The 65,494-nt window shown below is 32.8% G+C and overlaps 3 protein-coding genes and 1 long non-coding RNA gene across 4 annotated transcripts in view; 3 read left to right on the top strand and 1 right to left on the bottom strand.

Annotated features, from left to right (window-relative positions):
- The first annotated feature begins 6,625 nt into the window (after positions 1-6,625).
- On the top strand, positions 6,626-10,462 carry LOC127708135 (uncharacterized). Its single transcript, XR_007985172.1, has 3 exons — positions 6,626-6,790; positions 7,452-7,544; positions 10,422-10,462. It is a non-coding gene; the product is annotated as an uncharacterized LOC127708135 (long non-coding RNA).
- Positions 10,463-12,820: 2,358 nt separating this feature from the next.
- LOC127709542 (uncharacterized) lies at positions 12,821-14,834 on the top strand. The gene is made up of 3 exons (XM_052215146.1): positions 12,821-13,053; positions 14,362-14,601; positions 14,820-14,834. Exons 1-3 carry the CDS (start codon positions 12,832-12,834, stop codon positions 14,832-14,834), a joined length of 477 nt encoding a protein of 158 aa, XP_052071106.1. The 5' UTR covers positions 12,821-12,831.
- A 379-nt stretch (positions 14,835-15,213) lies between these two features.
- Positions 15,214-34,326, top strand: LOC127709541 (polycystic kidney disease protein 1-like 2). Its single transcript, XM_052215145.1, has 12 exons — positions 15,214-15,226; positions 17,271-17,443; positions 18,596-18,823; positions 19,440-19,610; positions 20,069-20,229; positions 21,160-21,928; positions 22,438-22,570; positions 24,842-25,083; positions 26,459-26,633; positions 28,028-29,248; positions 29,962-30,044; positions 33,401-34,326. The coding sequence occupies exons 1-12, from the start codon at positions 15,214-15,216 to the stop codon at positions 33,686-33,688; spliced, it is 3,657 nt and encodes a 1,218-aa protein (XP_052071105.1). The 3' UTR covers positions 33,689-34,326.
- Positions 34,327-60,535: 26,209 nt separating this feature from the next.
- The window catches only part of LOC127707763 (dnaJ homolog subfamily C member 12-like), a 7,446-nt gene continuing 2,487 nt past the window's right edge, over positions 60,536-65,494 (bottom strand). Inside the window, exons 3-5 of the mRNA XM_052212530.1 lie at positions 65,132-65,271; positions 64,270-64,354; positions 60,536-63,876 (exon numbers count right to left, since the gene is read on the bottom strand). Coding sequence (XP_052068490.1) covers positions 63,785-63,876; positions 64,270-64,354; positions 65,132-65,271 — 317 coding nt within the window. The 3' untranslated portion in view covers positions 60,536-63,784. The remainder of the gene's footprint in view (positions 63,877-64,269; positions 64,355-65,131; positions 65,272-65,494) is intronic.

Genomic DNA, 65,494 nt, shown 5'->3' with positions numbered 1-65,494 from the left:
TATTTAAGATGGTCTTATTTTTAACAATTGAGATCAACTTCTGATAGCACTTTCAAGATGACCAGTCGTCCCAAATGAAGGAAAATATCTTCGAATAAACAAACTACTCGGCCATCATTAAAGGCGTAGCGAGAATGGCCGAGTAGTAATGGTTGCTTAAATAAACACCACAGAACAAAATCTTGAAACAATGATGTTGGCAATAGGAGTTCCCTCGAAAACAAAATACTACTGTTGCAAAGTTAAGGTAGCTGGGGTGGCTTCCCATATCTTGGATTTTGAAATAGCAGATAGCAATCGGTCTAGATCTTTAATGAAATGTGCAAATTTTGAGAGCAGTATGTAATTCATTTGTAAGACTTTTAATGTTAATATAGAAAATTATGTGTTCTATCATATTTACGGCTGTATTTTACCAAAAACAGAATATTTTTGTTTGATTCATTTTTTTTTCAACTTTGCCACAAAAAAGAAAGATAACTCAGATGTAAGGGGAGATAACTCAGATAAAGTAACTTTTAAAATGGAGTGTGTTGTGAATTTACCTACTTTTGTAGCAAGAAAACGAGTCCGGTGACCCTATTTTTTCTTTTTCTTATCCGAAAAATATATTATTAGTGCTATCTTCTCATATTTTATCTTAAAATTCTATGATGAAGTTTTCTTTTTATCACACAAAATTGGGATTTCCATGCATAATCTATACAAAATCTGACAATTTTGCACAACCTGTAGCGTAAAAAAAAGCCTGGTGGCCCATACTTTTTATTATATTTTTGAAAAAGCAATATATAAACTACATTTTGACAAATAATTAAAGAAATCTATGGATATATATTTAGACCCCTACCCCCACCCCCATCTACCTTAACACGTTAAAGTATAAAAAAAATTAACACACAAAACATTGTATTTTACTTTGCATTTTGGACATTTATGTTCTAGATGTAATCTTAACTGTGATATGAAATACGCTATAATGTTGAAGTCAGATTGGGAAGGACAATGTACAGACTGTGAGGCAGTGGAAGATATAAAATATAATTGGTTTCTAGAATATAAAGATACCTTCAGTAATTGGATAGCAGTTAAAAACTTTGATGACATTCTTGAAACAGGTAATGTGATATAAAGAAATTATTATATTTGATCTTATTTAATGTTTTCTGTCCCTGAACTAGGATTGCCAACACACAAGGGGCTACTAGTGGTTCTCTTCAACAAACACAAAACATATAAATCAGTGGCGGATCCAGAGGGGGCGTAGAGGGCGTACGCCCCCCCCCCCCTTTTTGCTTGCACTTTTGTTTTCTTTTTTTTTTTTGTAAAATGATTAATCAGACTAGACTTCGCGAACTTTGCCATTTCCCGTGTATTTAATTTTTATGCGACAATTCTTTACTTATAAAGATATTTTTCGCTCGTATTTGCTGTAATTTATTATTCATTATGTCAAAGTCATGTGATTCGCTACGGTGGAGTTGACAAGTACGTCGAAAAAAAGAAATGATTAATACTTTTGGAAAACTTTGTTGCGACATACTATTACAAAACAAGAACAAAAAACATTTACAAAAAAAAACAAAAAAAAAAACATATTGGTTGCAATCTTGTAATTGACTGCTCCATATGCTAACATGCAAATCAGCTGATCTTTGAAATTCCTTTAAAATAAAATGCTACATTGGAGTTGTAAAACAAGACTGTTACTATATACAAGAAAAATACAATTCATGTATCTTAACAACACAACAGTGAGACATACACAAACCACATATACAGACACGTTTTCACGCGCACATGCATAGACAGCCAATCAGAAGCTTTTCCCTTTTACCCAATAATCTAAAACAATGTATAAAGTTGTACGTACACCATCACGAGTATAGGTTGGTCATTATGAAATATATGTGCCACAAGATGACCACGAATATGTTGTTTCAATTGTCATAGCCACAATCCTGTCCTATTTTTCTCGATTGTGAGACCATCGAAAGAGACTTAATGGTGGGTTCGTGTTGTTCAGTCTTTAATTTTCTATGTAGTGTTTAGTGGACTTTTTATCTTTTTGTCGTTTTATGTTTTTTTTTCTTTTGTCCTGATACTATCAAGTACAAAAAGTAAAGCCTAATAGTTTGCTTTTCATATCCTTTACCCTTTATTGCATTCTAGTCAATATTTCAATCTCCAGTAATCAAATGCAAGGAGTAAAATGCAGGCTAAAAAAAAACGCTTTATCATTCTCTCTTCTTAGATAAGAAAGGAGATTCTGAAACTTTTGATCATCTTGTAAATAGTTCCTGTCGTTAATAGTTTCCTGGAAAAAGATCATTAGAACATAGATGTACTTGATTGAGCAAAATATTTTTCTTTAAACTTATAAATGGTGGTATTATTATTTACTACTGAATAATAAATATTCTACAATTAACTCATCATAGATACCAGGATTAAATTCTGTACGCCAGACGCGCGTTTCGTCTACAAAAGACTTAGTGACTCTCAAATCAAAAAAGTTAACAGCAATTAGGACCTAAAATTCCGAAAGGTGTTGCAAAATAAAGCCAAGTCTATTTCTATGGTAAACACTCCTTAGTAATTCGAAGAAAATAATTCAAAGTTTTGTAAAAAGTTGATTTATAATTATGACCATTTTAATGATAGTTCATGTCAACACTGAAGTGCTGACTACTGGGCCGGGCAAGATAGTGGGACAATGTTTATTTTTATTACAAAATAAGGGAATGCGACAATGACTTTTCCGTCAAGTATTATATACACCGTATACATAAAATAGATAAACTTCGAAACTATGTGTCAAAAGTGTTAAAATCATTTTTGATTAATTAAATAAGAAAAGACATTTTATTTACTTTCGCTCCTCTTGACAACTTTTCTTTTAACAGGTGTACATGCACGTTCACTGGTTATTTCTCCAAATGCCTTATTGAACAATACGTTTTACCGTCTAGCTGTTAGGGCCACGGGATATGGAAGAGTAGGCGAGGGAGAAGCACGAATCATTTTTCTGACAAATTTAGAACCGTATGGTGGAACCTGCTCTCCATACCCAGAGACAGGTACGATTAAAGTTTCTAAAGATTAAAATTTCAAAATGCAACTATCATTATAATAATTAAAGTTTTAACTTCTTTAAACTGTTTACAAACTTTATCCTTTAAGAACACATTATGGGTGGCATTAGAACCAAAGCAAGCGTCATGTGCAATTACGTCAGTTCTGTTACTTTGAAGGTTCAGGAATGCAGTTAATTAGAAATTGTCCCGAACTATAACAGCAACACAAAACAGAAATAGTATATAAAAATAAAGATATGTGGTATGATTGCAAATGAGACAACTATTAACCAAACACCAAAGAACAGGAAGAAACGACTACAGTCTACATTACAGCCTTCATTATATTGATTTAAAGTGTTTACTAGCATTGTATCATTGCCAAATCAGAATGTTTTCGGCAACACACGAAATGGGGTCTGTGTTTTACTGTATTGATATGCAGAAAATAGGAGATAATATACTTTAAGGGTTTGCTTTGACGACTCTGTTTTCCATAAAATGCAATGGATGGCTTGATGAAGGACTGGAAAATGATAGAGACATTGATCGAGATTCCCAAAATAATAATCCTTTGATGTATGAATATTGGATGATACAGCCATACATGGACAGTTATGGTGACAAGCAGTATTTCAAGACTTCGTTACTAAAAGCAGGTATGTGTTTTTTCTTCTTTGTTGGTTAATAAGTAAAATAACAAAAATACAGAACTACAAGGAAAATTCAAAACGGAAAGTCCCTTAACAAATGGCAAAATCAAAAGCTCAAACACATTAAACGAATGGAAAACAACTGTCATATTCCTGACTTGGTACAGGCATTTCCTTATGTAGAAAATGGTGGATTAAACCTGGTTGTATAGCTAGCTAAACCTCTCACTTGTATGACAGTTGCATAAAATTCCATTATATTGACATCGAGTTGTTAATTTATGTGTCATTTGGTCTCTTGTGGAGAGTTTTCTCATTGGCAATCATACCACATCTTCTTATTTTTATATCAATGTGTGAACAAAACAAACAGACATAATAGGCAAAAATGTCAAAAATTGGGGTGCAGTAGTCAACATTGTGTTGTAATCTTAATCAATATAAAAACAAACAATTATATCAACAAAGAAAAACAAAATGGCATGTAGACACTCTCTATAGACAAGAATACAAAAAAATGACCATAGCACAATTTAATATTTTCCTATACTTGTGACTTTGATGTACCATTTCTATTGTTATGGTGATAAATATAAAAATAGTTAATTTCCGACTGATAAGCTGTTCAACAATATTTAGAATGGATGTATTGTTTATGAGAGGAAATATATAAACTCTACGAATACAAAACAAAACGAAATATCATATGTCTTGTTATTGCAAACTCTCGTTTATTACAACAACAGCGGTTTAAAAATGTATTTCTTTTTCAATTTCATAATAATTTCATTATAGTTATATTATGAAAATTAATACTGTTATGTACAAGTTCTAAACTAGTTTTTATTAATAATAACCATTTTTATCACATAATCAAAATCGTCATGTCATAAATAAAAACAAATGATTTTGGTTGACAAAAATAAAGTTGTTCTCACTTTTACACTCTAGGCGAAATGACAGCAACAGAACTGAGACTTCCAGCAGGAAGCCCAGAATACGATTACTTTACAGAGCTCTTTGTCAGAGTATGTGACAGATTTGGTGATTGCATGGAATACAAGATGAATGTAACTGTATGTTTATTTCATCAATATTCCCTTAATAGATATTAGAAATTTCAGTCATTTGTTGATGCAAAATCCAGAGCTTGCTAATCCTATCATGATTTTCGTGATGGAGAGTTGCTGCTTACAAGGAAGCTATTAACCAAGAGTTCCAAGTGGTAAAGTTGGAGATATCCCTTCGAAAATTTTACGGACGCCAGCATGAGTTGGTTGACAGTATTTGAGTATCTGGTTCTCATATGACGACGAATATGTTCCAATTGTCTTAACCACAATCCCGTCCTCTTTTCTTCGAATGTGTCTTACCGAATTAGACTTATCGCCAAGTGTGTACTAATGTGTGTAACACGACGGATGTCACGTTTGGAACAGAAATTGCTTACCTTTCAGGAGCACCTCATATCAGCCCGGTTTTTAATGGGGACCTTGGTACTAAGTCTTTTGTTTTCTATGTTGTGTTTTGTTGAGTGTTGTCTGTCTTTTGGTCATTTTTCTGTTTTTTGCCATGGCATTGTCAGGTCTTTTCGACCTATGAGTTTGACTTTCCAATTGCTTTTTTTCCGACTCTCTTTTTTAAAGCTATGTACAATTACTTGGATAACATCGGACTTGTTAAGTGTCTTTCCCAGTCTCTTTAAATAAAGGTGTTTTAAAGTAAACATTTCGTATATGGTTGCATATAAACCCAGTTAGAAAAGTAAACATTAAGTATATGGCTGCATATAAAACATGTAAGAAAGGTAAACATTAGGTAAGTTAGGTAAAATGGTGCGGGTCCGTGACTGAATTAAAGTACCTATGCCTTATTTTAAGCCTGGAATTTTAGTATTCGTATTGTCATCAGTTGAAGTCATGCTGATTGTAAGGTGGACAGTTTTCTCTGCTTTCAAAATCTTTCTGTTTGAACCTGTCCTGGTTTTCTTACTACAATAAACTAACTATAAACTATATTTAATTTTTAACTAATAAACCAAAATTAATAGTGGTATTGTAGTTGAAGAACACCGACTTGTTAAATAGTGTACTATAGTGTAACATAGATATAAAACAACTACTGGAAGAATTTCAGGTTCTCTTGATAGAGATTTACAAAAGGTAACAGGTACTACGGATACAGCCGGGAACTACATGTGCCATATACTATTGGTATCGGATTCGACCCAGAACTTGTTAATTATTGGTATTATTAATTATGTAGAAAACAAAAGGGCCTGGAATGTGTAATTTTTAAACAACACCATTGTCCTGTATTAGTTATATATAAAGTTGAATTCTTTGATTCGTCGTTTGTACGTCATGTCGGCTAACAAATTTGACCTAATTATTTAGTAGTATACATAGCATGCAATCCCTATCAAGATGCTATTAGAATGATACTGTATTAATAAAAGGAACTTTCACAATGGGAAAATTTATATCAGTCTTTTGCCGTAAGGATTACTGTATCTGTGTTTTTCTTTATTTTAAGTTAAATTAGATAAATATATTCATTATAGTCACAAAACTTTGCACTATTCAGTGACAGGGCATCGTGTTTAAAGTGGAACATGAAATTAAAAACAATGCTACTAGCGTCTTTTTATCCATTTAGGAGAAGCTCCTGTACGTAGAAGGAAGTCTATAGGAGAAGCAAATTGTGTCCTTTAGGAAATCCCCATTCACTAATCGTAATAAATATGTTATTAATAAAAAAAAAGTTTTTTATGAAACTTAGTTGGACTGGTTCTTTAACTTGTTTTTTTGTTTTTTTGTTTTTTTTGGTTAATGAATACTGATCATCCTCTTTCATTGATAAAATAATTATTTCATTTATATATTCAAGATTAAACCAGACACAGATTTGGTACCAATGGACACTGATGACACCGAAAAAATAACTCGATTACTTGACACGTCAAATCGTACTTTTAGCATAACTGATGCCGGTGGAAACAACATGGGGCTTATGCGTGTAGTGTCCTCTACAGTTAGCTCGTATGCTTCCCTGAATATGGTAAAACGTTAAAAACTTACTAAAATAAAACTTGTATTCATAATGGTTTAGTCAACTGTTCATTTCATGATGATGTAACATTATTTTAGTTCTGACTGAAAAGTTTTCAAACGATAAAGTTAACTATTATTTGAAATCCTTGGAATTCCAAATCTGTAATATATGGACCTGATATAAAAATTAAATTCTGACTTATGATAGACACAATACGTGTTAATCAAAACCTTGTCAATTATTTAAAACAAACCACAACAAACATCTCTAGGATATCGTATAAAGTGCCCCTTTCTATATATATTTCATTATATATCAAAGGAACATTCTTCTAACTTCTTTGTAATTTATGTATGAAGTGCAATGTTAACTAATTTTTCATGATAGCAGAAAAACGAATTTAAGATTCCTTGTTTGTGAGGTTATATTAAATATATAATGTAAACAGAATATTCTGTACAAGATTTGTTCAATGTGTGATTTGTTTTTGGTTTTAATCTCATTTATTTGGGGGATGGGTTCGGGTGGGGGATATGAATTTCGTATGTTGTCCATTTCAAATTTTATAAAATGAACCAGGATGCATGCAGTTTCTGAATTGTTTTCTTGTTAATAGCATAAATGCAGAACGATAAGATTTTTCTTTCATTTTTTTGCATCTCATCAGACATTGGAGTCCGCCTCTGAGATATCTAGTCCTGACGAAATTTTAGAATATGGAAACGAAAATATTTCTGATGTACAGAACGTTTTAACAGAGGTAAATAGTACATAGAAATGACGTGCACTTTTGAATGAATGCATATCATATGATTAACTACTGAAGACATCGGTGAAAAAAAAACAGTATAATTTTATTTTAACGCCTTCTTTGTTCATGTTTATTTAGTGCACACCCCTCATTGATTTATTGTTCATGACATTTCTTCACTCTAACAAAAAAGAACTACTGTCACGAATATAAATACTATTGTTCACATGAATTAAAATTTTCTTTTAGAATAACTATATACCCGTTATTAATAGGTTGTGTTATTAATGTCCGAAATAATTCATCTAGCTCGGCACTCAGGTTTCTCGAAAATTTAAAGTGTACAGTGGTAGTGAAACACTATAACTACAGTGGTAGTGATACACTATAACTACAGTGGTAGTGAAACACTATAACTACAGTGGTAGTGATACACTATAACTACAGTGGTAGTGAAACACTATAACTACAGAGGTAGTGAAACACTATAACTACAGTGGTAGTGAAACACTATAACTACAGTGGTAATGAAACACTATAACTACAGTGGTAGTGAAAAACAATAACTACAGTGGTAGTGATACACTATAACTACGTGTTAGTGAAACTTTATAACTACAGTGGTAGTGATACACTATTACTACAGTGGTAGTGAAACACTATAACTACAACACTATAACTACAGTGGTAATGAAACACTATAACTACAGTGGTAATGAAACACTATAACTACAGTGGTAGTGATACACTATAACTACAGTGGTAGTGAAACACTATAACTACAGTGGTAGTGATACACTATAACTACAGTTGTAGTGATACACTATAACTACAGTGGTAGTGAAACACTATAACTACAGTGGTAGTGAAACACTATAACTACAACACTATAACTACAGTGGTAGTGATACACTATAACTACAGTGGTAGTAAAACACTATAACTACAGTGGTAGTGATACACTATAACTACAGTGGTAGTGAAACACTATAACTACAGTGGTAGTGAAACACTATAACTACAGTGGTAGTGAAACACTATGACATTATTGTGCCAAAGTTTCTGCATGTGATGTGAAATTAATAAGAATAAGAAATTAAACGACCAGCAGTCGTTTCTAAATATTTGTCTAGATGACTATATTGTTTGCAAAATTTTGGAATCATCACTTTGCTTGACTCCGATTTGCTCGTTTCACTGTGTGTTCTCAATGAGGAGAATAATTAAAACAGAATCATCATTTTTAATATGCACAGTACAACGCAATGATATGTACTCTTTATCACTCCCTTAGACAAGATACTTGTATCTACGTTGTCCTGTCTTTTTTATGAAACAAAGCATGATCATTTTTTAGCTCACCTGACCCGAAGGTTCATCAATATCTTCTTCTAGAGAACTACTAAATGGAATGAAACCAAACATGACATGAATGTTCCTTATGAGTTGCTGACCAAGTGTTGTTTCTTTGAAGCTGATCCATCATCCAAGATGGCCGCCAGAGAGGGACTTAGTTTAACATAGGACCCTATGGGAAATACGTACAAATGTCTTCTTTTAGAGAACCACTAGATGGAATGAAATAAAACATGGCATGAATGTTCCTTATGAGGTGTTGACTAAGTGTTGGAACTTTGTAGGCGATCAATCATCCAAGATGGCCGCCAGCGGGGACTTAGTTTAACATGGGACCCTATGGGAAATACATACAAATATTTTCTTTTAGAGAACCACTGAATGGAATGAAACCAAACATGGCATGAATGTTTCTAATAAGGTGCTGGCCAAGTGTTGTTACTTTGTAGTCAATCAATCATCCAAGATGGCCGCCAGCGGGGACCTTAGTTAAACACAGGACCCTATGTGAAATACATACGAAAGTCTTCTTTTGAAGAACCACTGAATGGAATGAAACCAAACATGGCATGAAAGTTCCTAATGAGGTGCTGGCCAAGTGTTGTTACTTTGTAGCCATTCAATCATCCAAGATGGCTGCCAGCGGGGACCTTAGTTTAACACCGGACCCTATGGGAAATACATACAAAAGTCTTTTTTTGAAGAACCACTGAATGGAATGAAACCAAACATGGCATGAATGTTCCTTATGAGGTGCTGACCAAGTGTATTTATTTTGTTACAAATCCATCAACCAAGATGGCTGCCAACGGGGGACTTAGTTTAACAAAGGACCCTATGGGAAATATATACAAATGTCTTCTACTAGAAAACCGCTTAATGGATTGAAACCAAACATTGTATGAATGTTTATTTTGAGGTGCTGACCAAGTGTTGTTACTTTGTAGATGATTTGTCATTGTCCTTATAAAGTCATTTTCTACAATTTCAATGAATTTATTGGTAATTTCTGTAAACTTTACAAAAGTCTTCTGCTTTTGATTAAATTACGGGGCCAATATTAAACCAAATTTGGCCTCAATCATTATTAGGGTATCTGTTATGATTTTAATCTATATTTACATGATTTCAAAAACCAAAGAAGAATCAGGTGAGCGACACAGGCTCTTGGGAGCCTCTAGTTTCAATTTTTCTTTTAGTTTGGGGGATACTTGTGTAAAGGGTAGAAAAGTCGAATGTTTTAATACTATTACAAGAGGAAAGAGAATTAAATTGTATGTACTCTAACAGGTCTCTTGCATGTTTTAGTATCCTCATCTGATTCAGACCGCTAAATTGTTTTTTCACAATGTCATGTTGGTTAAGAATGTCAGTTGTAATTGTATTGTTATTACTTCAGATTAAGTCGACTTCTAGACGTCCTTTGATAAATGACTTTTTGTTAACAGTTAATATACTAACAACTTCAAACAAATAAACAATACAACTCTATAATCATATCAGCGATTTACAATTTTTTGTATGTTTCAGACAACTGATCACTTTGTCCAGGAAATCTTAAATCGAATCCCTGATGGAGTATCCAATGTTGAACTCCTACCTGCTGATATCATTTTAGCTGGGAAAAGTTTGGACAAATGTATACAGAAGACAGGTCTAGTGACAGCAGAAGCCTCGGTAAGAGCTTTTCTTTCGTCTTAATTATATTTTGGATAATAAAAATGTGTCTATGGTTAGCATGTGCAAATGGGTTTTCTTCTTCAGTAATTTTTAATACTTAAATTTCACGTTATAACTTTTATTAATATGAATAAGAAGAGGATCGGGGAATACGTCACCGAGACAGGAACCAAACAACACCAAAATCAAAATACATCTAGATGTTAACAGACGATCTTTAACAAAAGACAGGGATCTTCACTATCTGAAGCTCTAAATCGCCCCAGTCTAGAAAAGCTGTGAATTAACTAAATATAATTGAGAATGGGAATGGGGAATGTGTCAAAGAGACAACAACCCGACCAAAGAGCAGAAAACAGCCCACGGTCACCAATGGGTCTTCAACACAGCGAGAAAATCCCGCACCCGTAGGTGGGCTTCAGCTGGCCCCTAAACAAAAATGTGTACTAGTTCAGTGAAAATGGACGTCACACTCAACTCCGAAACATATAAATAAACTAAACTTAAAAATACATACACAAGACTATCAAAATCTGTCATCAACACAAACAAAAATGACAACACTACATTCAGATCTGACACTAGACAACCACCACAAATGTTCATGACTTCGGACAGACTTATGAAAATTGGGCGACGTTCAATAAGCTTTTGTCGTGACTCTGAGACATATGGATGTTACCGAGAATCTGAGACATATGGATGTTACCGAGAATCTGAGACATATGGATGTTGGTAGTGTTTTCTTTTGTCAGATTTTATGGACTTTCCCTTTTTGAATTTGCCTTGGAGTTCAGTTTTTTTTTTATACTCTTGTATATACAAATATACTAGCGACAATGTTCATACAACAAAAGTAAAATTATTGCTTCTATCGGCCAAAGTGAAAGTTTTGAAGGACTTTTAAATTATGAAAACATGTGTTTGAATTGGTTCTTTAATTAAATTTATCCAATTTGAATCATTACATCCACAGTATATCTTTATATTTGTGATAATATTTTAGTAATATCTGCAAAAACGCGCACATCGAGCAGAAGCAAATTGAACATCCTCATCAAGGAAAGGGAAATTACCAATAGGAAGGAAAGGGTTCGCGTTTATCAAAAATTTTGGTTTGACGATTATCAGATCAAGATCTAAACATGGATATTTTTAATTATTTTGTGTTTCATGTAGAGTTACGCTGAGTTGCAGTGCAGTTGCAGATGATATTGGCTCTATAATGGTTGTTTTGTTTTAAATTATAATCAAGTAATTGATAATGCGAATGTTAAAAATTAACGTCGTTCGGACCGAGTAAAGCGAATTAGACGTGCATTGCAATTCGTATTAAAATTTACGTTCGGACGTAAAACGTTTCGAATACGATTCGAAGTCGTTAATGCGAATCGAATTCGAATTACGTGTGAACGCACTATAAATGTTGTTTTGTTTTTAATCAAATCGTGTTATTTTGAGTGGGATCTGCATTTAGAGGAATACAATTAACCGTTAGACTCCATTTTAATACAAAACACTTTGATTTAACAAAGACTTATCAAATTTGAAATTTTCTGGTTGATTTCTTTTAACTTTATATAACTTGAAAACCGCAGTTTTATAGAATCTACTACTACAATTGTAACTTAAAAAGAACGGATTTTATTTTTAGTGACCGGAGCATATTGTGTTACCCAAAATCACGAAGTAGTTCCTTCTTTCTGCAAGTGGGGTGGGGGATTTCTTGTGTACTGATAAATCTAGTTAAACAGTTAAATGTGTCTTTTTACTCATATTAGATATGTATTTTATTTGCATGTTGTTTTTCTTATTATTAAAGAAATTAATTTAACCTAAAAAAAAATATTACAGAAGAACGTATTTTCGGCAAGTAAAGAGCTTTTGAGGAATGTAAGAAAACATACCAAAAAGAAACCTTTTCCTATGATGGAACTGGACGGTATATTGGAAGCCAATGCAGGTAAGACAAAATAACGGAGAAGATACCACGGGGGAATTTATTCTGAGTAAAATAGAAAACATGGTATCATTAAGAGAAATTTAAATTGAAAGTTGTTCTTTCAATTTTGAATAGGATAAAACCTGTAAAGTATCTGCCATTCGGAATCCGATACTTGCATTTTTCGTGTTATCATCTATATTTACAATTATCAGTTGTCATAAAAACGACGGGAGAAGGGCGGGTGGGAAAATCGAATCAACAAATACCTGATGAAAATATTTGCATTTTTTATCTTTTACAGAAGTAATTGGCATTATGTCGAAAAATCTTGATCTGTACCAAACAGCAGGCAGTGAAGACATTAATAATACGCTTACAAAAGAAACTGTGGAGAAGGAATTGCAGAGTTACTATGATTATCATCCCGAAAAATATGATGAGTTTATTAGAAAGTATAAGACGTTTGATAATATTGTTGAGAAGTTGTATGTAAAACGTATGAGGATTAGGAGACGCAAGAAAAGATTAGCTAGAATCGTAAGTTGTCATTTTAGCTTTCGACTAAAATAAACATATTTTTTTTACGAACGACATATGCATAAAACAATTAAAAGAATTAACAGAAAGGACACTAACTCGAATATTGTCAGTCACAAAATAAAACTAATTGTCTTCCGCTAAATATGAGTGTCAATATATCTGTTGAAGTCATTATAATCAAGTTTTTAGTAATAAAAATTACAAAAACCACTTATTGGACAACCAAAGAAACGATTAAAAACGTTCATGAATCATTAAAATCATAAACACAAAACGAAACATATACTGGAGTGATTTTTTTAACGATTCCTGTCTGTTCACAGGAAGATATTACTAAATAAACAAATGGAATTTATCTACCTTCGCTTCCTCTAAATAATTCAAACATTGTATCTCCCTTTTATTTCTCACTTGCTTAGACATGTGCGTGTTTGCAGATAAGGCTCGAATTTCAAAGCTGAAAAATCAATTAAAAAGAAGATTTTAACATAAGTTTTACTAGTTTTTGTCTAAATTGTAGCTTTTTTATTTATTCTACTGGCAGGAATTAGATATAAAAAAATCTGAAACATCGTAATTTGTTGTCTTAAGTAATATCTTAATATGTTGTTTATTAATTTCATTGTCAATAAGGCAATTGGGTATGATGTCAGATTATTTTATAGTTTCTATTAAATTCATTCATAACTTTTCGTGGCAATTTAGCATTGTGTCAATTGTTAAAGACTGTGTGTTGACCTCGGGCTTACTTTTTGTCGTTGGGCTGCTGAATCATTAGCGTACACTAAAGACAGCATCTTTAAATCATAAAAATGAAGTGGTTAGGAAATATTGAGATTTAAGAAATTGTCAATTCTATGGCTGAAAAATTTGCTTGACCAAAGTCTGCTAGAACTATGTTTTTATGCCCCACCTACGATAGTAGAGGGGCATTATGTTTTTCGGTCTGTGCGTCCTTTCGTCCGTCCGTCCGTCTGTCCCGCTTCAGGTTAAAGTTTTTGGTCAAGGTAGTTTTTGATGAAGTTGAAGTCCAATTAACTTGAAACTTAGTACACATGTTCCCTATGATATGATCTTTCTAATTTTAATGTCAAATTAGAGTTTTTACCCCAATTTCTCGGTCCACTGAACATAGAAAATGAGTGCGAGTGGGGCATTCGTGTACTATGGACACATTCTTGTTTATCCTTGGTTCCACCATTCCTCATTTAAACATAGTTGATAATATTTCACGTTATACAATTACTTTAAATATCTCACTCTAGATAATATACTATAATTTGGGATTTTAAATTTTTATCATAGGCCAAGAAAATTTTTAAGAACATTTTCGATGCACTGGATGAAGCTTTCAACATCACATCATCAACGGTAGCATTCGAAGAACCTGAAAAAGTCATCAGAAAAGAAAACCTCAATGTCAGTCTGGAAAAGAACCACCTTGAACACTTCAAGAACAAAACAGTAGTAAAAAGAGATGGATTTTCATTTGATTTCAATAATGAAACACTAGAAAATGTTACAGCTACTGATATTCAACTTAAGGTATGAAACACATTTATGCAGCACTATTTATTTCATCAACTGATACTGAAAAATTTCTAATTTGTCTCTCAAATCAGGATACAGCTACTGTTTTTTTTTTCTGGCTTTTTATAAATGGTAAATGAATACGTTTCAACACAAATCATGTAGATATTCATTGATTGTACTTGATACGTAGGTTAAAAATTCTTAATCTTAGCTCAACAATTGTATTTTAGGAAATAAATATTTAAAAAAAAGATTAACAACAAAAATGTGTAAACATACATCACAGACATACAACACAACTGATTTAAAAATTTCAAACACACTTACAAGTATATCTGACAAAGACGTCAACAACACTAATTTTTGTAGTTGATAGTACATATACTATAACATAATATGATGACGTATACACTTTTCCGGTAAAGTACAAATTCAGTAAAATATAAATGCAAGGATATACAAAATGAAATCAACCCGACAAAAACCTCCTGCTTCCGAATTGCACCCCAGGAACCATTGGGATCAGGGAGGCCTAAAGCCAAAAACCCGAAAACGGAATGCACAAATACCGAGCCACGTCAAAAGTCATACGACCAAATTAAACATAATTGTACAAAGAGTAACATGCAAGTTACAGGTTTGTCGCGTTTGAAAACCATGTCTCATTTGAATATGCCATACCAAGTCTGAACATGACAGTAAATGGCCAGTGCTTCCCCAAAACTATAAATGAATATTTATACTTTTAAGGATAGCTTGAAACTAAGTTCATTTGTTGTTCTCTGTCTTTTTTGTTTACCTGTTCTTTTACTAGCATTGCATAATCAAAAAAAGAGAAAAAAGATAAACCTCAATGATGTACATTTTCTCTTCCCTTTTTTTCAATGTCTTTCACTTTTTTCAGGTTGCTGTATTTAAGAAATCTCCTTTCTTGCATGCAAATGGTGCAACGGGAGTAAACGGTCAAATAATGAAGATTGAGGTTTTAGATGAGGAAGAAAAGCCGATCGATTTTCCGCTCTCTATAACGATCAGTAATGAAGGAATATCTCACTACAAGGAATATGAGCCATTAATTGTTGAAGGTGGATCATCGTACATGATGTATTTCCGCTGTCAAATGGCTGATCCTAATGATGCATTCATCACTTATATAAAACCTGGGGGTGTAAATTTTGACAATATAGAAGTTGATGAACTATTTACATTGTATGCTCGTTCCGAAGTCATCCCATCAGAAACTGAATTTGATTTTTCATCCGTGGTTAAAGCTATCGATTGGGCGTCTGATGGATTCAAAGTATTCATACCTAGTGGTAAGCTACAGAGTGGAGATGTATACATAGCCTTGAAACCAATTACAGGTTAATATGATACATATAAGCTAATCGGTCAAAGAAAAAAAAATATAAAACGGAACTATTTATTCTTATGTTGTGCTGTCACTCCGCCATCCCAGGTTAGGGAAGGTTTACCCCTCCACATTCTGTATGTGCCTGCCCCTAGTCAAGAGCCTTTAATTCAGTGATTGTTGTTTGTTGCTGTATGCTTTAATTGGTTTTCGTTTATTGTTTTGTACATAAATCAGGTCGTTAGTTTTCTCGTTTGAATTGTTTTGCATTTGTTATTTCGGGCCTTTTATACCTTGCTATGCGGTATAGGTTTTTGCTCTTTGTTGAGAGTCATACGGTGCCCTATATATAGTTGCCAACTTGTTCGTCATTTGGTCTTCGGTGGAGATTTGTCTCATTGACAATTAAACCGCATGTTCTTATTCCTTATATCTGTTCTGCCATCATTTTGACATCTTTCACGAACATTTCAAGATTTGCAGGTTCACTACAACTACATCCATGTGATTTAAAAAAAAAATCAGATCTATTTCTAGTTCATTTTTAGACAAACAAAGAAAACTGAAATTCACGTCCTGAAAGATGAAAAGGTTTACATAAATACACCAAAACGGATGTCATACATGTATGAAGTAACAGATGAGGCTTTTTTTTTAATTTATAATGTTTCATCTATGTTATTATTAGTATTTGGAAGAAAAAACATGTACTTTATATCTGAAGGGAAGACGCGTATGGAATTCGACACTGCACTAATGTTTTCTGCTAAAAGCCATTAATCAGTAATACTCCAAATATATTTTTTCGATAAAGTAAACAAGGTTGTCATTGGAAATCGATTAAATCTGTAAAAAAAGAATGAACAAACATACCGATCTTCAATGTAAATTCAAAAAAGGTGAACCATAAAACCGGACAAAACAAAATAATTGAATGGATCAACCAATGGAACGAATGGAAAACGAACGTCATATTTCTGACTTACAGGCATTTTCCGAAGAAAATGGTGGGTTAAACCTGGTTTTGTAGCTAGCTAAATCTTCCACTTGTATGACAGTTGTGTATAGTTCCGTTATATTGACAAAATTGTGCGAGCAACCAAAACAGACATAATTTGTTTACGTGACAATTAGGATCCGTCAGCCAAAATTGTGTGAACATACATTATATCTATTGAATATGCATTTTGGAGTACACTGACAATTTTTATTAATATTTCACATTTTTTTTGTTTTCTTCTTTTTTCAAATTAACTGTGATACACCAGTATCGTTTCCTTTTTACAATAAGGTTTATATTGACTAGATAGAATTTACTTTTTCTCTCCAGAGGATGAACAGTCTCAAAATGTGACACTATTGTCAAGAAAACGACGTAGTACAGACAATATCACTGATACTCCACCTGACCATACCACGGCCAACATCAGTGTTGTTATAGTAACAACCGGATGTAGAGTTTATGACGAGCAAACAGAATCCTGGGATCCAAGTGGATGCTCTGTATGCAGTATTTTTTACTACATGTAGTTACATAAAATTTACCGTATTATCATATTATACTGTTCTTCTTTCAAGATGCCTTTTTTACTATTCGTCCAGAAGTCTATTGTTCAAACCTACTTAACTTACAAACAAATCTTCTATATATTACTTATTTACAATAATTGAGGTAGAAACAACTTATAGAACCATATAACCTACCTTTTTTCGAAAATGGAAATAGCAGTTTAAAAATTTTGTGCGTCCGTGGCGATTTTCTGGATTTCCCTTCACCAGACGCTCAAACCTAAATACTTGAAAGCTAGGGATGTATTATGTTACGGCCAGAAATCACCTTAAAATTGTAGACAACATAAGACAAATCAACAAGATTTATTATACAATTTTACAAGAAATATTGTACAAATGGAAATGTCAACTTAACTGTTAAAATATCTGATTGTCCGATCCTGATCTTTTCTTTATCCAGAATTCTTCTCTTAACTGTTGCGGAATCCAAAAGGAATATCATGTCCAATAAGTTCATGCACTAGTGTGATGTTGTAGAATTTACCAATACACAACCCCAGAGATCATTTGAGAATACTTGTACATTTCTGTCTCAGTCTAATTTTGGTGTCTGTATATAGTTACCACGGAAACTTCTAGTACATTGTAGAAGGGAAACTTCCAAAAAACTGTAGAAGAGAAACTTCTAAAACATTGTAGAAGTTTATTTGTTATCGTATATTATGATCATTCTGGAATTATTATGCAAGTCAAATAAATAGAAAGTTCTAATCATTACATCAGTATCTACGATTGTTCCAGAGATTTCTAAACTGCACAATTATAAACATTATTTTGTAAACAGCCATAACCAATAATGTAAATATCTTATCAGGCCACACAAAACAAATAAAGTCAAGGTAAATAATTATAATATTTACAATCTCATAACAATTAATACATAGAAACGTTATGAGCTAAATGATCAAAAGGGACCTAAAAAGTAAAGAAAAATTCATCTATTGTCACATTTCCTGAAAGCGTTAGAACCTTGGTTTCTTTATAATTACCTCAAGTTTCAAAGTTTCTTTCATACATTGCTTTTATTATCTTTATTTTAAATCATATTTTTCAAAGAAAATATATCTAAACGTCTTGTTTCAGGTGTTGCCCTTTTCATCTTTAAATGAAACGGTGTGCCGGTGTTCACCTGGGGCTGGAACGCTGTTTGCCTCAACCTTTGCAATTCCAAATATGATAGATTTTCATACAGTGTGGTCTAAATTTGATATAATGAATGCTGCAGTATATGGTACTCTGATCGCCGTCATTGTGTTGTATTTTATTATGTTCTGTATCCTTAGGAGACTTGATAATCGTGATACCGGTCAGGTAAGTGACAGGGAAGAAAAGGGACTTTAAATATTTGTTGACAAGTCTATCTTAAAATATTTTTTTTTGTTTCTTGTTTTTGGGAATTAAATAGGCTTTGAAATGCATACATATATACGAGAGCTTAAGATTGTTCGGTTTTTTTTTTTTTGTTTTTTTTTTCTTAGCCTTAAACCCGAATAGATTTTGAAGAGTCAAAAACAAAAGTAGTAGCCTATTAAAGTGAATAAGTGTGTTTTGATGCTCTTTTCTCAACACTTTGGAATAACGCATTAACAGCTTATTCCCTATATTTCGTCGAATTATTTTTAAAAAGGATTTTTTTGTTACGATGTGTTTCGAAAGCAAATTATGGAAGTATTTATATTTCTTAAAAATAACTTCAAAAAAAGAAAAATTGAAACAAGCAATTAAGACAGATCTTCACAACATTCTTTTTCTTTATAGAAAAATTGTGAGTATATGTTATTCATTGTATTTCCTTCTTAATTACTGTCGCGTTTGAAATAAATGCAGCAATATTTTCTGTCTTCTGGATACTTCAAACTTCATTATTTTTTCATATGCCGACCTATTGATTCTGACTTGATATACGACCTATTTTTCTTACTTTTAGTGTTTACCTACATTTTTATTGGACAACGACTTCTTTGATACCCACTTCTATATGATATCTGTACAAACAGGGCTGCGAGCAGGGTCAGCTACCTCATCAAATGTCAGTTTTATACTAGGTGGTACAGATGCGGATACTGGGGTTAGGTCTCTTAGTGACGGTATTACTAAGGTAATATTATTATAATTATAAACCATTTAAGAATTGGATTAAAAAACGGAGTCACTTTTACTGCTTGCTGCGCTACGATTGTGTTTTTAAATTCAAATTAATTCAAAATTCATAATCTCAATTTTTTGGGGCATATATAAGTATTCAAATATATAATAAAACAGTTCATCTTTCATGTTTGTTTATTAAAATAACTAACTTTCAGAATACAAATTGTGATGGTGTTTGAATCACAAAAAAAAAAAGGAACTATCAGTTTTCCTTTAATACTAAAAACATTTACTAACTATAAGTCTTATCTGTCTGTTAAGATTTACAGGTCTATAATTACGTAAAAATGAAACGATCTCGCTGTTAATTACATAAAAAACAAAATTAATAGTGTTCAGTTAAAACGCAGATTTAGAATCTTCAGAACAATCACTTTTTAGTGCATGCTAATTTTATATTTTGTACAGATACTCATAACAAACAGCACAAACAATTTCATTCTTGCGACACCCGACCCTCTGGGAGATCTTGTATATCTACGTATATGGCATGATAATAGTGGTGAGGGGAAACTTCAGTCCTGGTACTTACACAGAGTAGTCATTACAGACCTACATACTAATGACAAGTAAGAACTGTTATTCCATGCAGTTTCTCATTATGTTTTTATTTTTACAACTGTAAGAACTAATACGATTTCTTTGTTGTCTTATTTTCAAAAATTGGATTTTGAAATCCAGTTAAGATAATAATTAAAATCAATATCAATAAACAGTACAAATCTTACTGCACCATACGCACATTGCGACAAATAATGTCTCTTAAGTTATGCATAAATAATTTAATATAAAAAACCTAATACTAGTACCTATTTTAAAAAGCTGATACTACCGAATAGGGTCAAACATATTGCCACAACCGGACAAGAAATCAAAGATATTCATGAGGGACATATATTTCTTATTTCAAATGATTAATTAACTTTAAAAACTGCAAATTTCAATAAAACTATATCCGTATTTTCATGCCAGTACCAAAGTTTTGACCTACTGGGCTGGTGATAACCTCGATGACAAACAGTTCATATCATATGCGCATTTCGACAAATAACGTCTCTCTAGTGATGTTCGAAGCCGAACTTATCTTAGAATCCAAAACCTTATACAATCTTTGAAAACTGATATTACAGAAAAAGGCCAAAGGTATTGCTAAACCCGAACAAGGAATCAGAGCTTTGCATGAGGCGAATACTTTCTTAATGTCAAAAGACTTATCTAGTTTTTTACAGCAATTATAAATTAAACAATATCCGTATTTGCATGCCGATTTTTTGCTAAAAATCATATAATCCTCCATTGTTGTTCTATATTTTAAAGGATGTCTCTGTATAAACGTTTACTCATTGCATTTGAATGCATCTTTTACTTTATTGTGATTTGATTTACAGAAAAAAAATACATTTGTTTCTCCAGAAAATATTTTTGAAATCAGTTAATAGATATCCGAAAGTAACTTACATTAAACTAGATTTGAATCAATTTACTCTTTTGGATTTCAGATATATATTTCAGTGTGATCGATGGTTTGCAACTGATATTGATGATGGAATGGTTGAACGGATCATTCCTGTTTTAAATGATATTAATTCGGGATTTGAATCGGCTTTTTCTCATACAACAAGAATTAATGTAACGGAAAACCATCTTTGGTTATCTTTGGTACTGAGACCTCCTTACAGTGCGTTTAGTCGTGCTCAGCGTCTGTCTTGTCTGTTGGCATTGTTGTTACTTGCTATGATATCAAATGCTATGTTCTTTCAAACGGAAGCAGAGACAGTGGTGATGGCCGATACTGTAAGGCTTGGAAGTTTGTCATTTTCTTTTAAAACTTTATATATATCTATAATAGGTGCTGTGATAACTGTACCTCCTATATTCTTGTTCACATATTTATTCCGAAATACGCGACGACATCAACGACAATTAAAGAAAGAACCAACTATTATAACAAGCAATCCAAAGCTGGCGGCCATCAATCAGGAGAAAAATCAGTCTCATATATCGTATGTCGATAAACTGAAAACGATACAAAAGTTACGTCGACGTACCAATGAGGGAGGAAAGGGTGGTATTGTCTGTCATCAACAGGCTAAATTTCCACCATGGATGAGAAATATTGCATGGTTATTACTATTTATTGTTTGTGCGGCATCATCATTCTTTTTGATTCTGTACAGCATGGAATGGGGTAAATCGAAGTCCGAGGAATGGTTGACAACTTTCATTTTATCGTTTGTAGAATCGATCTTAATCGTCGATCCAGTTAAGGTTTGTTTCTAAAACTGTGTATTTTTCCTTGTCACAGATATCTCAGACTTTAGACATCCTATGATCATAAAGGGAATAGTCGTACATTAAATCTTAAAATATAATAATTAACTTATAAATGTTTAGAAACAAGCAGAAGTGCGAACCTTGTCGTGTTGTGAAATTGGAATGTACAGTCTAAGACAACGTTAGAGTTTTTTCTTTTTATACTGAAATGCTTTATACTATAAAGAAGATAACACCAAATGTAAAGATTGTTATTTGTTTTTAAAAATGTGCAAACAATGCAAATTGAACTCCATAGTAAACCTATAAATATGTTTTTTTACAAAATTATGTTGTTGTATGGGCATTGACTGTATTTTATAAATGTTAAAAATGATTCCTGTTTAAATTATAACGAATTTGATTCTTATTCTGCTTTTAAAATGTTTTTCTTGTTATGATTTACCATATCATTTGCAGAAATGTCATGGCCACAATGTGTTTTGTCATTTATTGTATTTAAGGTGTTTTTGTTGGCTTTTCTATTGGCACTTATACTGAGGAATCAGAAAGATGACCAGGAACTCCATGTAGACATTGAATCGGTTAGACAGTACTCACACGACAATGCTGGCCTAAGAACAGAAACACTGAAAGGTCGGTCGTTTTAGTTTTTCTTGAATCTAAATGCATTTAAATAAAGGCAACAGTAGTATACCGCTGTTCGAAAGTCATAAATCGATTGAGAGAAAACAAATCCGGGTTACAAACTAAAACCGAGGGAAACACATCAACTATAAGAGAAAAACAACGAAACAACAGAAACACTGAAGTGAACAAAAAAACAAACGACAATGCAACACACACAGAAACGAACTATAAGATAACAACTGCCATTTTTTTTACTTGGTACAGGACATTTTAAGAAAAAAATGGTGGGTTGAACCTGGTTTTGTGGCTAGCCAAACCAAACCAAAATTTAGCATTTAACTGGTTACCACAACAACAACAAAAACTCTGTATAGTAAATCACTAGGTAATGACCTTGCAATTGCTATGTCAAATATATTATGATGATATAAGCAACGTTTTGACATTGTCCTCTGAAATCGAGAATCTGTCTAATTATACCATCAGTGACCGCTGTGGACAGTAAACTAGCAACTGATATTAAATCGTAAACAAATGTTGTTTCTAGTAAACTTATGTAAGTATAATACAGAAAAACACGAAAACAATTAAAATTGAAAGAAAAAAATAAATAACGGATTTTGTAAAAAAAAAAGGGGGGGCTGAAATAATGGTCCTGTCCTCAAGAATCTATGGGTAAAATTAGTCATTTTAATGTTTCTCTCCATCTATAATAGTTTTTAAGATAGTAGTCAATAATGATGAGAATTGATAAAAAAAAATGTCATTTAAAAGCAATTACTTCGATACGCATTTTATTCTGGACCCCTTAAAATCAACACAATTTTAGTAAAAAATGGTTTCACATTTTTATTAAGAATGAAGGGAGCCTTGTAAAATGATCATATTATTTCTTGATGCTGTTCAACCAGTATGGTTAAATTTCGCATCATCATTAGTCCAAGCTAGTGAAGGACTTCCGGTCTCATCAATAACTTAACTATTAAGTTGTCATGTTGTAAAAATGCGTGAAATTGTGAATTTTAGCATTTTCCTTTTTTTATGTCGTGTTTGGTATCAAAAGTCATTATTTCTTATGAGTAATTAAGTTTCAATATTTTCATTACGGAAGAAGTGCATTTTGTTAGGGAAACAAGATTTTGAACTATTTTTCAAATAATTTCATAAAAGACATTTATAAGCCGTTTTAGCGTTACTTGGAAATATTAGAACTATGTGACACACCGGTCCGCCCCGCTCTCGATCTACGAGCAGCGGCGGGTTAATGTATGTTGCCATGATTACTGTTTTGTAAATATGCTTTATGAACTGTGATTGTATATATGTTGGATGGAAAAATAAAGTATGTGAACGTTCATGTATCCAGTCTCGTGTATTGAATTACAACAACTTTCCAGTATGGACCCTCTGCCATCTGAAATTGGACTAAGTTTGTTGGATTGTAAAACACTGCTGCCTATTTATCTATGATGGAATGGATTTACCAAAAATGAAACACACAAACGAAACAAACACCATTTTATAATCAACTATTTTAATTACGCCAAACAATAGGTTTTTTTTTAATCACGTCAAAGTTATCAATTTCAGTTCGACTAGGTATAAGTTTTCATCATCACCTGGAATGATTGTTTTATTTTTTAAAAACTGCATTGGGTCTTCTCTATTTACCTTGAGATTTTTCCATTTAAAACCATCATAGTCAATTCAATATAATTATTTGTTGCTGAAATTGCGTTTTCATAGTGTAAATTTTTTCCTGAAAATGAATTTTAAAGTAAATTTGTCCTCAATTCAATTGAAATGAAAAGAAAATTAACAATACATTACTTTGATTTCGATTATTAAATACAAAGTATCTAGGTAGCTCCTAAATTAAATAGATGCCCTCAAATGACGCTTTTTTAAATATAAAGGGAAATGTTTATTTTTTCTTTAAAACAGTATGATCCACAAAATGCCACTTTCTGTTCTATCAGCCGAGTTAGGTTGGGTATGTGAATTGCCTTCCAACTATTTTTTCAGTTGAGTTTCGAAAGCGATTTTTATGAGTAAAAAGACGACGCAAACGTTTAAAAGTAAGATGCCATAGATTTTTCCCATTGACTATCAGGTAGAGTTTTTGATATGTTAGCTTGCTCCTCCAGGAATCACACAGCTATTTGGTTTTAGTTTGTAACAAAACAATTAATGGTTACTCATTTAAGTAATTTCTTGTGTTCACAAAGATAATGTTTCTACTAACTGTCATTTAAAATGATATTTATTTTATTTTAGATTTCAAAATGGAAATTTTATCGAACACTGATTCTGAGCAAAAAATGGAAGAAAGAAAGCAGCAACTAAAAAAGGAAAAAACAGCCAAAGACGCTTTCATGAAATTTGTCATTCATATATTATTTGCCGCTATATTGTTCAGTATAAGTTATGTAAACAGAGACCAACGATCATTTAATGTAAAGACACACATCTCAAATCAACTGTATACATCCACGAATACAAAATGTGGTTTCTCAAAGGCAAGTTGATTTGACACCCTCATATCACCACAGTACGAAGTTTTGTATACATTTATCAAATTTATAGCGCAGTTTATCGGTTAGTTATAAGTTAGAAAGAGATTCAGAAACATACTGGAAACAAAACTGAAGTATAACATGAATCAAAAACTATAAATGAAAAAAAAACAGACATGCAACACCATGGCCAAAAGAAAAAGACATATACTAGTCTACAATACTAAGCAGAAACCTAAAAGTTGAGCACCTTAAACCACATTTAAATATAACATGAACTCACGTGCTCCGGAAAGTTAAGCAAAACCGATCTGCCAGTGTCACCAGTCTCGTTTCTCCAGACAAGTTAAATCCGATAATTAGTCGCACTTGACGATAAAGTTCAGGTTTACTGGGATTAGGGTGCATGTCTATTGGAATTATACTGCATGTATATTATCATAAGAGTGCATGCCTATAAGAATAAGAGTGCATGTCTGCATGAATTTATGTCTGTTACAAGTTTTTGTCTACTAGGAAAAGAGTGCATGTCTATTAGTAAGAGTCCATGTATATTAGTAAGCGTGCATGTCTTTTAGCATTGGAGTGCATGTCGATTAGGATTAGAATTCATGTCTATTACGAGGTTTTGTATTATTAGCATTTACGTTTATTTCTATTACGATTAGAGTGTATGTCTATCAGGGTTAGAGTTTATGTCTACTAGGATTATAATTTATGTCTACTAGGATTATAATGCATGCCTTTAAGAATTAGGGTGCATTACAATTAAAAAGTGTAATGCATATCTGTTATTTATGATTATAATACATATCTATTAAGATAAGACTTTATATAAAATAAGGAGATGTGGTATAATTGCCAATGAGACAAACGTCCAGCAAAGTTAAAATGAAGTGGATGTAAGCAATTATAGGCAACCGTACGGCCTTTAACAATGACAAAAAAAACATACCGTATAGTCGGCTTTAAAAGGTCCCGACATGACAAATATGATTCAATCTAATTGAGAAAACTAGCGGCCTAATTTATAACAAAACAATTTCCGAAAAAAAACAAATATGACAGACATGAACCAACGGCAATCACTGAACTACAGGCTCCTGATTTGGGTCAGGCACATATAGAACGTAGCGGTGTAACAAATTTTTGAAGGCGCCAATCCTCCCCTAACCTGCACAGTGGTGTAACAGTACAACATAAGAACAAACTATTAAAATCAGTTGAAAAGGGCTAACTCATTAGATCGATACATAGCAGAAACATCTACCAAAAACACAGACCAGAGGTGGCAGGGTATTTATACATCCCTAAAAATAAAAAAAGACACAAAGTACAAGAGCAGCTGCCTATTAAATGTCCAATTCTTTCTTCGTAGGTAACTTCAGCCAAACAGTTTTTGTCATGGACTAGAGAAGTTTTTGTCCCAGTGCTCTTTCCAACAGCAAATTATAATGGACAGTCCATCAGTGTTCGAGATAAATTTCTAATGGATGACTTCACAAGTGCTAAAATTGGTCTTGTTAGAATGCGCCAAGTGAGAGTGAAAAGGGGTATGTAAAATTTATTTCATATCAAAGGCCTACTTAAGCGTATCTTCTTTCAATAGATAAGTTTTGTCTGAAGTATAATTAATTAATTTGAAAAATGTCATTTTAAGCTATGAATCATTTATATGCTACGCTACGAGCAGAACGGAGTTTTTCCCCTAGAAATTACCTGCAAAACGTTTCATTCGGTTGACATAATATTATTTTTAATCAATAGTCGCTAGCCATGAATTTTATAAATTATTGCAAAGTGAGAACACAAATTTCCAATTCAACATTGTTTCAAATCAAATGTGAACCAAAGAATAACCATAATGTTATTGTTTATATTGTGTTTGGTTCACTTTGTCTTGAGATATTCTCCACAATCTTATTCATATACATTCGCGCACATAAAAAAAACATCTTCAGGTATGACTTTTTGGTGAAAAAAAACGGAAGAAAAGAGAACACAGTTATTATTAAATAAATAATAAAATTAATGTCATCAAGATATTTTTCCAAAAGTTTTAGTCGAATATTTTTTTTTTCTATTACATTGCTCTTTTTTACGAATGATTTGTGCATGCTTACTCTATAGTGACATTGGTTCAAAATGCTGCAATAGTAGATAGTAACAAAAAAATCAAATGCGTTCAGTTAACTCAGAAAAAGTTTCTATCGTTTATTGTCTTATAGTATTGTTCTAAATTCACAAAACGAAAGAAACTAAACTTTAGCCTTCGTTATTTTACCAAGATCAAATAAAAATGCGTGTTTATTTGAATGGTTCGTGTAGAATGAACATACAAAACTGTGGATAATATAGCAAGAGAAAACGTATTAGATGTAGGTTCTCATATCTGAGGAGCGTCGGTTCCGAATATATGAGACGATTACATATGATTTACATAGAAGTAATAAATAGATATTTTATCTTTTCTCTTGTTCTAAAAAGAGCAATTAGGTTTGATAAAACAGAAAAAGTGCCATTATCTCAAATTGTCCAGATGCAGTAACACTTTCAGAAGATGTTTTGTAGTTATGGATTTTGAATAAAATCTTAATTTGTAGTTATGGATTTGGAATAAAATCTTAATTGCGTCTATTTTTCTGTCATCAAATTGATACATTATCACTGCTTTTGTACAGCAATATGTCTCGCTGTTCTGTCTTGCCTTTTTCTGGTAAAATCTGAACTTTTTGCTGATAAATAATAACACTTATATGTAAATATATATATAATATATACATACGAGTCAATACTAAGGAATCATTCTATTCTGACATGTTAGGTCTTCTGTGACATCTAACGGTTAAATAGAACTGCATAGAACATATCAAACAAACATCTGGTTTAAATCAAATAGTTTGTAATAAATAACAATGATTTCATTTTTCCTTTTCCTAATTTTCAGAAAAGTGCGACGTTCCTGTTAACATAGTAGCCGGACATTTCTGTGGTGGTAAATTTGATACCAGCAACGAAGACAAATCTGAATACTGTGTTGGTTGTCCAAAATCACTGACAACAGGTGCCTGGACATACACAGAAGCTAAGGATATCTGGGGCATTTCAATTGTTGGACATTATAATACCTACAGTGGGGGTGGTTACATTCAGAATCTTCACAACGAGAAAGCTACTACTTTGGCCATTGTTGATGAGTTAGTTGAACATTTTTGGATCGATAGACTGACCAGAGCAGTTTTTGTAGAGTTCACACTTTACAATGCTAACGTAAACCTTTTGTGCTATTCAATATTTTTGGCAGAGTTTTTAGAGACAGGACATGGGACAAACTGGGTCGATACACAATGTTTCAGACCATCTTTTCTGACTGACGCAACTGGTCTTTTTTCTGTTTTATTTTATTGTTTGTTTATTGTTATATTACTTTATCGAACAAAACTTCTTATAACTAATATGAAAAACCAAAAATGTTCATTTTGGAAAGGGTTCTGGAATGTAATAGATGCCTTCATTTGTTTTCTCGGATACTCTGGAATAGCTGCATGGGTTGGAAAGTTCATTTACACAAAGAAGGCGTTGAATCTATATTTCAACAATAAAGATGTATTTATCAATTTTCAACATATTGTTATCTGGGAATATGTCTTCAGCATAATACTGGGATGTCTAGTTTTTATTTCAACATTACGAGTAATGAGTGCGCTAGAATACAACAAACGAATGACGGCGCTTGCAGATACTTTACGTCATGGCGGAGGTGCAATTTTTCGGTTTTCTGTCATAGTTTTTATTGGTCTTGGAGCATTTGCTGTTTTGGGGTATTTGTTATTTGGTCCTGCTGTTTATGAATACAGAAATATTTTTGTGACTTTTGGAAGTTTAACAAATACTCTTATTGGACGGAATAGTCTCCACTCAATGATAAGGGCGGCTCCAACTTTTGCGGAAGTCTACTTCTTTGTGTATGCCTTCTTTGTTATCTTCACTCTGTTGACGATATTTGCTGCAGTTCTCAACGACAGTATATCGCATGTCCGACAGGAACAACTACAGCAACCAGAACCTATTGGAATACTGAATGTGATGAAGAACAGTATCCGAGATATGTTTGGTCTAGTTGGAATCCACATTAAACGTACAGACAACAAGGATAAAAGGAAAGAAGGTACGAATATGTCATTAAAAATTCATAAAGAAGTAGGAATGGATACTAGTTTAATTATTTTGAGACTAATAAAGTCAGAGGTTGCTGGCTAATAACGCATTTTGTTTTCAAATTTAACTTTGTTTTATAATACCTGACTAATAATGCATTTTGTTTTCATATATATCATTGTTTATTATATTTTACTTCTTATTAAAGAAAGGCGGAGGATACTGAATGGATAGTAAAACTTATAAATCAAAATCGAAATGACTATGCTACGAAACAAAATCACGACTAAACGACAAACAATAGTCTACAAAACACGACATAGAAAACTAATGACTGAGCAACACTAACCCCATCAAAAAACGGGAATAATCTCAGGTGCTCCGGACGAGTAAGAAGATCCTGCCCCACATGTTACACTCTTCGTGTTGCTCATGTAAGTACAAACTATGTGATAAGTCGGTCACATACGGGGGAAAGCGGACGGGATTGTGGTTAAAACAATAGGAACATATCCGTCGTCATTTGTGAAACAGATATAACTATGGAAAATAAAAAGTATTACATTTTAATTAATAATCTGATCAGCCAAAACTATCGCACCTTCCTTCAGATATTTTTTGTACATCTAAAGTCTTAAATGAGTGAAAATGGTTAAAAGAAACAAGAAAATTTTATCTGGTTTGTTCTTTTTTTTTTATCTAGTTTAATAGTTTTGTTTTCAGAATCCATTCATGAAAACGCTGTTGATACTCCAAATGTATTGAAACTGATGAGAGATGTGATAACATTAAATCTTCAAGAAGAGGTACTTTAATAATAAATGAAGAAAAAATAAAGTTATAGTCAAACAAATTCATGAAATTTAAGAAAGGATTTTTTGCCAGGGCTAATTATTGAACTACATCAATCACTGAGGGGGTGGACAGGAGGGTACCATTTTCCCAACTCCCGCCCCACCCCCCCCCCCCACCCCCCCCCCCCCCCCCCCCCACCCCTTCTCCCACCTCCCGCCCCCTATCTCCCACCTCCCATTTTTAGAATCTTTTTTTCTCTCCCACCTATTTTTTGTCTCCCACCTCCCGCCGCCCCCACCTGCCACCTCCCTCAAAAGCTGTCCACCCCCTCATCACTTTCCAATCCTGTTTCACCTTTTGGTGAATTACATAAAAGTATAATATTGTTTGTGAAACTATATTGCCGATAATTATAAGTTAAATTAATAACAAATCACTTCAAATTACTTTACAAAACATTATAAGCATGGATAGCTAATATAATCCACAACTACAAATAAAATTACAACGTCAAACAGATCATAACATAGTTAACTTAAAATAGATACATGATTGAAATGATTGCAGGAAGTACCGACAAATATCCTCAAATTTGATAAAGCTAACTAGGATAATATAAAGATTTATAAATATATAAAAACGCTTTAAACACTGGAAAAAGATTAGGAAACAATTAAAGTTGATGCATTGTGGAACACCTTTAAAGCAGACCTGGTTAGATCTATCAAAAACAAATTAGTCACAGAAAGAAATATCCGGAAAAATCCAAATAAATTTAAAAGCAAGTACAGAAAGAGTTAGGAACAGGTACTGGAACTATATAGAAAAAATAATCTGTGATCACATGTAAACGATGGTTATCAACAACACATGACATCAACTCAAAACTAAAAAACTTATTCATTAATATTCAAAACAGAAGAATAAACGTCATATTAAAGGCATACGATACAGTTACAGGGGAAGTAATGACGTTGCTAACGTAAATTGTTATTTTTGCGACGTCAAACTGTGACTTATCGGGAAAAGATGCAGTTTTCGACTGATTTTTATCATTCAAACTGATTTAACTTAAAAACGAGTTCATGGACCCTTCTTTTTTAAAATGACATTTGGTTTGATTATGTATGAAGATTATGTGTACCAATTTTCATGAAAAAGTCAATAGTGCAATTATTTTAAATTTGATAAATATACAGCAAAAAATGACGTTTTTTTTTTCTACATTAATGAACATTTGATAAATATGAGTTATTTGTAAAAATAAAATGTACAAATTTATAGAACATTTATATAAAACAAATTACAAATAATTTAACAAAAAACAGCTTGTGTTTATCTTTTAAAACAAAAAAGTTATGTATTTCTGTCGAAAGGAAAAATACGTCCACAAATCAGAATTTTCAGGAAATATCTAAAATTTCAACCTCAATTTACTCAAAAAGTAGCACATGATGGTATATTTTTTATTGCATATTTGATTTAAGCAAGTAAAAAATAGCATAAATGCAAATTTTCATCAAAATTTCATTACGGGATCAAAACTGTATCGTATGCCCTTAAGGCAATTTTTGTACACATAAGGATATTCTCCAGCAATTTTTTTTTAAAGTGTAATTATATTTTACTGACTTCTTATTCAATGTCGATTACGATATTCAATTTGATTCTTGCTACAATAACAACATACAATATGCGTACAGTGTGTTCTTGGTGCCGCTGTTTATTGTTTGATATGTTTAAAACGACGTCGTTCGGTATCTATATATCCCGCTTTCGGGCATTTTGTTGTTACTTTCTTATATGTGTGGGTCCGGTGGGTCATTTTGTGCTGAGTTGTTGTCTGTTTATTTCGTTTGTGGTTTGAATTCTGTATTTTTGGTACATTTCACATATGTCTTATTTGTCAGTATAGTCGAGTTAATCGTGGTTCGTCTTCCGGGTTTTTATTTTATGTTGTTTGTTTTCAAGTGTGTTTACTGTTTGGTCTTATATGATCTTTCCTTATATTACAGTTATTTTATTTTTATTTTCTAGACATGGTTAGAAAATACAAATAATAACACCATTACACACACAATTCCATTTTTTTCAATATTCTTGTCATGGTTAGAAAATACATAAAATAACACCATTACAAACTCAATCCCAATTTAATATTCTTTTACGTGTCTATAAATAAAACAAATCTATTTTAGTTTTAGAAATTTACCTGTGATAATTTAACCGCACAAAAAATACGTCACTTTTTGTGACGTTGATCCATTCATGTGAGAAACAGTTTATATTACGTTTGTGGTGTCCTGGTGTGCTGTCGTAAATTCATGGGAGCTAGGTGTCTGTTGTTATTTTGCGGTTTACATGTTGTAATGTACTATTATATTATTTATTTATGTATTTCTCTGTGCTGCGTGTTCTTGCGTTTGTTTGTACTGTAGCGGTGTTTTTAACATTGCCATATAAGCGGGAGGTTTTGCTAGCCATAAAACCAGGTCCAACCCACCATGTTTTCTTAAAATGTCCTGTACCAAGTCAGGAATATGACAGTTGTTATATAGTCCGCTTCTATATATATGATGGCGTTTGCTTTTGTTGTAGTTCAGTGTTTCTGTTGTTTCATTGTTTTCCTCTTATAGTTGATGTGTTTCCCTTGGTTTAAGTTTGCTACCCGGATTTGTTTTTGCTTAATCGAATTATGACTATTGAACAGCGGTATACTACTGTTGCCTTTATTTATAATGAGACTCGATTGGATTAAGAGCTTAACATATTTTATAGGCACGTGTCTTTTTTTTTTATTTATTATCAAGTATGGAATTTGTCTATTGCTGAGATATATATATATCTCGTTTTATTCATATTAAGTGCATAAAGGATATTAATCACATAAATTTGGGAATGGATAGAAATTAAAACTGATTCAAAAAGTAATCACATATACTTTTACCTATTCTTACCTTAATTTTTAGAAGTTGGTCCCTAGTAGAGTCAAAGACATAAAACTTAAAAGTCTGTATTTGTTGATTCTTCATGAAGCAAGAGATGTTTAAAGTAAAAACTGGTTAATGTAGAGCGATTGGCTCGGTTTGGAGACATGATAATATTGACGACAAACCTTCCTTGGAAAGGTTATTTACTGTACTTGCACATAAAAACCGACTTGCTGTGTCGTTACCTTGCACAAAGCAGATATATATTTTGTGGCACAAATATGTAATTATAGTCTGAAATGCATGTAATCTTAGGTGTAGTGCAGTCATTAGTGTATCAATGCATCGTGTACACTGAAATCGGTTAAATACGTTTTGCTTTTCAAGAATATAAAATCCTTTAAAATTTTAGAATCACCATTATCTTTTTTTTTCAGAGCAAAAACAACATGTCTTCAAAAATCGAGTGTTTTAAGAGTTCAATGGCTTTATCTAGACAGAATATATTTTTGCCATATAATCCTAGCCGAAGGACATCACGAGATAAAGGCAGTAATGGGGCGACTTATGTTTCTGGCTATGATGAAACTGATTTTGAAAAGGAATGCATACCAAATACTCCTAGTCATGATTACATGGGTTTCGGCAGCAGGGATTCACTAACACCAGATGAATCTTTACGGGAGAATACAGCAACACCGCGTGATATAGGAATTAACTTTTAGTACATTCTACTTCAAAGTTTATATGTTTCTTATTATTGTTTAGATCACAGAACAGTATATTACAGTTAATCTATATATCTTGATTACTACTAGTTCCAAAATTGATTAAATACTAGTATGTCAAAAAAAATTGCTATCAAAAGAGAAAATGCAATTACAAGTTTATTCATAAAATGACGAACCACGTGTTCAGTGATGATAATTTGTCTGAAAACTGCAAAATCCTCCAAAAAGGCATGCGATACATTTTTATTGGAATATACTTTTTTTAACGTACATAATTCCGGACTTAATTAACACCCTAGAATAAATCTACGGTAAGAACTTTACACATCACAAATAGTTTTTGCAAAATTTCTAGCTGTATTTTCAGCAATAGTCGACATTTGTTCTCTCACTATTTCAATTAATATATATATTTTTTAGGAGTTGCCAGTAGTTCTTAATTGTTACATTTTTACCTTGTAAATGGTTCGTCCGTTCAAAATTGTTTTTACAAAAGTCCCTGGCGAGACATGTATTACTTCAAAGTTTTACATAATATTAAGCATTTTTGTTTGCCGTTTTCTTGTGCTTGTATGCTTTATGAATGTTGTTCAGTATATAGCAACTTTACTAAATAAATCTTTAGAATTGAAGTGTTTTTTCACGGTCTAGTTTGTGACAAATATCGCAGAATATAAACATATAGGAATGGATCCAAATTGCCAAGGAATGCTAATCCGGTTGCGACGTATACAATGTTTATACAGCAAAGAAGAGCTGGATAATCCATATATTACCTGATGGTCTGCAGTTTCCGTTCGTTGTCCTTGACATCTTTTTCATATTTCAATAATTCTGATATGAGTTGCATATCTACAACTACTGTAAGTGATTGATCCGCAAGATTTTTTTTCTTCAGTTTACTTCGATACGCCATGTTGCCAATTTTGTAACGTATGTAAACATTTTATGGTGGGGTTCGTGTTGCTCAGTCTTTAGTTTTCTATGTTGTCTTTTGTGTACTGTGGTTTGTCTGTTTGTCTTTTTCTTTTTTGGCCATGGCTATGTCAGTTTGTTTTCGACTAATGACTTTGAATGTCCCTCTTGTATCCTTCGCCTCACTTTTATCGATTTTACTGTGATATATCCATTACACGATATACATGAATGAAACACTGAAGCTCCAAGAAAGTTCGCATTATCAAAAACATTTCAAATGTTTGAGTTGAGATTATAAGGATTAAAAACCTTTTTTCTAGAGGTTATTGGTGTGTAAACTGAGCAAACTCGTAATGGGTCTATTAACTCCATCATTGAATGAAAGACTTTTATTAAGGTTGTGAGTTTATTGCCCAATTTGCACACCAATAACCCCTTGAAAAATGTGTTTGATTCTATAGTGACTATAGTTTTTTTTCAGTTATTATTAATAATAGGACATTTATTTGGTATTCATAATTATTACAAAGTATGTATTTTCGTTAGACAGGGTTCACTTGAATTGATCTAATTTAATGTTTCAAAAATCATTTTATTTTTACTTGTTAGGCCCGTTTCTCAGATATCATGAATAATAAGCCAACTATATTTAGTGTATAGTGTACATGTCTGGCTGCTGTGACAGTGTTCAGCTGACCCAGACTTCATTTTCATACTTTATCAGTTAAGTTTTCATTATAGTAGGTCTGTTCCTGTGGATACTATAAGTAATAGATCAACTATACTAAGTATTTGAAATACAGAAAGATTGTATTAGTCCGTTTGAGTTCTTCTGTTCCTTCCTCTTCTTCTTATGTGTCATCTACTTTTTCTTGCATGCAACCTACACATCGATATTTAACGATAACAATTTGTTTTTACTATCCTTGAAACTTTCGTTGATTTTACAAAAGTTTGACAGTGTACAATCGTGTCATTTATAACAGTATTTGGTCATTCTTTGGACACCCCAGCGATAATATGTTGTAAAATAGACTAAGCGTTAAGCCACAGAAAGACAGAAAAGGCATTTTTTAAACCAAAAAATGGCCTATAAATATCTTACTATATTTCGTGTATTATAATTTATCAATTACACTGTTACATTCATTATTGCAGTTTTGAAGGTGTCTGTTTATGAAACTAATCGTTAATGTATTCCAAAAAAATATCTTAACAGCTTATTTTGCACCCCTATTAGTCGACTTGTTTTTTTATTCATATGAAGCAGAATTCACACAAACCCTTCAAAGAGACAAAAAGAAAAAGTATCTTATAAAGTTCTATAATTTCACATACAGTTATATTGATATCTTGATGATGGTATGTTTCTCAATAACCCATATTTCAGCAAGTGATTGCATCTCATATATTCAAGTCAATATCGAAACTATAAGTTATTCTTCTTATTTATATATCTTTCTTGAAATTGACACAGATGGACTACTTAGGATTAATGACAGACGTGACGATTTCAGTTTTCTTATTGTCAATGTCCCGTTTCTCAGTAGTAACATATCCTTTGTTTATGGCGTTTTTATATCTCAGTAGACGGGTTACGCTCGTGGATGTTCACATCATACGAACATCATTAACAGAAGTATTCTCCTCAACACAAAAACTCTTCCAGCAGGGTTATTATGAGGAAAAACTGAAATAGACACTACACTCATAACGAATTGGTTGACCGATACGACGTATCTGTCTCAACTCACGGGAACATTTCATCCTGGTCTTAGATCTTAAAATACCAGATTAGTAGTGATTAACCGATTGTTTCCTATTCCGTATTTAAGCTGACCTTTGATTCGCATTCCAGGCAGTGTATGCATAGCAGGAGATGATTACCCTTTCGACTCACCCGGTCTCGCTCCTTGTAGAGTGCTTGCCTTCTATATTGTTTCATTTGATTTATATATACAACAAAATTGAGAATGGAAATGGATTTACGAGATTTGAACATGTTGCTTCTTAATACATGTGCTTTCTTAAGTGAGCTCGGTGAATTATTGATTTGTCTGCGGACATCATATCGGGATTCTTGGGATTGAAAAGTTGAACCGCAAGCGTACCAAAGGAAGATTAGTCAGGAAACACGTGTCGCGGATGCACTGAAATCGGTATTTATTTTTTCAGACTAAATGTTTTAAGTCCAGGTATAAACAGACGAAGATGGGGATCGGCGTTTTGCATTTGCGCCGATCTGCATTTCATTTGCGCCGATTTTTTCTTTCATTTGCGCCGATTTTTTTTTTCATTTGCTCCGATTTTTTTTTTTCATTTGCGCCGATTTTTTTACAGGTAAATTACAGGTGAATGTTATTTTTCATTTATCATTATAGACCTCTTCCGTTCGCAAGTTGTACAAATGTTATGAATTGTCAATCATAACATGTATATAACTGTTGTCCTCTGCTCACCACGGGGAGGTGGAAGTAGGATTTTGAGCAGGATAAGTCAATTTAAAAGCACTATGTTCACATACTTTAAAATCAAGAAGTAAAAACCTAAGATAAAAGCACTCTGTTTTACTCTGTTTATACTAAAATGACGAATTAAAAATCTATTTACAACATTAAAGTCCATAAAAACGGAATACATTAAAATCATAAATCTGTTCTTGCCGAGTATTTATAGGCAACACATCTTATATGTTCCTTTCTTGTGATTTCGTCTCTATATTTGTCGTAATTGTCAATAACGAAGTCCATCTTTTCTTTCTCTGGCTAACGTACTGATGCGGGCATTTCTAGAGTTCGCATTTTAACATACGTAACGGCCTGGATTTTCTTAACTTAAATATAAGTGAGCAACGTTTATAACCAGATTTTACCAATATACATTCAAGGTATAGTACATGTACAAATATTTACTCACCTGTGTTAAACTGTAAATGCAATTAGGAGTAAATATAAAATCGGCGCAAATGAAAAAATGAAATCGGCGCAAATGAAAGAATGAAAATTTTAAAAATCGGCGCAAATGTCATACGCCAATGGGGATAAAAGCAGTCCGGCGGAATTACATGAACTAAGAATTGAGTTGCATGACGTTTGTCGATATGGGAGGTATACCCTGAATGAATGCATCACTCGTCATGGGATTTATAATTGTACCCAGCAGCTAAGCCAGGTATATGTCAAACCCTGAAAAAATGTCAGATAGACAATAGTGGATATGGATCTATGACATGATAAATTAAAAAACTGATAATAATGATCATCAAAAAAGTTAAGTTAAATTTTTAGTGGTTCTTCGTCAATTAATTTAATATCCTCCTTGAACATAGCGACCACCATAAAGAAACCATGATAGGGCATTAATATTAAAATATTCACACCGGATAACAAAGTCACATCGAAATCTATAAATTATCTTAGGAAATTAATCATTTCCGTAAAATTTTGCCTTTTCCTATTGGAAAGTATGATTATAACTAATGAAATGGATACAAACGCCTTACGAAATTTCATAAAAAGGACATTTTCATTGAAAATTTAAGTATGTGATGTTATATTCCAAACATGATTTGGTATTTTTCAATTACTATATCAGAACTCTAAGTTGGTGCAGTTGGTCATTTCATTTGTGTGTTCAGAAATAGCTTCGAATGTAGTCGGTCATTTCATTTGTGTGTTCAGAAATAGCTTCGAATGTATGCTTGTCTTTGTGAGAAAATTTGCTTAATACCCAGTGGCAACATAATGATATATTTTCTCAAAAAATGGTAGTTGAATTCAAATTATCAGATATATATTTCAGTCAAAGTTATTATGACATCACATGCAATTAATGTATAGAACCACTAATTCGGGTTCGGACCGAAATTAAACAAAATAGTTCGTACGCATTGTCAACAAGTAAAATATTCGTGTCATTTTGTTAACAAATAAAAGCTTAAGGATAATTGTAGAACACTTGTTAAACGTTTCTTTTAAATAATGAAAAAAATATATGCAATTAAAATAGGATGGCATATTTGCCCTGTTGCTCAGATCAGAAGGAGCGTTTTTGTACTTCCTGGAACCAGTGCGCTCTTATATGTAATTAAAGGTATGTTGAATTTTTCGGATAAGTTATAGTATTGACATGCAATGAATGTCACTTTGTTTTAGCATAAAACAAAATAATTATGAATGCTTGAAGATGCAGATTTAACATAGACAGCAATATGGCTATGAATTAGTGGTGTAATTCCTTATCAGGTGAGTTTAGATATAATTATGTGCTTATGATAAGATAAGAATCATTCCATGTGAAATAATCATTTTGGCAAGATTACTTGTCCTTATTCCAATCCTTGTTTATGGATCATTGGCGAAAAATTTCAAACGTATTCTTTTGACTGATCCAGACTACGCAGACAATCAGCAACTGCATAGGATATACAAAATTTAAAAGCTCTTATACAGCAACTGCAAGGAACAATTAAAAATCTGGGGACCACAGGTACTGTTTAATGAATTGAGACCTGCACAGTGGTATTTTTGTCATAGTTGTAAAAAGTTGTAGTACAAGCAAGGTATTGAAGAAATGTCTTAAGTATATTCCGGAAATTTCCAACCACTATTTCATAAATTGCATACGCTATTTTGTCATAAATGTAAACGACATTTGAAATACATTTTTAAAGAACCTCTTCAATAGAAAAAGAAGTGATTTGAAGAATACATAGTCGTAAACAAATTTTGTTATTGATGAAAATCAAGGATGCCACTTAAGTTGACACCATTTTTTAGTACATTTCTCTGGCTGATTTTTTTTTTGCCTTCCTTCCTTATTTGTCAGTGGGCTCATTTTCTCCTCTAGCACCTCCTGGTGTAGTGTATACCAGATTTGGGAGAAAGGATTATGCTGGGAACAGTACAGATCTTGTTTACACAGGTTCATATTCTTATATATATTTTTACATTAGAGAAAAAAGCCTCTTTTACAAAAATAGTCATGGCTACAATATCTTTACTTTCTCGGTGTTCTGTAGAATGTAAATAAAGAATTTTCAAATGAAAAACTTTAACAATTACGTAAATCTAGAATCAAGTATTGTAACACTTAGTGAATACGCAGCCATGTACAATCAGAATGAGGGCAGTAAATTCTTTGCATCGTGTAGGGAAAATGTAACCCCTTTGCACGTTGAGAAACCTTGCAACAACTCTTTAATGGATTTTTTATTCTAGTTTTGATAAATCATCTTCGATAAAGACATAAAGCGGAAATTTTAAATTGAAAGTTCAAATTCATTGAAATGAGACAAAGTAAGGCCTTTATTGTACACTGTCCTGTATACATCAGTAGATTACTTTGTACTGCCTTTTTCTGTTCCTTTATGCATATGTAAGAAACATCTCGATAAAAGTACACCAAAAGCCATACTTACACTTGTAGAAGCATGGAAGGCTGTTTAATCTGATTGGCTGTTACGTAGATTGGTTAACGCCTATCTAATTTTAGTTTGTAAGCACGCTTTTTAGTTTAAAGGAAATTCGTGATGTTATCAAAATAAATTTAAGGTATTTTTGGAGGTGGACACTATACAGAAATAGGACGAGCAACAGAACCAGTATGTCTTCCACACGACCCATACATTGGTAGCAATATTACCAGCGGTTGTTTTCTACTGTTTATGGTATGGAATATGAGGACACCTGTGGTAAGTTATATGAAAAGGATGAAACGTGTGCCGTATGTAGGGCGAATCATGTTACTTCCAAAGTGATATTTCTTGGCAAAATTACGTGTCACGTTGGATGGCGAAAAGAATACAGTGGCATGTTGGTAACAGGGTATCACAGACATAAAGGTGCATCTTCATACTTCTGCGTTGACCAGAATCCAGACGTACTTGAATTTGGTCTTGCAAATAACAATGGTTATGTAATATATCCTGCAATCGGTAAATGTGGATCCTTGAAATGTCCGTCTTATGTTCAGGACACCAGGATTAGTTGTGTTGTTTGCACAAAATAATGAATATACAATAAATATTGTATTGACTAGCAATGTGTATTACTCACGTTGTCAATATGCATGAGATATTTGCCACTGGATTTTAAGCATAAATTTTTAAATAACTGGTATATGTAGGATTAATCACATCATAAACAATAAAGAAATTTCAAGTCTAAAAATTATTTTGGTCCCCACCATAAGTACCAAAATGATTTTTAAATTCACACCAACCTATCAATGAATCAGTATCTGGCTAATTGATTTCAGAAAAGGTGATATAGTCGTTTGTTGCTGTATATCATATTTGTTTTTCGTTCATTATTTTGTACATAAATCAGGTCGTTAGTTTTCTCGTTTGAATTATTTACATTTGTCATTTCGGGGCTTTTAATAGCTGACTATGCGGTATGGGTTTTGCTCATTGTTGAAGACCACACGGTGACCTATACATGTTAACTTTTATGTCATTTGGTCTCTGGTGGAGAGTTGTCTCATTGGCAATTATACCACATCTTCTTATTTATATATAGACAATTACGCCAACAGAAAGACTTTTGCTTTAAAAAATCGGGAAATCTGGATGAAAAAAATAGGATAGTATTGATATCTTAAAGGATAAAAATATATAAAATGACAGATGGACGACTTAGGATTATTGACTGGCATGACGATTGCAGTTTTCTTATTGTCGACGTCCCGTTTCTCGCTAGTTACATATCTATATATTATTGTCCAAAATATGGCGTTTTTGTATCTCCATTGATCCTTTATGCTCGAGCATGTTCACATTATACGGATTTCATTAACAATAGTATGATCATATTACAAAAACTATTTCAGCAGGGTTATGATGAGGAACGACTAAAATCGACACTACACACATCACGAATTGGTTGACGGAAAAGACGCGTCTAAGTCTTAAACATTGTATCTTGGTCTTAGATCTTAAAATACCAGAAATGTCGTAATTTACCGAGGTGTCCTATTGCATTCTTGATATTTTAACTTACCTTTGATTCGCATGATGATTGGTGCATGCATAGCATGAGATGCTTATCCTGCCGATACACTTAGTCTCACTCCTTTTAGAGTTCATGCGATTCCATAAGATAAATTCACTTGATTTGTATATTCAAAATGGGAGCAAGAGTTTTGAACATCAGTATTCCAACGTTGCTTCTTACTTACCATGACCATTCCATGTGCTTTCTCAAATGAGCTCGTTGAATATTTTGATTACTCTGTAGACATCATATCTGGATACTCGGGATGGAAAAGTGGAACCTTAAGTGTACCAAAGGAAGTTAAGTCAGGAAACATGTGTCAGACGTAACCTGCAATCGGTATTTACTTTTTAAAACTAAATATTTAAAGTACAGGTATAAACAGATAATGATGAGAGAGAAAGTAGTCGGAATTACATGAACTCCAAACGAAGTGGCATGACGTTTGTCGACAGGGCAGGTATATGATCCAATGCATGCATCACTCGTTTTGAGATTTATAATCGTACCCAGCACACAGGTCAGGAATAAGTCAAAACCTGTAAAAATGTCAGATAGACAATGTACATGGATCTATGACATAATATATTAAGAAACTGACAATTATGATACTTGAAAATTTCAGTGGTCCTACCTCATTAATTTGATATATTTTCCCCCTTGAATATATCAAGCACCACAAAGAAAACATGATCTAGCATAAACGAGATGATTAAAGGTAATAATCTTAGTAGCAATTTTACAGATTGAAATATTGTTGTCGGAAAGCGTTCAGAGCAGCTGAAAAGCAGAAAAAAATGTATTCTTTGATGTAAGTACTAGTACTGGAATAATCAAACTGAGATTACAAACTCTAGTACATTGAATTGCGTATCTTCTACTTTAACTGAAAAAGAGATTGAAGGGAGGTCGTTATATTTTAACAACTGAACTGAAAGCTGCTACTGTAAACCAAATGGTCACCACTTTGTATTGACTTCTTAAATTACACAGGATATCCTAATAATTTCAATTTAATAATTGCATCCAGTTAATATTCAATTACAATTTTTTTCTGTTTATCCGACATATGTTTTTATGACTTTTGCAGAATTTGTAATCGTGTTTATTATAAAAGCGGTTTTAATTCTTTTTGGTGTGTTAAAAAAAGAGGCGAAGGATACCAAATGGACATTCAACAAACAACAGTACACAAAACACAAAATAGAAAACCAAAGACTGAGCAACACGAACCCCACTAAAAACTGGGGATGATCACAGGTGCTCCGGAAGGGTAAGCAGATCCAGCTCTACATGTGGCACCCGTCGTGTTGCTCATGTTAGTACAAACCCGGTGATAAGTCTAATTCGGTAAGTCACATTCGGAGAAAAGGGGACGGGATTGTGGTTATGACAATTGGAACATATCCGTTGTCATTGGTGAAACGGATACTCCATAACGGTCAACCAACTCGTGATGGCGTCTGTAAAATTAAAAACTCTTTGAATTGTCTCCGTTTACAGTGATGAATTTTCTACTCTGTATACCGTACATTACCACATAATCTTATTTTAACAATCCTATTTAATAAAATTGCCTTTCGTTAAAATGAGAAAAAAATGGTAAATTAGTTGATTTTTTTTTATCGTCAGAATACAACACCATAAATTGACATTAAAAAAATAAAAGATAAAATAAAAAAAAAAATTAAAACTAGACGAAATGTTTAATAATATATATAATACAAATTTGCGGTCTATTGTTAAGTTTACAATTGCAACCAATTATTTTAACTTAATTTTGAAAATTTGTTTTGCTTGCATCAGCAGTGAAGAATAAATCTTACTAAATTTAATTATTTTTTTTACCTTTACCATGTTATAATAGTCTCCGTTCGGAATTTATTTATATTCACACTGGATAACAAAGTCACAACGAACTCTATAAGTTACCTTAAAAATCCATAATTTCCGTGGAATTTTGCCTATTCCTAGTGGAAAAAGAACGGTCAGATGAGCTTTTTCTTTAAAAATTTAAGAATTTAATGTCATATTCCAAACGTAATTCTCATATGTCAATTATTATACTATACTAGTCAACAAAAGAAACGATACAAGGCCATGTATTTTCCATATATAATGAAATTGGATACACTGTACTAAGGTAAATAATTGCCCAATTGGTCTAATATTAAGAGAGTGTTATTTTCTTATCAAAACCATTGATTTAAGGCAAATACGCGATTTTTTTTTTTTGCAACTTTTGTTATTTCAAAAATCGTACTTTCACCCAAAAATTCAAAAGTCGATATTAGAACTTTAAACTTTAAACTTAAACATGGTCTGCTTTAAATTTTGAATGTCTTTGCAAATATTTGAATACTTATTTCTCATCTTCGAAATGAAGTGCCGCCTTTTGTCATCATTTTCCGCAAAATAAATTTGACCCCTGTGTTCAATAACTCAGTATTTTCTCACTTTCCAATTTGGTCAGATTCTTTTAATCATATGCATTTGCTTTGCAAATGAATGTTTTTCATTAGATACTTTAACAGTTTTTCCTTTTTACTATATTTTATGATAAATTGGAGTTCAAACTTGTGTATCGTTACTTTTGTTGACTAGTATAGTATCAGAACTCTAATTTGGTGCAGTCGGTCACTTCATTTGTGTGTATAGAAGTAGCTTCGAATGTATGGTGGTCGATGTGAGAAAATTAACGTAAATGGTTGATTGTTGTTTGCTTAACACCAAGTAGCAACATAATGACATATTTTCTCAAAAAATGGTAGTTGAATTCAAAATTCTATCATAGTTATTTTGACATCACATTGCCTCAATCATAGGTGAATTAAGATCATAACTATAAAGACATTAGATTTATTTATCTGTGCCCGTGATAACGAAGATAAGAATCATTCCACATGTAATAATAATAATGGCAAGATTACTTGTCCTTATTCTCATGCTTGTTTTATATGAATCATCGGCGAAAAATTCCAAGCGTATTCTTTTGACTAGTCCGGACTATGCAGACAATCAACAATTACATAAGGATATGCAAAATTTAAAAGCTCTTGTGCAGCAACTGCAAGGAACCATTCAAAACCAAGCACGGATGATTGAAAAATTTGCAGTCACAGGTACTGTTTAATGAATTAAGTGCTGCATAATGCTTTTTTATATATAAAATTCTTGTAAGACTCTCTTAAGCAAAAACAGAAATCTACTGAAGTATTGATTAACGAATGGTCAAGCAATTTGCAACCATAAGAACTGTTTAATGAATTGCATAGCGCGCTATTTCGTAATAAATGTAAACGGCATTTGAATTATCTTTTTGAAAAACTTCTTCTGTAGAACAAGTACTGAATGAAGTATTGTTTGACATAGTTATAAACAAACATTTCCATTGATGAAAATAAAGGGTGGCACTTAAGTATGTCGACACCATAAAGTTAATGTTGTTGCAATTCGTAAATTGATTCTAAATTCTTTAGCTTACCGTTGGCGACTTCTGGATGACTGTCAAGAATAAGAACAGCTAGTGTTATGCTTTCCTGTGTTCCATTACACACATGAAATAGCTTGGAATAAATGAAAGACTGGCCCCTACTCCCTTTGTGACATAAAAAAATCATTTCTAATTTCGGTGATCCAAATCCGCCCTAACCCATTTTTAACATAATTGAGTAACTTGGTATTATCATTATAAGAATTAATAGCTATGGAAATGTCGGATAGATTTTCTTTCGTAGTATCATATAATATGCTTTACGCAAATGACGTCATATACAGAAATAAAAGTTTTAATAATATATGCATATATTTATTTTTTCTCTAGCACCTGCTGGTGTAGTGTTTACTAGATGGGGGAGGAAGGACTGTGCTGGGAACAATACCGATCTTGTTTACTCAGGTTCTTATGCATTGTTATCTTAGTTCTATTTTAACAAAAGGTTAAAATGCTACTTCTTAAAAACAAAAGTTTTAACAAATGAAAATTGTGTTTCCTGGTGGTCTTTGGAATTTATTAAGAAACTTCAAATGGAAAACTTTAGCAATTCTGGAAACATAAAGTTAATCTAAAGCCAATTGTTCAGAGATTCTTTTCAGCTACAAATTCACACTTGCTTGTCATTAAAGAGTGAATGCACTTGATATTTGCTTTTTCATAAATTGTTTTGTTATGAAAAAGGTCCTTAGTTTTTTTCAATTGAATTGTATCACATTTTTCATGTCGGGGCCTTTAAAGACGGCTCTACGGTATTTTTACAGAGGATGACCTAGAGGTCACTCCGATGTATTGCTATCGCCTAAATTTCCATTATGCAAATTAGTTTTGGGATTTCAACCGATCTATAAAAATTATAGATCTGCGGTCATTACAAGGGAAAAAAGGGCATTTTTATACCTGCGATTCCGTTCTCCGTTCGTACGATGTTTCATCAAAAAATGGAATCATTTCAGTTGTTGATTTAGTACTGAAAATTTGACTGAATTATCTCCTTATTAAATACGGTTTTATATGTTTAATAGGTGTTTAAGAAAGAGGTCAGGTGCTCATGTTCATTCATAAAATTATCGTTCATTCATGAATTCATCGTAAAATCAAAATCACTACACAGGTCACACAGGTTGTATACGTAGTGTCAAAAGATTACCTGTATAGTATCTAAAAATAGACAAACTTAACTGACTCCCCTTACTGTAGTGTGTGATAACATTTTGTGAGGGTAACAATTGCCACTTTTTATCTTTTCACATAATTTTCCACATACACATTAGATAAATTATTTTTGATAGCCTATTGCGGAGAAAAAAGAGAAAGTTTACTGTATTAACGTTCTATTCCATTAAATACGCCATTTTTCGAAGATAAATGCAGAAAAACATTTATGAACGGCTACGCCAGGTAAAATTGTTGTTTATCCTAAAAAAAATACAATTTTCAGTTTCATTAGAATATTATAATAATAATAAATCCCAAATTTATGTAGTCATTAGATAAAGTCCTTATATGTCCGATCTGCCTATTTTTGGACATCAAAAGACAATACGATCGTTTTAAGGTCAATTTCGTCTACCTCACACAATCTTGTTAGGCACTATAATGAAATGGACCTGAAATTTATTTCACATGTTTCCTGAAAATTGATAAATATCAAAGCAACATAGAGCTGTTTGTTCTAGTTCGTATAATGACAATTTAATGTCATGTTTGTTTGTGATGACCCCCCTTTTCGGGATTGCATCAGAATTATAGTTATCTCGTATCGCATGAGGATGACACATGTCAACTGAGCAATTATGTTTGGGACTTAGTTTTAAGAAATGATGTCAAAGTAACATTATGAAAATATTTTTAGTAAGCTGAAATATATATTTATTTTTTACATGTTTATGTCTTGTAAGATATTTTATTTCTGTCCCGTTTTTCAACATTTGCGTCTGGAAAGTTGAAATGTTTTAACTGAATGGTTAATTTAAATTAATTATGAAAATGGTTAAAATTAAATCAATAAAGGAAATTTTTGCCCAGTTACAAACACTACCAGGGGATAATCCATAATGATTTTTTTTCTCAGTTATATGTTTCAGCACATGTATAATTAACCCCAACTTTAGCCTGGTAAACTTGTTGTCTCCTTGTAAAATATAAAACATATTTAAAATGATTTCCTGCTAAAGTCTTATATTGATATAAAGTTAAAACCGTCTTGCTTCTAACTAGTCAACACTCCTGTCCTGTCAGGTTTAATTCTTATATATATGGATGAAAAATAAAAGTCCACAAAACATTAACATGGCAGCAATTGCTTTTACAGCCTTTAAGACTTTGACTTTTTTTTTACAGAAGAGTGTCCACCATGCACTTGCATTACACTATAATAATAGTAGAATAGTATGATATACAAATAGATGAAAATTATATATACATGCAACCGTAATATTAATATAATATATAACAACAAACCAGTGTATTCTCTGGAACTATTATTATATTAGTATAATAGTCTAAGGTATACTGATTTGTATCACTACAATATAATAGTTATTACGGTGAGGTTGAATTTCCTGTCATTTATTCATCATCCAAGCACGAACTTGTATAAGAAAAAAAAATCTCTGTAAATTAACCTCAGTTTCAGGTATAGAGATGTGATCTGTTTCTGTGACATGTGCTTTTGACCATCCACAAGAACCTGCGGTCATCCGATGTTCAGTACTTCAGTACTTTGATTCTTATTGTTGAAGACCGTACGGTTGCCTATAATCGCTTACATCCACTTTATTTGTACTTTGGTGGATAGATGTCACATTGGCAATCATACCACATCTCCTTGTTTTTATATTGAAAAAAAAATATTTTTGTCTATAAAATAGTAGTGAGAAATAGTAACTTGCGATTTAAAAGATTCGGCATTAGGATATTGGAGATAGATAGCTTCTCTTACACTGCTTAAAAAATCATGTAAGTTATGGAATATATGAAATTTGGAAGATAATCAGCTACATCCGGTTTAATCAAATAATAGCTTGTTAGGCACTGATTCCAAAAATATGTTTTCTATAAATTTTTAATGAAAAAAAAATAATGGGCGTACTTCAGCGCGGTCTGAAAAAGGAATATTATTTGATACTTCCATTGTAAAAAAAAACCCTCACAGTGTCATTTGATAGCTTACATTATACTGTATATAGAAAATCTTTTGAACGATTTTTTGCTAAAAATAGTAAAAGGGAGCCCTCTACGCATCCCCCCTAAATCCGCCGCTAATAATGTATAAAAACGCAGTCAGGTACTGTCTAAGTGAGGTGGTAAATCTGATGTCTCGTGTAGGGTGAGTGGCACTTCCTCTGTACGTTTAAAAAAACTTGCAACAACAACTCTTTTAAAAAATCTCTTTTCCACTGACAGTGCAAATTTCCCTGTCTTCAGCCTTGTTGATTCATTTTGCGCTACCAATCGAGTTGATTGTTCTCGACCAGAAATCATCGCATTAGTCATCTCTGTAATATCCTAACTTTAACATATGTTAGTTCTCTTCTGACAGTCACTCGTTACGTTCAGAAAATCAAAGGTCTTGATGTTGCTGCAAAATTGCAGAGATTGTGATCTAAGATTTAGCAGTAGATCTTTAGAATTTTTAAGAATTCATATCTGATTGATACCACTGGTTGAATATATCTCATCACAATATTTCTGAAGGCCATCTTTTACTGTAGAAAGAATAGTAGTCAGCACATTAGAAAAGATGTTTAGTCGTATGTATTATGTCTTGTGGAAAGCCGTCTCACTGAGGAAAAAATGCCAGTCTTTATATAAAAAAGAATAAAACCTGAACCAATACTAAATCTAGGTAATCTGTTGAGGTAATCTACGCATGCTAGTCACAAGATATTTGTAAGTCTGAAATCATTTGATAAAGACATAAAATGGAAAATTCACATTGAAAATATCTACCAAAAAGGTAACCATTTTACCCTGTCCTTTAAGCTCTGCAAAAATTATGATTTTACAATCATCCCATTTCTCCGTGATACTTCCACAGGAAATTCTACAAGATTGTAAGTTCTTCTATTCATCCGTGAAAATAAGGTCTGGTTATAGAACACCATACCCTCACTTGTAAAAGCATTTAAGTTTGGCATGACTTTTGCTAACTGAATCAATGAAGACTGATATATGATTATTTTTTTTTTGGGGGGGGGGGGGGGGATGTAATATTGTAAGTTTAAAATTTTACGCTCTGTATTCCAATGAATTTCATGATGTTTCAAAAATACATTTTAGGAATTTCTGGGGGTGGACACTATACAGATAAGGGACGAGCAGCAGAACCAGTTTGTCTTCCACACGACCCACACATTGGAAGCGCTATTAACAACGACGACTATACTTCTGTATATGGCATGGAATATCAACAGAACATTGGAAGTAACGTTTATGATAAAGATGTGCCTTGTGCTGTATGTAGGGCGAATCATGTTACTTCCAAAGTAATAATTCCTGGCAAAATAACATGTCTGGCTGGATGGCGAAAAGAATATAGTGGCATGCTGGTAGCCGGTTATCACAATCACGAAAGTGCATCTTCATTCATCTGTATTGACCAGAATCCAGACGTACTTGAAGCTGGTGCTGGAAATGAAGACGGTTATTTAATTTATCCAGCAATCGCTAAATGTGGATCTTTAAAATGTCCGCCTTATGTTCAGAACACAAGGATTAGTTGTGTTGTTTGCACAAAATAATGAATGTACAATAAATATTGTACTGACTTACTTTGTGTGATACTCTCGTCGTGAAATTTGTACGAGTTGTTTGCGACTGAATGCCAAGGCAACAACAATGAACTCGTGGCATTTTTTCTAAAGGATTGATCACATCATATAATAATTCCAAAATTGTTCCTAAAAAAATACAATGAGGTAGGGCCAATTTCCCTGTATTTGTTTCATTCACAGGGTCGAAATCTAAAAGTTTTCAAATTCTACTAGAAGGTGTGCGAAGAGCCGTTTGTGGCATATAAAAATATATTTAAAAAATTTGATAATTTTAGCTTGAGAATTATCGTTCAGATTGTGCAAAATTTAAACTGTAATATCTTTGAAATAACATGAATATTTACGAAGGTTTTATAATAAAAAAAATAGAGAAATTAAAAAGATATGCAATAATTGTTAGATCCTAAGACTACACACACGGAGCTGTACTACAGGAAATTCAAAAAGATTGAAAAACTTTTTGAAAACTGCCCTGGCTTAAAAAAAAAATTAAGGGGAAATTCACCCTACCTCTTTCAGTCAAAAACATTATTGGTTCCGAATTTAAGTACCATCATGATTTTATAACAACATTTTAATCTATCCAATCAACATGTCTGCCAAGTTGACGTTTTGACTTCTGATGTATGTATACTGACGATATTACGTCGTCAACAAGTACAGTTTCAGTCAGTTTGTCAAAATCTTCTTCGACTGTAAAAAAATATCCATTCTCGTTATAATACTAAACTACAGGTTCTCCGTACAGCTTGTATCGTTCACCTGGATCCATATGCATCTTTTGCAATGGTCACCCTCCAACATTACAGACTAAAATGAAATTCGTCACTAAAATTCCCTTTTTTGTGGTAAAAAGTCGTCAGTTTACGGCCATAACTCTTTAACGATTCATTCAATGGTTTTCGGTTATATTGGCCTTTATGTAGATATATTGTCGATGATAATTTTGCTGGATACAGTTTCTACCTATCTATTATAGTTTTCGAGATAAAAGGTCATCTGATAATTTTGGTGCAAATTGTTAGGGTGGATCATGACATTTTGAGTAGACTGAACACTGATGAATTCGACCTTTTATTATATTGTTAATGAGCTGATATATCTTTTTTCAGCCCCTTTATGAAGGAACTTAAATTATCAGAGCTTTTTGTTACCAACGAAAAATGGTGTTACTATATCGAAATACTCAAACCTGAGATAACAAATTCGAATACTTCCATACTTACAACTTCTACTTAATATACGACTTAATGAACACGGGTCATTTACGACTGAATTGAAAGCACCTGCAAAAAACTACAAGGTTCTCATTATGTATTGGCTTCCTAAATTACACAACAAAACTTAGATATTTCGTTCAACTACATATGTTTCAACTTTTCTTACTTTTGCTCTTACAATCGTTAAGGAACTCGTTATGAAATACAGTGACACTGGCTGTGTTAATAGCGGTACTGATAATCACTCATTGTTAGCCCTGGATAAGTAAGCTACGATCCTTTGACAGTTTGCCTTCCTTGACAGTTTGTCTCCTTTGACAGTTATGATTTCTTTATCCTTTATACAACACTACTACAAAATATTACCAAATAGATTTTTTTCTTATTTAACAAGTGTGGACACAGATCAGTGTGGATAGTAATTGTTAAATCTGTGTTAGTATGTTTGACACTGTTATCATCACCGAGTTTATGTATTGGATGTGCCCTCTCCAGATGTTGTTTGGGCTATTTCTTTGTCTTTCACATAGGGTTCTTTGTTAAACTGTGTTCAACTGTGACGGTCATCTTGCCTTTTTAGATAAGAAGCAAAAGCTCAAAATTGGCGTTGTGCAGGGTTCGACATAAGTTTGTTTATTGTACTTGCTTATGAAATTTCTATACTGCCATTTACAGATGTAAAATGATGTAAAATTAGCTTTCTGTTTTTTCTACCGAAAAACTTCCCTAGAGTAAGCTGTCGTGTCATCTTATAACATATCAGCTCAGGGTTGTTATTTGGAACATTAAATGCTCTCTATCTGAAGAAAATGCTGGGAATAAAAACTATTTTCCAAGGCCCATATGCTTTACCTGGGATATACAATGTATACTGATGCGTCTCTTGTATATTTTCACCCACAAACTGAACCCTTTCCTTAAATAAAGTAGTGATGAACTTTGAGAAAGCTCGTAAATTAAATTGTGTTCAGTGGTGGTCGCCAACTTAAAATTGTCTTATTTAATAAAATGGTCTTTTCGTAAATCTGTATGAGCTATATCTGTTCAAGGACGTATATTAGTATATATGTTAGTTATACGTCCTTGATTTGTTGCAGTCGTGATAATTCCTTTTTCAGTTACAAAGCATACAAATTTCACATCGAAAGAAATGATTAAAGCTGTTAAAGTTTTGTTTAAAAATATTTTAGTTCGTTTTGGAGATATAGAATAACGACAATAGATTGGTACTCCAGTGAGAATCAACTGTGACCGTCATTAGATTTCAAATCATTTGTTTAACTTTGCTGTTTTGAATCCGCATTTATTGCAAAGCTCGATAACTCCCGTCAACACACGACTTCATAGATATCTTAACCATACATTCAGATATTTAGATTATATATTTTCTGAAAACCAACAAGATTTTACAGAAAATACAAATGAAAGTTATCCACCTAAGATAATTCTTACTAAATTAAACATTATCATTTACGGATATAGAATAAGGAGATGTGGTATCCAACTGAGTCTAAATGACGTGGATCTAAGCAATTGTAGAATACCGTACTTTCAACAATTGGCCAAACCCATGTCGTATAGTCGCCTTCAAAAGGACCCGACATGACAAAATGCGAAACAATTAAATATAAAATTGAATTTATGACAAACCAAAAAACAAACGAAAAATAAATAGAACAGACATAAACCAACGACGACCACTAAATTACTTGATCCTGACTTGGAGTTCAGTGGCTGTTGTTGGCTCATGTCTTGTCATATTTGGTTTTGCTATAAATTAGGCAGTTAGTTTTCACTATTGAATTGTTTCACATTTTTCATGTCGGGGGCTTTTAAAAGCCGACTTTACGGTATGGGTTTTTCCCATTGTTAAAGGCCGTATGGTTACATCCACTTCATTTGAACTTTGGTGGATAGTTGTCTTGTTAATGGCAATGATTTTGTATAGTTACTATACAAATCCTTGTTACTGGCAATCATACCACATCTCCTTATTCTTGCATATAGAATGTGCAAATCCTCAGGACATGGAACAGGCGCATATGGAAGGTGGCGGGTAAAACATTTTTGTGGGCGTGTCAGTACAGTTTTAACATTATGGTTTCCACAAAAAATGTTTAAATCGCCATTCAAGTGCAATAACTCATATAAGGGGTTAATTAACCGTTCAGAATCTAAAGTTTTTGTATACAGAGACATCATTAAAAGACACAAATGGTATACAAACATAAATACAAAAGCCAACATATATCTGATCATACTATGTGGTGACATACATTCTAACCATGGTCCACCAAAATACCCTTTTACATTATGCGAGAAAGCTGTAAAAAAATAACCATAAAGCATTACTGTGTGATGAGTGCTAAGTGTGGACTCACATTAAATGTGATGGACAGATGAATGAAGCTGAATACACAATATTCCAGAAACATGAACACCTAAGCTGGAGCTGTCATAATTGTCTATTCACCAACGTGAGTACGTCTTTTCTTAACTTTAGTATTAGCAACAGGAATTCATTTAGTTCAATATCTAATTTTTACACTGATGATGACACGCAAGATACAAACGAGTCAACAAATATAACACCAGTTCGAAACAACAACTTGACAATGATAAGCATCAACACAACAAGTATATACTCATCAAAACAAAGGCTAGCATTTCAATCACTGGTAGACACCCATAGACAAGATATATTATGTGTTAGCGAGACCAACGTTGATAAAACTTTTCAAAAACCATCTATTCTACCAACTGATCATTATGAAATAATTAAAGACATAATAAAGGGAAATAGAGGTGTGGTTATTGCCAGCAAGACAACACTTATATGCACCGAACAAACAAAACTCAGAACTGAATGCGAGATCATTTGGATTAAAGTACAAATAGAAGGAAGTAAGAACCTCTACATTGGGTCATTCTATAGAAATACAAAAGGCACCCTAGAAGAAATGGAAAGTCTTGAGGAATCACTCAGTAAGATCGATACTGACAGCAACAATATAATATAAATGGGCGACTTCAATCTCTCGAGTATCAACTGGGAAAACGGAACAATCAAATCATCACCTCAATATGGTACAAATATAAACCAAAAGATGCTGGACATAATGAGCGACCACAACATTGAACACGTTCTAACAGAACCCACAAGAGAAAAGAATACTCTAGATTTGTGTTTTACCAACAACCCAAATCTAATACAGAAAATAGAAGTGGAACCAGATAACCATAACATTGTTAAGATCACCGTAAATACAAAGGCAAAAGTCATAAAAAAAAAAAACACCAAAGGAAAATATATTTGTGTAAAAAGTGAACATGGAAGGTATAAAATCAGACCTAGAATCAAACTTCGATCAGTTTAAAGAAGACAGCAGTAAAGAAGATGTTGAATCATCATGAACAAATTTTAGACATTTAGTAACGGAAACAATTGAGAGTAACATACCCTCAAAACAAACTACAACGAGATGAAACCTTCCCTGGATGACAACAGAAATTAAGCAGATGATAAGAAGGAAACATAGACTTTACAACAAAGCCAATAAAATGCTCCGCTGGGGCGCAGCTTGATACGACCGCAGAGGTCGAACCCTGAACAGTTGGGGCAAGTATGGACACAACATTCAAGCTTGATACAACACTGAATTTGGATTGTAATTAAATATTTGGCACAGCATAGGTTTCTGACACAGAATGAAAGAACTTAAAAATTTTAATTTACCTATTCAAACCATATCATTATTATTTGCTTTTATATATAAATCAGAAATCAGAAATAACCAATTTAAAATGGAACATTTTAAAGAAAAAAAGGAAAAAAAATCCCCCCCCCCTAATTCTTTGAACCCCCTTATGATTCATCACCTCCAAACTCAATCCCAGCCTTCCCTTTGTGGTATGGTACCTTGCAGTACAATTTCAGAGAGATCCATACACTTGAACACAAGTTATTGTCTGGAAACTAGAAAAATGCAAGTTTTTTGGCCCCTTTTTGGCCCCAAATTCCTAAACGTTTAAGGCAATTACCCCTAAACTCAAACCCAGCTATCCCTTTGTGATATGGAACCTTGCAGTACAATTTCATAAAGATCCATACACTTACACACAAGTTATTGTCCTGAAACTAGAAAAATGCTTGATTTTTTGCCCTTTTATGGCCCCTAATTCCTAAAATATTGAGGGAATTACCCCCTAAATCAATCCCAGTATTCCTTTTGTAGTATGGTACCTTGCAGTACAATTTCAGAGAGATCCATACACTTGAACACAAGTTATTGTCTGGAAACTAGAAAAATGCAAGTTTTTTGCCCCTTTTTGGCCCCTAATTCCTAAAATTTGGAGGCAATTACCCCCAAAATCAATCCCAGTATTCCCTTTGTGATATGGAACCTTGTGATACAATTTCATAAAGATCCATACACTTACACACAAGTTATTGTCCTGAAACTAGAAAAATGCTTGTTTTTTTTTTGCCCTTTAATGGCCCCTAATTCCTAAAATTTTTAAGGAATTACCCCCAAAATCAATCCCAGCCTTCCTTTTGAGTATGGTACCTTGCAGTACAATTTCAGAGAGATCCATACACTTAAACACAAGTTATTGTCTGGAAACCAGAAAAATGCTTGTTTTTTGCCCCTTTTTGGCCCCTAATTCCTAAAATTTGGAGGCAATTACCCCCAAAATAAATCCCAGCATTCCCTTTGTGATATGGAACCTTGTGATACAATTTCATAAAGATCCATACACTTACACACAAGTTATTGTCATGAAACTAGAAAAATGCTTGTAATTTGCCCCTTTTTGGCCCCTGATTCCTAAAATTTGGAGGTAATTAACCCCAAAATCAATCCCAGCATTCCCTGTGTGATATGGAACCTTGCGATACAATGTCAGAGAGATCCATACACTTACACACAAGTTATTGTCATGAAACTAGAAAAATGCTTGTTTTTTGCCCCTTTTTGGCCCCTATAATTCCTAAAATTTGGAGGCAATTACCCCCAAAATCAAACCCCAGCATTCCCTTTGTGATATGGAACCTTGTGGAACAATGTCAGAGAGATCCATACACTTACACACAAGTTATAACTGGAAGTTACAAAAATGCTTATTTTTGGCCCCTTTTTGGCCCCGAATTCCTTAACTGTTGGTACCATAACCCCCAAAATCAATCCCCACCTTCCTTTTGTAGTATTGAACCTTATGGTAAAATTTCATTGAGATCCATTCATTTTAACTAAAGTTAGAGTGCGAAAACTAATGTGTCTTCGGACGACGACGCCGGACGACGACGACGACGACGACGACGCCAACGTCATACCAATATACGACCACAAAATTTTTTTTGCGGTCGTATAAAAAGTCAAACAAAAACAACACTGGATAGATTTTAAACTTTGCAGACAAAAAGTGAAAGAACAACTTTAGAACGATCACGACAAATATGTTAAAGATATCCTCACACCAGAAGAACCGCCAAAATCCCATACAGACAAATGCAGAACAAATATTAACAACAACAAAGAAGTTTTGGTCTTATATAAAAGGTATGAAAAAAGACAGTTGCAACATTAGTATGCTTAAAAAGGATGGTAAAAAAATCATACATACGGAAGAAAAAGCTAGCATCATGAATCAGCAGTACACATCTGCATTCTCGGATATTGATTTTAACCAGTACATAGATATAAGATACTACATAGACATAGAATTTAGGCTACCAAAGAAATCTAAACCAACTGAAAAAAGTATGAAGCTTATAAATATGACAAAACCAGGAATTGTCAAACAGCTGAAAAACATCAACCCTAACAAGATCTGATACCATGTGGAGTCCTGAAAGAAGCAGCAGAACATATTGCTCCTTACTTGGAGATAATATACAAAAATAAAACAGACCCAGCAAAATACCGACCTGTTTCCCTTACGTCTGTCCCATGCAAAATTATGGAGCACATCATCTTTAGTAGAATCATAGACTATCTAGATGGAAATAAACTCCTGTCATCATACCAGTATGGATTCAGAAAGAACAACAACTCATAAACACTGTTGAAGACCTAGCGAAAATAAGAGATCAGAAAAGCCAAGCAGATATACTAATATTGGATTTCAGTAAGGCATTTGACACCGTGCCTCACCGCCACCTAGTACACAAACTAAAACATAATTGAATTGACAAGTTAACAGTCAATTGGATAGAAAACTGGCTCCAAAATAGAAAACAGACCGTCCTTCTTGATGGGTGCATATCACAACCTGCAGCAGTACGATCAGGAGTTTCTCAAGGCACTGTTCTAGGCCCATTATTTCTCTTGTCATTTATGACAGAGGAGATGAATTAACAACTGGTATCAGCTAGTATAAGGCTCTTCTCAGAAGAGTGTAGTGTAGCATCAAATCCCAAAACGACACAGAAATTCTACAGAAAGACTTAGCTGGCTTAGAAAGGTGGTATATTAATTTCGAAATGTCATTCAATCCAAAGAAATGATATGTTCTTCAAGTAACCCATAATATCCGTAAAAGAATTGAAAGACCATACTTCTTACATGGAACAAAACTTGAAGTTAAAGAACATAACTCATACTAAGGAGTGGAGCTGGACAGCAAGCTCAATTGGAACCACCACTTTACATCCAAGATAAATAAAGCATCACAACTTAATTTTGTTAGAAGAAATTTGTATCGATGCTCACCAGATATCAAACAACATGCTTATATTGCCCTTGTTAGACCACAACTAGAATACAGCAGTTCAGTATGGGACCTCATTGGAAGAAAGACATCAAAAGGGTAGAAGGGATTCAACACAGAGCGGCAAGATTTGTAACCAACAACTACAATTACCTACCTGGCTCAATAACAACAATCTTACACTCTTTGAAATGGCCAACACTTACTCCCAGAAGAACAGTAAGTCGCCTCATCCTATTTCAGAAGATACTATATATACCACCAAGTAGCAACCGAAATTCCACAATACTATCTTGTTAACAACCGAAAAATGCGACATAGTCACTCAGTCAATATCATGCAACCACAGTGCAACACCTCTGAATATGAACACAGCTTCTATCCAAGAACAATTAAAGACTGGAACCAACTTCCAGGAATCATCGTAACAGACACAGACTCGGACACCTTTAAGGAAAACTTCTGGTCACACTTCCATCATGAGACCAGGGACACTGATGCTGTAAAAAATTATCTGTTTTAACCTGAACCAACCACATTTTAACTAGTACATAGATTTTTGTCAATTTTCCGTTGATCACACTTTGTACAGCACATGCACTTGATGACACAGCATAAGCGTGCTGGAATTTTCCTTTGCTGATTAAGAAGAAGAAGAAGCGTAATTTTATTGTTCGTACCCCAAAATGAAGTTTTTAACCAATCACGACGCTTTAGTGTACTCTTTTGAAAATATTGCCCAGAATGCATTAGATTCTGAAACGGCGAAATTCGACCATGTTGGCTTATTTGCACATCTAATTGTTCAGATCCTTTTTACTAATTTAAAGTTTATCTCTATTTGTCAAAATTTTTAATATAACCAAAAACCAAAATTTTTAAAAACTGACATTTTAGGGGTGATTACTCCAAAATGGGTTGTCTTGGTTTTTTTTTACAAATTCCATAGAATGACCTTGACCTGCTGAGCACTTTTACCTTGACAGTTTTGTTCTTACTGCTCTAGCTTTTTTTAAGCTATAAACCAACAACTGTACTTTAATCCCTATACATGTTCTGAGACTACTATAAGTTCTGTTTTAAGAACAGTAAACATGTTTGTTGATAGGTCTGATTACAATTTGAAAAACTTTATCCCCTAAGGAACATTCACATAAAGCTTGGGAACATTTGTCCCATTAGTTTCAGAGTGAAAGATTTTTAGGATGAAATTTGAAAAAAAAGGCAGGACAGGAGTTTTGAGTAGAAAAAATAGGCAGGATGAGCAACTTGGCAAAAAAAAGGCAGGATGACAATTTATGTAAAAAAAGTCAGGATAAACTAATAAAAAAAAAAGGCAGGACTGAATAGAGTGAAAAATAAAAAGGCAGGACAAATATTTCATCCAAGCCCCCCCCCCCCCTTCCCCCCAAAAAAAATCAAATGGTAGCTCCCTTAGAGCTTGTCATATTGAATGAGCACCTATCATTTTGTTGAAGACTGTATGCTGCCCTCAAGATGTCTTTTGGCTGATGATTTCTCGCTGAAATGTCTCGCCTTCTTTATTGACCATTGGTTTTAAGTTGATAGTCATAATATAAAGCTTTACTACAACTATCACATAAACTTAACATGATCCAAGAAAATGAGGTCAAGGTCAGATAGTCCAAAATAGAAATACATGTACACCTTACAATCATTCCATACACCAAATATCAATTAAATATAGTTGACCTATTGCACATAGTAAGTATCTAAGAAACAAACTTAACCAGGAAAATTTAATATTGATCATGAACCATGAAAATCAGGTCAAGGTCAGATGAAACCTGCCAGACAGACATGTACACCTTACAATCATTACATGCTTTTAATATAGTTGACTTATTGCATATAGTGTGTAAGAAACAAACTTAACCAGGAAAACTTAACATTGACCAATGAACCATGAAAATGAGGTCAAGGTCAGATGATAACTGCCAGACAGACATATACACCTTACAATCATTCCATACACCAAATATAGTTAAGCTATTGCTCATAGTTTAAGAAAAACAGACCAAAACACATAAACGTAACATTGAGCAATGAACCGTCAAATGAGGTCACGGTCAAATAAAACCTGCCAGACTGACATGTACATGTAAAATATTTTCATACACCAAATATAGTTGACCTATTGCATAAATTATTAGAAAAACAGACCAAAACACAAAAACTTAACTTTAACCACTGAACAATGAAAATGAGGTCAAGGTCACATGACACCTGCCAGTTGAACATGTGCACCTTCATTCCATACACCAAATATAGTAGACCTATTGCTTATAGTATCTGAGATATGGACTTGACCACGAAAACTTAACCTTGTTCACTGATCCATGAAATGAGGTTGAAGTCAGGTGAAAACTGTCTGACGGGCATGAGGACCTTGCAAGGTACACACATACCAAATATAGTTATCCTATTACTCATAATAAGAGAGAAATTAAGAATACTAAAAATCTTAACTTTTTTTTTCAAGTAGTCACTGAACCATGAAGATAAGGTCAAGGACAATGGACATATGACAGACGGAAACATCATAAATTAAGGCATCTACATGTATATACAAAGTATGAAGGATCCAAAAATATTTAAAACTTTTAAGAAGTTTGTTAACGCTGCCGCCACTGCCGGATCACTATCCCTAGGTTTTAATGACTAAAAATTTTAAAAAATAATCATTAAGGACAATAACTCCAATAATCAGTGAACAAACAACTTTTTATCTAAATTTCAATTTGAAATTGAGTTTAATGATTAACTGTATAACAATATATTTTTCAACATTTGAATACGAGTACATAAATCTTTTTAAATAAAAAATAACAAATACCATGAAAATAAAAAAATGTTGTATGACTGACAATGATACATCAATCCAGCAAAGACAAAACGGACAAGAAAGTAAACAACTACAGGACACTATAAGCCTTCAACAATGAGAAAAACCGTATAGTAAGCTATTAATGACCATGGGATAAGAAAATTGGGAAAAAATCAAATTAGAAAACTAACACCTGATTTAAGCTCATAACATTAAATGTAAGAAGAGTATGCTTTGCTTAAACAAATCTTTTCTAAAATTCATTTCTTCGATTTGTTGAAAAAAAATTCATAAGGGTTCAGCGTAACCCAGTGTCTCGCCTACTTTTGCTGTTAGTCGCAGGCTCAACAAAAATGGGGAAAAAATATTAATAATTTTCCTCTAGATACTATCTTTTGATTGTAAGAAGCTTTATCCAAGTTTGGTAAAAATCCAGGATGGTTTATGAATCTAATAAATGTTTTAAAAACTTTAACTGCAGACTGTATGTAATGTTAACTGGAAGAAAAACTAAGTCCATTTATAAGTAATATATGGAAAAAAGGGAAATAAATTTTTACAAAATTTCCTTCTAGATACTAGCTTTTAATCATAAACAAGCTTCTGTCCAAGTTTGGTACAAATCCAGGATAGTTTAAGAAAGTTATTAAAATTTTAAAAACTTTAACCACAGAGTGAATATTTGTGGACGCAGCCGATGACTACGACATCGACGACGGAATGTAGGATCGCTATGTCTTGCTTTTGCGACAAAAGTCGCAGGCTCGACAAAAATTAAGCAAATTGGACAATTCTGAAATATCTTATTTCATAGAAATTAAAATTTCAAATTATCTGCATAAGGGGCCATAAATCTGGAACAAAAAATATTAAATAAGTTAATAGCGTAATCAAACATGTGTTCAATTGTTCCAAACTCCATTTCAAAATTTGTCCTAGGTTTGGCATCTTTTTTAGCTTGCTATGTGGTATGAGTTTTGTTCATTATTGAACTCCATACAGCAACCTATAGCAGCTATCATCTATGTCATTGTGTATCTGGTGGATACTTGTTTGCAATCATAACACATCTCTTTATTTAATACATTAGTTTTATAATGAAGAGATCTGGCTACTGAAACCAAAAAATACAACAATGGCATGATGCTGACTACAAATTTTTAAAGGAACAATTAAATATCATTGTCAGGTAATAAAAAAAAACATAAATAACAAAATTAATTACAGATCTTAATGCATATAACATTCTATAAACTTATAGAAAAACTAGAGTGTCATGACCATTGCTAAAGTTGACTAGACAAGAGAGCATGATAATATATTATCCCCATAGTCACCATACTACTTTCATATTAGGAACCCTTGTACAAAATTTAAAATTGTAAAACTTTTCCACTGGTGCTGCTATCCTACACATTTTTCCTATATGGTAGTTAAAAAATGCCAAAACCAAGAAGTAAACAATATGAAAAACAGAAATTAAAAAAAAACTAATAATACCCAGTGTTCTCCCTCCAGGATTTTTAGAATCATGTTAATGTGATGCTATATTGTTTGAATAGTGCTAAAGAAATGTACCTGAAATGACTTTCTTATAGATTGTTATGGATGTAATGCTATAAAGACACAAAATAATATTTCAAAATTCCCAGATTACCAGGATGCTATGTGGGGAGAAAACTGTCAAACTGTGTTAGACCACAAGCCTTCCTTTCAATTTCATCTAATCCAAATCCAATCTAAAAAAAAACTATCCTAACCAATATTCAAAACTCCAAAATCTCATAAAAAACTATTAAAGTGAATTCAACAAAATAAATGGAGAATGTGTCCCCATGGACACAGATGATGCCCCCACTTGCATACAACATTATAACTCAAGAATGATAAAAGTGATGCTACCCAAATTTGTACTTGATCTGAGTTTTGTGGTAATAAGTATTGTGTATAGGTCTCATAATGTTTGGTTGGGACAAACTTAAGTTACAGAACGGAAACTAAAAGTTATGCAATTTTTCTATTTTCAAAGGGGCATAACTCGATAATGATTAAAGTGGCGCCACCAAAATTCAACTTGATCTGTAGTTTGTGGTAAAAAGCATTGTGTATAAGTTTCATAACATTTGGTTGAGGCTAACTTAAGTTAGAGAACGGAAACTAACAATTTTCAATTGCTTTCTATTTATAAAGGGGCAAAACTCGTGAATGGTTAAAGTGACCCCACCAAAATTCAAACTTGATATGTATTTTGTGATAATAAGCATTGTGTATAAGTTTCATAACATTTGGTTAAGGCAAACTTAAGTAAGAGAACCAGACCTAAAAATTTTGCAATTTTTCCATTTATAAAGGAGCATAACTCTAGAGCGGTTAAAGTGACGCCACCAAAATTCAAACTTGATCTGTGTTTTGTGGTATTAAGCATTGTGTATAAGTTTCATGACATTTGGTTGAGGCAAACTCAAGTTAGAGAACAGAAACCAATCTTGGGACGTACGGATGTACGTACAGACGGACAAAGGTAAAACTTAATGCCCCCTCCGCTACGGTGGGGGAATAAAAAAACCTGAACAAGGAACAATAGAGGAAAATACTTCACAAGACCATTTAGCATTGTATAAATCATGCTTCTATCATAAGTGACCCTTACCTAAAATCTAATGTTATCAACAGATTGAATGCAATCATTCTAAACAAGAATCACACCAATAAAATAATAAATAAAAGGCAAAATCCAGTAACAAGAAAACTGTTATAGATGGAGGGACATATTGGCACACAGACATGAGATGGGTAGAAATGCATATTACCCTTGGGTTTTCTCTGAAAAATCCTTTGGGCAATAAAGTATCCACACAAGTTTCCCTTTCAAAACACTTTACAAAAGTTAAATTATGAAAATCTGTAACCTCTTTGCATATTTCTAGTTCTGCATGTCTAAGAAGATGAACTTAAATTTCTGACAAGTCATGCACAAACACAGTTGCAAGTGTTACTCCATAGCTTCATTGAAACATTTATTTTTTTTGCGTTACAAACATAGTAACTGAAATAATACTGGAATGTTTACATGATTATCAGCCCAATCAAACTTTCAAATGTGAATTAAATAATACGATATATCATTTCATATTTGATAGTTCCTGAATTTCCTCAACATTTCTGAAGGTTCATCTCTATTCCAATCTTGATGATTGCTTATTGTAACATGGTCAAAATCTGAAATAAAATACATATACTTTATTAAGATCAAGATCATTAGTCATTGAAATACCATTTTTATGTTTATAATTGATGTTTTTTTTTTCATTTATGAAGTCCATTAGAATATCTGAAAATATTTTTTAATACCATTAACACTTATTCTGGAGTAAGATGTTTTCACTTATGATAATGAACCATGGTACATGTTACTTAAAAAACATGAGGGTAATTACATATGTCTGTAAATAAACATAGTAATGGATCCGTCATTAGGGTTTGTTTTTTTTTTTCATTTAAAAATGTATTATAATTATCATGAATTTTTTGCTACTCTCTTTAAGTTATGTGTGACCTATCCAATCATTATTTTTTAGATTCTAATTATATCTCAAAATGAGATGTATTTACCAGATTTTCTGAAGTTGTGTTGTGTTGTCTCTGGTTTATCATGCTCTATCATTGGTTTAGTTTTTACAGAACCCCAGTGCATGGACTGAAAATAATCATATAACACTATTTTACTATTCAACAAATGTTCAATTGAATTTAATTGGCATATCATATACATTTCTAACAGAAGATTAGAAATAAACCATAATTTGTCCCCTGAAAAACACTTTAAAAAGGTCCTTGTATAAAATACCAAAGGCATATACAATGTACAAATGATGTATGAGACCAAAATTGGATTGAAGCAAGAGGTCACAATGTCACCAAAGGCCCACTTACACTAATTAAAAACCTATAAAAAAAAGAAATTATTTAACTTGCCAAATGCATCATATGGACAAAACCATTTATCCAATATAATTAAAGGAGAGGTTAATGATAATAGTAACATTAAGTTTAAATAACTTGAAGGAACTTTTCCACATGCATTTTGGGGCATTTCAATGTGTAAAAATTGGTTGAGGGTCGTAGATTAAGTTGTGTGTTTATTATCATCATTATGCATAAACCATTTGATTTTAATCAAACCATATTTGTATATGTGAGAAAAATAAGCATTTATGTAATATGTTATATAAAGTGTTAACATATGAAAACTTCACATCAACATGCACACTTCAGCAAAATAAAACAACAATTTGATGAACTACAGTAGCTTGCAAGGGCTACATAGTACATTTTGTATTCAAGGTATATATCAATCTACAAAATACCTTGCAACTAACGCAACAGATTTTACTAAACATCAATGATCCATCTTTATTATAACTACTTCATTTGAATAATGTAAAAATCTGGAAGACAGGGCATAAAAGCTTACAGTGTGTACAGTATCACGTAATGAACACCACTGGCTGAATGACATCGAGATTCCTGCATTTTTCCATTGGTCATAACGTTTTCTTTTCTCCTCATCACACAAGACATCCTTTGCTTTTTGTAATAGTCTAAACTGTTTATCTGAAAACAGTATCGTACATGTGTATCATTATCACAGTGTGAAGCTTTTATTAGCAAATGAGCTTTATATCTAAGAAATTAAAAAGGTTTATGTCTTGACAAGCTCCAATATTTCTATTTTCAGAAAATCTTATTCTTCTTATTAACCTGACCCATTGTTTTTATGTTTTTAAGCTTACCTTGATATCTTAGGTTAAAACTTGTAAACTTTAAATTGAACATG

Source organism: Mytilus californianus, unplaced genomic scaffold, assembly GCF_021869535.1.
Source record: "Mytilus californianus isolate M0D057914Y unplaced genomic scaffold, xbMytCali1.0.p SCAF_7, whole genome shotgun sequence".
NCBI classification, from domain to species: domain Eukaryota; kingdom Metazoa; phylum Mollusca; class Bivalvia; order Mytilida; family Mytilidae; genus Mytilus; species Mytilus californianus.
This window is presented reverse-complemented; position numbering and strand designations above follow the sequence as displayed.

Excerpts from the sequence above, each read along its gene's own strand:
- LOC127709541 (XM_052215145.1), top strand. Across the intron at positions 29,249-29,961 it reads CAAGGATAAAAGGAAAGAAG|AATCCATTCATGAAAACGCT; the intron begins GTACGAATATGT and ends TTTTGTTTTCAG. Across the intron at positions 30,045-33,400 it reads CATTAAATCTTCAAGAAGAG|AGCAAAAACAACATGTCTTC; the intron begins GTACTTTAATAA and ends TTTTTTTTTCAG.
- LOC127709542 (XM_052215146.1), top strand. The coding sequence starts at position 12,832 with ATGTCGAAAAATCTTGATCTGTACCAAACAGCAGGCAGTGAAGACATT. Across the intron at positions 13,054-14,361 it reads AGAAAAGATTAGCTAGAATC|GCCAAGAAAATTTTTAAGAA; the intron begins GTAAGTTGTCAT and ends TTTTTATCATAG.